This window comes from Hevea brasiliensis, chromosome 18 (assembly GCF_030052815.1).
Source record: "Hevea brasiliensis isolate MT/VB/25A 57/8 chromosome 18, ASM3005281v1, whole genome shotgun sequence".
NCBI lineage: Eukaryota > Viridiplantae > Streptophyta > Magnoliopsida > Malpighiales > Euphorbiaceae > Hevea > Hevea brasiliensis.
Window position 1 is genome coordinate 38,079,801 of NC_079510.1, and position 51,572 is coordinate 38,131,372.

Consider the following 51,572-nt stretch of genomic DNA (forward strand, 5'->3'; position numbering starts at 1 on the left):
CACTGATACCATAAACTTGCCCTGACTGGCCCATCCACTGATAACCTCCATCTAGGGTAGCTATACTGTCATAACTCACATTTATGTACTCGTACCTTACACTAGATAGTCACGCTAATTAGCCCTATTTTGACAAAAAAATATAACATTTCTTAGAGTATGTATCTCTCTGGCAGACCTCAACATGTTTGCTAGCTCAAGTTTACATCATCATGTACTTTATGAAGACTGAGACACTAAACTAAAATACTCTTATACTACTCAAAGAATAACGTAGAATCTAAAAACAAGGAGTTACAGAGAAAGACGAAACAAGAACCTATACCCGCATGCGATAACTCCAAGTACACACTTTCTCATGAATCGAGAGCCTGAGCTCTGATACCAACTTTATCACGACCCATTTTTTGGGCTGAACCAGCACTAGAACTTAGATCAGCATAAGGCCCCTGAAACTCATAGTAAGCCTAACTATTTCTAGCCCAACAATAAAGCCCATAAATATAGTCAAATTTCAAGAAATCAAACAGACAGAGTTCTACCATAAATTAGACTATCCAATAGGGAGTCTTAACTCACCCGACCTGTAAACTAATAAAACAACAATATGGGGAGCTCAGCTCACCCTCACAATCTTCAAAGTAGATAAATAATCAAATAGGAGCTCAGCTTCCTCATCCAAAGGAATGAACATCTCATGCATCAAAACATTTCTACATAAATAAGGTTATAACTCTAAAAGTTTAGTTAATATAACCCCAGATAAAGATAATATACTACTGATACATGCGGAGTTCTAGAATTTAACAAAAGATAATAAAAGTAAACTGAACTTTTCTAGTTTAATCTGCGAGAAAAGAAAACAGGTTATTTTTAATAAGTCTACCTGTTACCTGAGGAAAAATAGTTAAATAGGGGTGAGCATTCGACTCATAGAGTAAGATATGGATTTTATATACAATTTCTATAACTATCTAAACCTATTGTATATACAATTTCTATAACTATCTAAACCTATTGTACATATAATTTCTATAACTATCTAAACCTATTGCATTCCTATGTATGAAATACAACATACACACATAATTTTAAACAATTCAAACAATATTCGCACAAAAGATAATTTGGAGTACTCACACACCCGTGTGTCACATCAACATATATACATATGAGAGCTAATCCCCTATACAACTCTCTTAATTCCAATACCTACCAGTGAGGTCAACTCAAGCCGGACTTTCTCTTAATAATCCAAGTGCGGGGGTCAGCGAAATCAACTCAAAGCCGTACTCATCCTGACTTATCCACATATAAGGATCGGGTCCTAGCGAGTCAAGCTTCAGTCGTGACTACCCGTCTTACCCATATCCATATCCACACCACACGCACGCCAGCACACACACACAGCTCCAAATTACCATAAGACGACATCCACAATAATTTCATCAATAAAATATGCAACATAAGGGCATACCTAGCATTTAACTATATATATATATATAAGTGAATGCATGAGCATGCCTTGAATATATAATAATAATATTGAAATTATAAATAAAATCAATATCTACTTACAAATTATTCAAATGTCACTGGGGCGACTAAGAAGATGAGGAAGGTTGACTCGGATACCTAAATAATTATATTCAAAAAATTTATTAATATTAACTCAAAATAAAGAATTAAAAAGCCTAAGACACTCTAGATTTATGTCGAAAATTCGGTAGAATTTTCTCTATACCTAGGACCTATGAAACCTGCAGAATAACTCAACTAACACTTTACAATCTAAAAGGCCTCAGGCTCACAATACAATGACTACACAATGCCCCTTCTGAGCCTGCTAAACCAGTAACTTCTCATATAAAATAATTATTTAAAAATTCAGGACATTACATGAAATATGGATGGTGTGATCCTCCCGAGGCAATAAAAAACAACTTTGCTGTTTGTATTGGATAAAATCGATAAACGATTGCCTGATTAATTTATAATCATTCGTAACAAGTGAAAATAAATCACCAATTTTATTAATCCAACTTCATTGCATTTGTAAAGGAATGCATGTGCAAGAAATTTCTTCAAGTTTTATATTTATTACAAAATTTTTATTCAAGAACAACATTATTGCATCAAAGAGTCATCCACTCATGAAGATTAGTTCAATTTCATTGCTTAAAAAAAAAAAAAATAAAACACTAGAGGTTGAATTCATATCTTCCCTCTTAACCTCTAAAAGAATTTTGGTGTCATCTTCACTTTTATCTTTATCTATAACACACATGTTCTTTTATTAAATTATTATTGTTAAATCCATGTTTAAGAGAGACTTGTGTTAGTTTGACCCTTTTAAAATTTTTTAATATTGTTCTTAATTTCATATAGATGTAGTTTTACTAATACATAAATTAATCTAATAATTATAATAACAATAATCCACATATATGCTTGTTAGGAAAAAAAAAAAAAGAAGTTATGCAACTCAAACTTAAAAGAACTGTAAAATGTAAATGCTTGGATAACAGGGGCGCAAGATGGTAAAACTTAGGGGAGAGCAGTTTTCGGTTTAAATCGAAAAATCGTTAAAATTTAATTTTGGTTTATAATTTTGATAATTTGTTATTTTCATAAAAATCAAAAAATCATTATTAATATATATAGGAAATAAAAAAAATCGAATCAAATTGAATCGAACCGAACCGAAATCAAAGAAAACCGAACCGAATCTTAAGATTTTTTAGTTTTGATTTCTAATTTTTTTTTTGTTTTTATGTTTTTATTATTTAGATTTAATGTTAAAAATATGAAATTTTATAAATTTCGGTTTGATCGGTTTAAAATCGAACCGAACTGATATTTATCGGTTCGATTCGATTTGATTTTCTCTTATCAATCGGTTTGATTTGATTTTTAAAATTTTAATTTTTGATTTTCGGTTTTATAGGTTTGGTTCGGTTCGAAACCGAACCGACCGTTTGCACACCCTAGTAAAACTAAGGCTTGTATGATTGGGTAAGAAGATTAAAGAAATAATTTTTTTTGAAAAATGTAAAAAATATTTTTGTTTGATTTGTATTATTAAATTAATTTTTTTTTTAAAATAGAGTATTGTATTTCTATTGAATAAGAGAAGTAATTTATCTGTATTTATCTTATTTTTGTCTCTTGATTTGTTATATTTTAAATTATTTTATGAATAATATTATTTTTTATAATTTAAAATTACATTATTTTAAAAAAAATTAATTTATATACTAAACTTTCTTAAAAATAAAATTTCAAAATATAGAATATTTTTAACCAAGCATAAATCCTACTTTTACCGATTCTAAACCGATGATCTCGTGAAATGACGAAAGGATCATGTGACCCAACCGCATTTCTCGATGTCAACGGTCGCCATCCATGGTCCCCACACTTCGACAACTCAGCTCCCGTCTTGCGTTCTCCTTAGGTCATATGCTTCCTCTGGATATATAAAAACCCAAACTAATACGCTCTTCAACACCACTCTGCTTCCATTTCTCTTTCTGTTTAGCGTTTAGATCTCTGTCCTCTTTGCATCATCTACTACAACAATGGCCAAGATTAAGATCGGTATCAATGGTATGAGACTCCACTTCCTTCCTTCTTTTCATTTCTCTTTCCCATTTTCAGTTTTATGAATCCATATCGATCATCGTTTGATTTTGTCCGCGTAGGTTTCGGAAGGATCGGTCGTCTGGTTGCGAGAGTTGCATTGCAGAGAGACGACGTTGAACTCGTCGCTGTTAACGATCCTTTCATCACCACCGATTATATGGTTCGTACTACTTGCTTGACATATGTATACTATTTGCATGCATGGCTTTGAATTTAATGTCGTTTTCCTTTTCTGGCGTTCTGCAGACCTATATGTTCAAATACGACACCGTTCATGGACAATGGAAGCACCATGATATCAAGGTTAAAGATGAGAAGACTCTTCTCTTTGGTGACAAGGCGGTCACTGTTTTTGGCGTCAGGTATTGGTTGGTTGGTTAGATGATAAGATTTTATTTATTTATTTATTCATTGCTTACTAATTATGTTTTAAATGCATTGGTTTACTTTTGATTAGAAATCCAGAGGAGATTCCTTGGGGGCAGGCTGGCGCTGAATATGTCGTTGAGTCTACCGGAGTATTCACTGACAAGGACAAAGCCGCTGCCCACTTGAAGGTGTGTGTGTGTGATTGATTCTATGTATATGTGTATGGTTTCTACGATATGATTGAGTGCATCTGTGATTGTTATTGATTTTCTTAGGCACCGTTTCATTCATTAATTCCCTTGTGCTTTCTAAAACGTGATGATAATTTTTTCTATAAAAAAATGATAAAAAAATAAAAATAGGAAAGAAAACGTCCAACAGTGGTACCATCTCCCTGAAGCAGAGACGAGTGGGGAAAAGTTGTACGTGATGTTAGGATTAGGAACACACAAAATCTTTATGCTAGAAATTTTTGGGCAACATTTTTCTTATGATAGAATCAATCCTTTTTGTTTGTCATTTTTTAACAATTTTCTAATTTCCTCTTTTTCTTTTAAATTATATGCTAGAATTAACCATCTTTTGACTACTTCCGTTTTATTCTGACAGTTTTGAAGATTTCTTCTGGTAATATCTTTGAAAAATAATGGGTTTTTGTTATATGGTCTTAGGGCGGTGCAAAGAAGGTGATTATTTCTGCTCCCAGCAAGGATGCTCCCATGTTTGTTGTGGGTGTCAATGAGAAGGAGTACAAGCCTGACCTTAACATTGTCTCCAATGCTAGCTGCACTACCAACTGCCTTGCTCCTTTGGCTAAGGTAAGTTAATCTCTTTCTGTCCCTTTTAAGCAGTTGTTTCATAATTGAGAAAGTAAGTTAATTATTATTACTATTACATTTGCAGGTTATTCATGATAAGTTTGGTATTGTTGAGGGTCTTATGACCACTGTCCACTCTATTACCGGTAAGTATTCAACAGTTATATGTAATAGAACTTAAAAATGGGTTTCCTCTTTGATTGAATTGCAATTTTCTTTTCCTTTTCTTTTTTAATGTTTTCCAGCTACGCAAAAGACTGTTGACGGACCATCAATGAAGGACTGGAGAGGTGGTAGAGCTGCTTCCTTCAATATCATTCCTAGCAGCACTGGAGCTGCTAAGGTACTAAATAATTAATAAACCTGCAACTGTCTTCTAACATATTCACAATTCGCTTCATTTGCATGCATAATCTGCCGGATGTATGATTTGGTTAATATATAGAAAAGTACAAAAGAAACCTTTGTCTTCATTTTTCATGTATATAGGACTGTGCCACCACTTATTTATCTTTTGCAATTGATCAATACATCATACACTTGTACTGGCTGTCACTGATGTGACCAATTACACCTGTGACGACGTTTCTTTAATTTAATGAGGAACAAACGTGATTCTCTGTTGATTAGTACTGTTGGCATCAAACATGACATTCTGATGAGTGTTCTTTTCCTAATTTTTTAGGCTGTAGGGAAAGTTCTGCCTGCTCTGAATGGAAAGTTGACTGGAATGGCTTTCCGTGTTCCCACTGTTGATGTCTCAGTGGTTGACCTCACTGTGAGACTTGAGAAGAAGGCCACTTATGAACAGATTAAAGCAGCTATAAAGTAAGGATTAGGAATCTTTCTTTTTCAATTTCTGGTCCATCCTATAAGCTTTGTCGAAGATTTTGTGAAATTTCTTATTACTTTTGAAAAAGGGGGAAAAAAAAGGAGCAAAGGATTAGGATTGATTCTTGATTTATATAGTAGTGATAAATCACTAATTTGCTTTAGTCGTAATTAAACATGAATCAAAACTGCTAGGCATGTTATGTTTGATCCTATGATTGGTTCACATAAATTGTAGAGTACGATTCTTGTGGCATGTGCTACATGCTGGTCTGGTACTGGTAGCACCTTAGCCTTTCATCTGGTTGTTATACAGGGAAGAATCTGAGGGAAAGCTGAAAGGAATCCTTGGTTACACTGAAGATGATGTTGTGTCAACTGACTTTGTGGGTGACAGCAGGTGAGAAGTGTTGTCTTGACATATATTTCTCCATTAAGTGGAATGAGATTCAACGCTCTTCCTCCCTCATTTGATTTTCATTTTATCATGGCTTCTGACATTTTCATGGCTGCATTCTGCAGGTCAAGCATTTTTGATGCCAAGGCTGGAATTGCATTGAATGATAACTTTGTGAAACTTGTCTCTTGGTATGATAACGAATGGGGCTACAGGTAATTTGCATTTCCAGGGCTATTCAGTTTCTTAGTATCATACAGGTTGGGGTAGAGTATTTTGAAGGTCCTATCGTCAACAAGCTCTTTGATCTCTTACTGATTTTGAATGTTCATTTCTATGTCTGCCAGCTCACGTGTGATCGATTTGATCCGCCACATAGCCTCTACCCAATAAGCAGCTCAATATTTAGGAAATTTCACATGATGTGGACCTCCTCCTTTCCGGCTTAGTATGCAGTTTAGTATGAATGCAGAAGAGGTGTTTTGGGAATAATTGTACTAAGGAACGTTTTATTGTTGGGACTAGCTTTATACATCATGTGGCTTGATTTGAGCTTTGTAATAGGGGTTTGCGTTTCCCCTGTTTATCCCTTATAATTGGAATTGGAAAATTAATACAATTATCTCAATTTATTTATTTTTGCCTTTGGCTTCCTATTTGAGTGTGAATTGTTAAGATATGTACCATAAAAAGCTAGGATATGTGTATTTATAGTGATTGTGTGAATATATTTAAGTACTAGAATTGTGGCTATAATTACGTATTTAATTATGATTGTATTTCTTATTTAGTTATCCTATACAGATTATAAATTGATACCATTGGCTTAAGGAAATAATCAAGCTCTTCAATCATTCTCAATATTCTTATTTTGTTTTATTTTCTCATATGGTATCAGAGCACTCAGTGGGTCTGATTTGAAATCTGAAACAAAGTCCTCATAGGGAGGAACTTTCTCTCTTTTTCCGATCACTTTGTGGGAGTTCGTGGCTGTCACAGCCTGGCCTAGTGGATTACCCAGCCCAGGATCAACCTCAACCACGCTGATCTCGTTATCTATTTCTCACTTTTTTATCACTACCTCTTCATACAGTAGGCTTTTCTGACGTATTTCTGAGCAATATTTCAACACAGGTTTTGAGATTCTCACACCCATATCCAACACAGGTTTTGAGATTCTCAAACCTATATTTTCTTCCATTGGTAATTCACCAGCTATTATTACTGTTAAATTAGTAGAAAGTCAAAATTATATGTCTTGGGCTGCATTAGTGAAATTATGGTTTATGGGGCAGGGGTATGATGACCACTTGGTTAAAAATGCCGTAGATATAGCTTTAACAAATAGAACTAATTGGACTAAGATTGATGCTCAATTATGTAGTCTCTTGTGGCATTCTTTAGACCCAAAATTACTTAATATTTTTCAATCTTGTAAAACTTGTTGCAAAGTCTGTAAAACTTGTTGCAAAGTCTGAACTAAGGCAAAAACCTTATATACAAATGATGTGCAGCGTATTTATAAGATAGTATCGAATATGGTTCATCTGAAGCAAAATCAACAAGATATGTCTAGTTATTTGGAACAGGTAGAATCATTGAAAGATGAATTTAGTTCTATCATGCTATGTACTAATAATATTTCTGAGCAACAGCGGGACAAGTTCTTCATGGTTTTGGCATTGATTGGGCTAAGACCTGACCTTGATTCTGTTAGAGACCAGATATTAACTAGTCCAGTTATTCCCACTCTAGAGGATGTGTCTGCCAGGCTTCTACGCATCTCACTCGATAAGAATAATTTCTCCAAAATTGAATCTTCAGTTTTAGCTGCACAAAGTGGAAACTAACCGAGACAGGGTACTTATAAGAGAGGCAAGGATAAAAGGCTCCATTGCACTTATTGTGATAAGAGTAATCACACTCGAGACACTTGTTGGGCCCTTCATGGTCGACTACCACGCCCCATTCAGTCAAATAATGTAGGCCGATCAACTGCTCATATGGCTCAATCTAGTGAAAATGGTATTCTTCCATTACCTGATGGAAAGGATCAGGTGTCAGATTCTATCCTATTAACTGGAGCTGATTACAAGGAGTATTTGCAATATCAAACAGCCAAACAACAATCTTCTAGCAGTGCTCATTCTGGTAATTCCTTTGCTTGTCTAACACAGTCTTCGCTCACTGGTCCATGGATCCTCGACTCTGGTGCTTCTGATCATATATCTAGTAACAAAAGTCTTTTCTCATCTTTAATTTCTCCTCCGGTTTTGTCTAAAGTTACTTTGGCTAATGGTTCACAAACTTTAGTTAAGGGTATAGGAGAAGTAAAAATATTTCCATCTATTCCTTTAACCACATTTTTGTTCGCTCCAGAATGCCCATATAATTTAATCTCTATTAGTAAATTAACTAAAAATCTTAATTATTCTGTCACCTTTACAGCTGACTCTGTTGTTGTGCAGAACCGGAGTACAGGGAAGATGATTAGAGTAGGATGTGAGTCACAAGGGTTGTACCATCTTTCTACTTCAAATTCTCTAGTTGTTCTTGCCTCTACCACTTTTGCTGATCTTCTTCACAATCGTTTGGGTCATCCGAGTCTTGCCAAATTGTAAAAATTAGTTCCTAGTCTTTTTAGTTTATCTTCTTTTGAACGTGAGTCCTGTCAACTTGGAAAACAAAGTCGTATTTCCTTTGCCAAGTGAGTCAATAATAGGGCTAAGTCTATATTTGAAATTGTCCATTCAGACATTTGGGGTCCAAGTCGTGTCAGTAAAACTTTGGGATTTCATTATTCTGTTATTTTTGTTGATGATTATTCTCGTTGCACTTGATTATTTTTAATAAAGACTCGTTCTGAATTATTCTCTATATTTCAAAAATTCTCTACTGAAATAAGTAATCAATTTGGTGTTTCTATTAAAATACTTCGTAGTGACAATGCAAAAGAATATTTGTCTACTCTCTTTACTCATTTCTTATCTTCTCAGGGTATTATTAACCAAACTTCATGTGCTTATACCCCTCAACAAAATGGGGTTGCCGAACGAAAGAATAGTCATGTAGTTGAAACTGCCCGCAGTTTACTCATTCACCATAATGTTCCTCTTCGTTTTTGGGGAGATGCTATTCTTACTGCTTGTCACTTAATTAACCAAATGCCTTATTCTATTTTGCAGAATCAGAGTCCTCATTCCATTTTGTTTCCCGACCAAGATGCCCATCAGTTGTCCCTGCATGTATTTGGTTGTATTTGTTTTGTTTATGATCACACTCCTAGCAAAGACAAACTTCAGCCCAAATCAATAAAATGTGTCTTTTTGAGATATTCTAGACTTCAAAAAGGTTACAAATGCTACAATCCACTTACAAATAAATACTTTGTGTCAGCTGATGTAACCTTCTTTGAAACATCTCCCTATTTTTCCTCCAACACCGCATTCAAGGTTTTTATTCCCACTGCCTTATCAGTTCCTACTCTTCCTCCACCACCAATCAGTCCACAACCTCTACACATCTACTCACGTCGTCCTCATCCTCCCACTAACACTATCGATGCTCCTTTGCTTGATACAGGTACAACACCGGCTCTTGGTGACTCTTGCCCTCCTTCATCTTCACCTATTCTGGTCTCGCCTTCAACAGACGATGCTACTCCTCCCATTGCCATCCGAAAAGGTATTCGTTTGTCTCGAAATCCTTATCCTATTTATAATTTTGTGAGTTATCATCGTTTGTCTCCTTCCTACTATGCTTTTATCGCCACTTTGTCTAATGTATCTATACCTAAGACTGTTAGAGAAGCTTTGGAACATCCAGGATGGTGTAATGCAATGGTTGAAGAGATTACTACTCTCCATAACAATGGTACTTGGGATTTGGTGCCACTACTGAAGGGCAAATCTACTATTGGCTATTGATCGGTTTATAAAGTCAAGGTGGGGCATGATGGCCAGATTGATAGACTTAAAGCTCGCCTTGTTGCAAAGGACTATACTCAGATCTTTGGCCTTGATTATAGTGATACCTTCTCTCCTGTGGCTGAGATTGACTCGGTTCGCCTTCTTATTTCCTTAGCTGCCATCCATCACTAGCCACTTCATCAACTGGATATTAAAAATGTCTTTTTACATGGCAAGCTAGCTGAGAAAGTTTATATGGAGCAACCACCAGGGTTTGTTGCTCAGGGGGAGTTTGGTTTAGTGTGTTGCCTACGATGTTCTTTATATGGCTTGAAATAATCTTCAAGAGCATGGTTTGGATGGTTCAGTACTGTAGTCCAACAATTTGGAATGTTTCGGAGAGAAGCTAACCATTCAGTATTTTTCCACCATAATGGCCATGATAAGTTCATTTATCTCGTTGTTTATGTTGATGACATTGTTATTAGAGGAAATGATCATGTTAGGATCTCAAAACTCAGACAACACTTGTCCAGTCATTTTCAGACTAAGGATCTTGGGAAGCTAAAGTATTTCTTGGGGATTGAAGTGGAACAATCCAAGACAAGTATCGCCATTTCTCAAAGGAAATATGCTTTGGATATACTAACAAAGACGGGCATGTTAGACTGTAGACACGCAGATACTCCTATGGATCCAAATGTCAAACTTGTTCCTGGACAGGGGGGGCCATTGGAGGGTCGTGGTAGACACCGGAGATTGGTTAGAAAACTCAATTATCTTACAATCACATGCCCCAGACATCTCATTTGCTGTATGTGTGGTCAGTCAGTTCCTTCAAGCACCATGTAATAGTCATTGGGATGCAGTTATTCGGATACTCAGATATATTAAAGGAGCTTCAGGACAAGGCCTATTATATGAAGACAGAGGTCATTCACAGATTATCGGTTACTCAGATGCAGATTGGGCATGTTCTCTTTCAGACAGACGGTCTACTTTAGGATATTGCATTTTGATTGGAGGTAATTTGATTTCTTAGAAAAATAAGAAGCAAGATGTGGTTGCTAGGTTAAGTGCAGAAGCAGAATATCGAGCTATGACTTTGGCAACTTGTGAACTTATATGGTTGAAACAACTTCTCCAAGAGTTAAAGTATGGGGAACTATAACAAATGTAGCTAATTTGTGACAATCAAGCTGCACTTCACATTGCCTCTAATCTAGTGTTTCATAAGAGAATGAAACATATAGAGTTGGATTGTCATTTCATCAGACAAAAAATTGAATCTAGGTGTATTGCCACTAGCTTTGTTAGCTCAAATAATCAATTAGCAGATATCCTGACAAAATCTCTCAAAGGCTCTCCTCCAACTTGAGGGAAAGTGTTAAGATATGTACCATAAATAGATAGGATATGTGTATCTGTAGTGATTGTGTGAATATATTTAGGTGCTAGAATCGTAACTATAATTACGTATTTAATTAGGATTGTATTTCCTATTTAATTGTCCTGTACAGATTATAAATTGATATCATTAACTTGAGGGAATAATTAAGCTCTTCAATCATTCTCAATATTCTTCATTTGTTCTATCTTCTCACATGAATTACATGCAACTCATTGTGGTTTGGATGAAGGTATGCTAAACGTTCCTAGATACCATTGGACTATGTATCGATCATGAGGAAGAAACCTTGCTAGTATAGGATGTAATTTTATGATTTGGTCGAAATAGGAGAATACAGTGAACTTGAAATAACATTAAATGATAGACGCTTGGGCTTCTCTCATCAAGGATGTTCCGTTCCTATACACATGCTACACCCAAAGAAAAATAGGCAATTTAACAGTTGGCTTAGTTGTAGACATGTTGTATAGAACACCCAGCGAGCCCGTTTCAACAAATAATTTACGTTACCTAGAAGAATGGAACAACGCACAAATATGGTAGTGGTGCAGATCAATTATTGCACACAAATGAATCACCTGTTCAGAGAATTCACAATTCAAATACTGCATCTTCCAGAGTTATACAACGGTAGAACATAGTTTTAGGCTAAACAAAATCTTCTGTTTGTTCTTCAACATAAATTTCAAGAACTTACCAAATGCTAAACTAACTTTCAGATTCTTAGGAAGGTCCACATATGTAGGGTCTGTAAACTCGAAAAAAATTCTAGCAACAAAGAAAATGCTACTTCAGCAATTCACAATCTTGTTGATGCCGTTTTGCCAAACCCAAATGCTCTGCATGGAAAGAACAAAAAATTGAAATCAAGATCCACCATGGAAAGACTCAGAAAAAAAGAAACAAGTATGATGGCAAGTATGGCAACAGTGAACTAAGAAAAAAGGAAACAAGTATGATGGCAAGTTTGGCAACAGCGAAGCACTTTCACTTATCTGTCATGAAAAAGGCAGCAATGCAATTATTTTTATGTTTTATTTTTACTTTCTCTGCTCCACATGGAACGTGGGAAGTTTATCATGCAAAAGAAGGGCGCTTCACAATAAAGTGGACAACAAGGTCAGTACATTGAGTCGATCACCACCACCATCCAAAAAAAAAAAAAAAAAAAGAGGCTGTACACTGAAAATTCTAAGTTACTTCTTCTGAGGAAGCCCTACATAATCTTTTGTACTTGATTTCACCTTATATTATTCAAACAAAAGACAGGACATATCAAATGTTTATGTTCGCTCAGATGCAAAAAGAAATCAGCAACGCGCTATAACACCAACCAGATCCTGATAAACTTAACAGATCACTGCCCATGAATTGGAACGGTCAGCATGCTCAAAACGCTACTGGGAACAGATTTGACTGAGACGCATCTTTCTTACATACTAAGCAACGTATTTGTTACAAAAGAAATAAAAAAATACAATATCTGAAAGAAATATGAATTTCCCTAATCAACAACACTGTTAAGTACTGATGCCAATACATCTTCGGCTTTCAAAAATTTGGTCCCAATTGCCCCTTCAAAAAGCCACATCAATATACCAGCAATCCATACACAAAAGGAGTAATCGATGCAAATAGAGCAACTCAACTTCTCCTGTTATAATGAATTAGGCCAAAAGACAACATAGATACAAGAATATTTTTCAAAAATGAACCTATTTCACTGAATACTTGCACATTAACTATCAATATTTTGCACCATGCCTCACCAAGGAAATAGTTTTTCTAAATGACCTATAAAAATAAATTTTTGTACACAGCAATAGAGAAAAAATCAGCCAGAAAATTCAGTGGCTCAACACAGCATCTCCCAGACATTACAGGCACTTGTGATGTTCATTGTCTAAAACTTCCCAAAATGCCTTCCATCATATTTTTTTATCAAAGCAATAGGTGGAACTCATGATTGCCAATGTAGCTTCTTTTACTAAATAGGTTCATTTGTAACTGAAATTTTTCTAATCTGATTCAGGATTATTAATTTCTTATAGGTTTGATGCGAGCCACGCTCCTGATCTAAGTCAGAAGGCCAAATTGCCCAACAGTTAAATTGGTTCCAAAATGACCTATCCACACTTGAAATTTGTTAAAAGCTAAATTTGGTCAATTCCACATATCATTAAGATCCATAAGTTGATTGATGAAGTGATATGTAGCAAGCAAGGCAAGACAACTCGACAGAGTCTAGAAATTAAGTCTATTATCTAAGGCTCTAAAAAATAAAACCAAATTGCCAATACCAAACAGCAAATTTAGAATATTTCAGAGAGTAAAATATAGGAGCATATGATGCAGCTGAATGATTTTAATTTTCAAATTCCAAATTTTCCAGATCTTCCAAAAAAAAAAAGCTAAAATATATTAATCACAGACTAATTGAAGTGACCTGAGAATGTTCCATTATATGTAATTGTAATTGTAACACATAATCATCAAAGATTGTCATTTCTATTCCATTTCCAGCCCATAAATTCAGTAGCAATAATAAACATTCAGAGCAAGTAACAACCTACCATCCAGGTCCTGCAGGCAAATTCAAGCACCCAAATACTGACATATAGAAAAATACAGAAATTACCTATTCAACGATTTGCACTCAATGCCATAAGCATGTTGTTTCCACCAGGAAGGTATGCTACATTGGGTGACTTTGCCAGAGTTGCAGCAATTTCTCTTGATGCCTCAATTCTCCTCAGCTCAATTAAGCCCATACCAGCCTTTGAAGTTGCATCAGAGATCAGATGGGCAGCTTCACTCTCACCTTCTGCCCTGATAATTGCAGCCCGCCTCTCCTGGTCAGCCTTCATGACAACAAACTTGGACCTCTCTGCTTCCTGCTGTGCCACCTGTTTCTGCTCCACAGCCCTAGAGAACTCCACCCCATAAGACAGGTGGGTGATAGCCACATCATCCAGCACAATGTTGAAGTCCCTTGCACGCTTGATAAGTGATTCCCTGACCAGAGCTGACACATGGGGACGTTCAGTGAGGAGTTGATCAGCATTGAACTGTGCAACAACAGCCTTCAAAACTTCATTTCCAATTGAGGGAAGCACCTTCTCATCATACTCAAGACCTAGGTGTTGAAAGATGTATGGCAATCGTGATACCTTGCTCAAATAACAACAAATATTGTAAATCAACTATTCCCAAACTGATATACATCTATACATATTCATGGCATAAAATTTGTGATTCAACAAATGTTCTATATGAAGATGAAAATATATATATAAAAAAAAGGTGAGCATAAACAACAGATAACACAATTGCATTCATCTACAAAGGGCACATTCTCTCTCAGTTTCCATAATGATATACCTTCCTTCGTTACAGCCAAAGCCCCATTTCATAACTGAAGTGATCTCAACTAAATAATAGCCACAAACTAAATTCGTTTTCTCTTTGTCGCATGACTAAATCCAATAAAATTAATCCCAGAACAAATAAGACTGGGAAAAGAAAAAGAAAGAAAAATCCATCTGAGAGCCAAGGAAAGGAATATTACCATGAAAACCCATCTCAAATACAAAGAAAACAGCAGATTTTTCCCTTAAAAAGTGCAGGGAGCAAACAAAAGACCCATAAGCTCAAAAATCGAATAACGAGTAAAATATACAAAATGTACCCCTTGCATATACCAAACAAGATTTACAGAGATATGATAATTACGTCGGGACGCGAGAGCACACGGAGAGTGAGATTGACCATCTGGAGATCCTTAGTACCGGAGACGGACGAGAAAGTATGGGGTCGAGTACGAATATCGAAGATAAAGGGCTTCTGCAGCCAAGGGATCAGAAAGTGTGTCCCTTCACCGATGGTGGTGTCGATGACTCCACGAAATCTGTCGAATAGCACAGCGCGTTGTCCTCCATCTACGGTGTAAAGCGAGGCGTTCAGGGCGGTGGCTGCAGCGCCCAAACCGAAAGCGGCGCGTGCAAGGTTGGTTAGAAATGAAACCGCCACTTGGCTGCTGCCCATGGCGAAAGGACTACAGTGAGAGAAAAATGAAGAAATGAGAAGAAGGGCTTGCTGGGGTTTAGAGGGGCGATGGGGGTTTATGATCCAGCACCATGAGAAAACGGGTGGGTCAGATCAGAATGCGTGGTTTTGACCCTGTTTGAAATACGAATTGGGCTTCCATGTTTGAAAAGATTTGGGCAGAGAATGATGGGCTACACGCCTGCAAATGGGTCAAGACCACAAACTTGCGACCTTTCGACTTTCGATTTCAATTCAGAACAAAGTTTCTTCCTTTTTGGTTTTTGGTGTTTCAGAAACCCTAACCCACGAAGGGAAATCTCCGCATCCAGGTACTTGCCTTGACATCATTTTCTTTTGCGATGCGCCGTTTCGTTACTGTGATGTCCTGTTTTTCTCTTGTCGATTGAGTTAATTTTTCTTTCCATTTGATTCTTAGCTACCAAACAGTTAACATATTGAACCACTGCAATGAGTTATTTTCTCGGAATGCATGGCATCGGCTGTTGAAATGTTATCTGCTTCTTTTTTTTTTTTTTTATGATTGTAATATGAACTTCTACATTGGCTTGTTCAGGATCCACCCATTTGTAATTGTCAGAGCTAACGTTGCGGGAGCTTTGACAATGAACCACATCAGATCATTGAGAGGTATCATGAGTATTAAGAGGCGGTTAGGTCATTGGACCGACGAACATTTGCTGCTGAGACTGGCGGCAAAGCAAAAAAAGTGTCAGCGGGGGAGCAGGAGCTGATGCTCCAAAAGCATCAACACGGTACATTCCAAATTAAATCAAACCCAATTTTAAGTAAATCAAAAATTTTAATAGGCACTAATTATATTAATTGGGATGAACAAAAATTAAAAAAAAAATAATTAAAATTAAAAATATTCCATCGATTATAATTTATAATTAAATTATTAAAAAATATATAGTATTAATTAATTAATTATTAATAAAAATATATTTTTAATTTTTTTATTTATAAAAATAATAAATATAATGTATTATGAAGAAAAATTACAAATTGAATATTATTAATAAAATTATAAAAATAATAATTATAAATAATATATTATTAATAAAAGTATAATAATATATTAATTAATATAAATTCAATTATTTCAATAATAGAATTTTAACAATCCAACCCCCTACTCAGCAAGGAAATCCGGTATACCAATGTAATTGGTGCCAATATTCGGTAGAGCATATCCCCAGATCTTGCCAGATTCTCTATGCCTTGATTGGCTGTGGCATTCTCTCCCCTGCGAAGATCTCAAAGGCTTTGTCAAGCTGGACAACCGTGCAAGAATCAAGGAAATTAACTCCTAACAGGCTAAGAATTGACATAAAGCAATCTGTAAAAGGAAAAAATCAATAAGGCATTTATATATTTTATTTCTTTTTCCTTTTCAGTAAAGATTGCATTCATTAGAGTCTTTGGTGGTCTTGACTGTCCACCGTTTTCCTTTTTCATAGTAATTTAATACACATGGCTGGTTGGTTAATTTAACAGTAGATTATTGGCAAAAAATGCAGTAACAAGGAGATTTGCAAATTTTGACATGGTCTTTTCTGGGCCATGCTGCTCAATCTATGCCATGAGGAAACAAGAGGAACAGGGTTAGACCCTTCCTGAAGAATTTTTTTTTTTTTGTTGATGGGATCCATCTGTTTCCATGTAAATTGACCTCAAAACGAACGAGCAAGTGTTGCTTCATCTCATGCAATCAGAAAGTTCATGGAATTATGCAGTTGGCCCCAAGTATTAGACATTGTCATTGAACTCTTAATAGGTAGAAGCCTCCTCACCCAACTCTTAACAAATGGTGACCTCCATCCTTGCTCTAGAGCTTCACATTGAGGTACAAGCTTTTCCTTCTTCCCTCTTATGATTAACTGGTGGCCCTTACTATGCTTATGAGTAGGTGTACGACAAGCTTGGGATTTTTATTCTTAGCTTAACTTTTTCTTGTTGATAGACTAGAGAAAATTGTGGGTTAATATGTTACAATAGGTACCATCATCACAATTATCTTTTTATTTTTATAATTAGGTGTTCTAGTTATGTTGGAGGCCCTACATTTTTTTACCGTCTTAACCAAACATGTATCTATAATTTGTTATAAAATTTATGTGGTTATACTATAAAATTTCATTTACGGACAAGACGAAAGAAAAAACATTTCGTTATGAAGAAAAAAGTATTTAATATTACAATCGTTTAACACTCTTTAAATACTAATTTCAGTAAGTTTATCTAGAAACTCATATTCTACTTAAATAGATAAAATATACAATATTTATATTGAATATATTATCGAGGTTTAGATTCGAATTTATTGACTCGTGCTCTTCGCTACCATCATAGACCTCATCAAATATTTTGTTTAGATCACGTCATGTGACCTTTTTGAATCAAGTGATGATTGAAGCAAATAATACAGGAGTTAATGGGATTGAGGCAAACTGGGTGTTGTGCTGCAATAGAGATTGTTTTGCCTTGCTTTATTATGCATGTGTGATGTGGAGATGAGGGTAGAGAAAGAAAAGACCAGTGAATGGAAGTAGAGTAGAGAAAAGAGAGAGAAAAAAGAAGGCTGAGGAAACAAGAATATGATATAAACAGAGAACAGAAGGTTGACACAAAGTGCATTATTGCCTTTAAATCAGGCATGAGGCAACCCACCTTCCATACAAACTTTCTTAATGTAGCATTCAAAAAGTTAAAAGCTGCTTCCCACATGGCTATTTATGCTTTTAGAGCCTGTGTGTCTCAATTAGGTGGATTGGATTTTAGAGATTTCAAGGCACCAAGCCAACACAAAGCTCATCATAATCTTAATTGTAAAAGCTTATCATAATCTTAATTGTAATCTTCCCAACCATAGTCTCTACCAAATTTAAGATGAAATTTAACAAAACTTAAAGGAAAATGCTAAATGGCCCAATTGTACATGTCCAACTCTGTCTTGCTTAATTTTTTTTTTTTTAATTTGAGTTTAGATTTAGCTGTTTAGATTTAGGATTTTGATATTAAAGTTTATAATTTAGCGTTTAGAATTTAGAGTTTAGAGTTTAAAATTTAGAATTTTAGAATTTAAAATTTAGGGTTTAGAGTTTAGGTTTTTAAGATTTAGGGTTTAGTTTTCTAAGGTTTAGGGTTTAGAATTTTAAGTTTTAGAGTTTAGAATTTTTAGGTTTAGAGTTTAAAATTTTAGGATTTAGAATATTAAATTTTAGAATATTAGAGTTTAGGGTTTAGATTTTTAAGATTAATTTAGATTTTTAGGATTTAAGGTTTTGGAATTTTAGGGTTTAAATTTTTTTGAATTAGACTATATATATATATAGAGAGAGAAAGAGAGGTGGAACATGAATAGTTGGGTCATATGGTATTGCCCAAATCTAAATTTCTTAACTAGTCACTCACAATTTTGAAGACGACTCTAATATCAGTGAACTAAAATTCATTAGTTGTAAGGCTAGATTTTTCATAAACCATAAAGAGAAAGCTAAAATAACATGGAGGAAAGTCATACCAAAATATTTAAATTGTGAAAACATATTCATATAACCGACTCTAATTATTTTGAGATTAAAATTTAGTTGTTGTTATATATAAAATTACACACAGAAGGGACGTGTAATCCAATACAATATCTTGAAGGGGGGTAGATATGTAATTTGATACTGTAGAAGGGCATGAGGAATAAAAAGACCAATTTTGTGCCCTAGAAGGTGATGATATGGGAATATAGAAGATGAAATATGAAAAATGAAAAAGGTGGAGTAAAGAAAGAATCAATTTAGGGGGTGAAGAATATTAGTGGAGCAATTGAATTGATGAGAATGATGATATGTACTTAAAAGGGTTAAACGCTCACATGGCTTCCTTTCTAAATTAAATTATACATTATAAAAGCTCCATCATTTTCACTACTTCTATTTCTTTCAAGTTGACATAGAACATCTATTCTTCCACGTGCAATGTCTCATAAAATTAAGGTATTATGATAAATATTTAAAAAAAAAATCAACTTTTGCCAAGTAAAAGTATATATTTTTCATTAATATTCAAAAGCTAAATTTACAAAAAAAAAAAAATTATTATGCATGATGTGTTGTTTACTCTCCCAATTATTATCATTATTATTAATATTTTATTTTAATATAAATAAATTATCTCTCATATTAAATTTATCTTTTTGATTGATAAATACATACCATCTACAAATTGAAAGATTAATAATAATAATAAAAAAAAGTCTCTTTTATAGCAATCTAACCATATTTTGATGCTTCTAATTTACTATACATTGTTAATTTATCAGCAATTGATTGTTCACCAACCAGATAAATATTCTTCAACTCAATTTATTTCTATGGAAAAATTAGTTGGATTGCCAATAATAATTAAAATTCATTTATTCATGTGAGAAAATAAATATTTTAGTTCAATTAAAGGTAATCTAATTAATTTCTCTCATAAAAATAGACCATCCAAATCCTAGTCTACAATTGAAACTTTTCATGGACAAATTTTCTATTTTAAAGACTTTAAAATAAAATAATTGTTATTTTTTAACTGTATTTATAAAATAATTTATTTTTATAATATAAAAATAAAAATAAACCCATCGTTTATATTAGAAGATTTAAAATTTAAAACTTTTTGATAAAGTGAACAATTTCAAGTTCATAATCACCTATTATAATTAATTATTATAAATTATAATTATATATTCATATCATTAAAATTAAAATTTTTAATTTTTAATTTTTTTCTTTTTAATTATTGGCAAATTAAATTGTAATTAAACAGTTAAAAGATGACATTAACAAACTGAAAAGAAATCCTTCATTCCTAAAGGCAATCTGGTTTGGCTTAGCTTTTATCATTACTCCAACATCATTGTCCACTGTAATAACATGGGTAAATTACTATAAGCTCCTTATAGTTTATTAAAATTAATTATTTAATTTTTTTTAATTTAATTATAATATCATGCATTTTTATACAAATTTTTTAGTCCTTTGGTAAAAAAAAATTAATCATTTATTTTATTTTAAAATATTTAACTTTTTTAATTTCTATAATTTTAATTATTTAATTCTTATGATTAATTTTTTATAAAATATATAAACGTTTAATTAAATTCTAAAATAATAAAAACTAAATAATTAATGGTAATTTACCGTCCGCAATTGGATTAGTTTGCCACCGCCTCCATAATCACTTCACTCCGAAGCCCAAAGAAAAAGCTGTAAAGAGCCCTCTTTCTCTTTCTCTCTCAAAAATCCCATTTATTGCCATCATTATTTGTTCATCCTCTTACAGTACTCTTTCACATGTTAAAAAGGATCTCATCTTGTTGTAATTAATCCACTTGTAGGTCTAAATCCCTTTTCTTTTCCCCTGTGAAAAGTCCAAAATTCTCTTAAAAACCAATATTATCTTTGTTTTGTTGTCTTCTGATGCTAAATATTTTTCTAATCTACCCTGAAGTGCATGTTACCATTTCTGGGTTCTCTTTGTGTGGCCAATGATTTCTGTTTCCTTTCTAGTACCATCTAGTTGATATTGTAGAGTTCTTTTATATTTAAAATTTTATTTCCCATCTTCATTTCTTTGTCAGTGTTGTAATTGTTTTTGCTGTAGGTGGTTCAGCTGCCTGAGTTAATGATATTAAAGAGTTCTCTTTTCTTGGGTAGGCCTTAAATCTGCTTTTCTTTATTTTTCCATGTTGCTACTCTCTTCCTTTTCCGATTGTAACTCTCACTGAACTTGTTAATAGATAAAATTGCTTGATACTTGTTCTAGTTTTGTTCAAAGGTTCTGGTATGTTTTATTCATTTCAGTAGGTTCTTTCTCATTGTTCTTTATTGGGGTTGGAATTTATCCTTCTTGTGTACGTTTCCAGTTCGCTTATTGCGTCTTCAGTCTTTTAGTTTGAAGTATTCTTTCTTCTATTGTCATTTTGAATCGGTATTGAATTTTGTCCTCGAAGGGCTTTGAACAACGTCCCTGAAACTTGTTCTTTTTATTATACATATTCCACTGTTTATCTTGTTCTTCACTGTGATAATGCCTCCCACTTATTTCCCTCTTCGATGGGAGAGTACTGGAGACCAATGGTGGTATGCTTCTCCCATTGATTGGGCGGCTGCTAATGGCCACTATGACTTGGTCAGGGAGCTCCTTCGCATTGACAACAATCACCTTATCAAACTCACCTCTCTCAGGCGAATTCGACGACTTGAGACTGTTTGGGATGATGAGGAACAGTTTGATGATGTTGCCAAATGCCGTTCTCAAGTTGCTAAAAAACTTTTTCATGAGTTTGAATCTAAGAAAGGAAAAAATTCTCTCATCCAAGCTGGCTATGGTGGATGGCTTATGTACACTGCTGCTTCAGCTGGTGACTTGAGTTTTGTTCAGGAACTTCTTGAAAGGAACCCTCTACTTGTTTTTGGTCAAGGAGAATACGGTGTTACTGATATACTCTATGCTGCTGCCAGAAGTAAGAATTGTGAGGTTTTCAGGATTGTTTATGATTTTGCTGTTTCCCCAAGGTTTTTGACAGCAAAAGGTGGAGAGTTTGAGGAGCACATAGGGGATATTCCTTCTTTATACAAGTGGGAGATGATCAATAGGGCTGTTCATGCTGCTGCAAGAGGTGGGAATTCAACCATTTTATCGGAGCTCCTTACTAATTGCACTGATGTCTTGGCTTATAGAGATAAGGAAGGTTCAACTATTTTACATGCTGCTGCTGCCAGAGGCCAGGTTGAGGTGAGGCTCCAACTAATATGTTAATGTTTCACTTTCTTATCTGTGGACAAGTTGCTTCTTTTGATGTTTTGTCAATTTATTTCTTTTTATCATCTTACATGGTTAATAGCAACTTGATTGTGTTGTTTTTTCCTGCTCTTAAGTGATAGCAGAGGCACTGGACGAGACAAAACTTAGAATTGCTGTTTTCACTGAATTTATAGTTATTTGAAGTTTGTAGTTTTTTTTCTTTTGCTCAAAGTTTTCTTAACTCCAAAGTGAGAATGAAAAGGTGGAAGCAGGTTTAGATCATACCCATTCTAGAAGTACAAATAGTCTTTCTGTCGAGTGTTGTTGTCTAAGCACTTAGATTCTTGTCTCCGTTGTGTTATAAATAATTCAACTAGTTAATAATGTGTTGAACTACAAGGAAGTGTATGATCCATGGTTTCTGGAAAAGACTGAAACTCTTGGTGTCTCAAGATGAGGCGCCATATATCCATTCTGATGAATCTCAGAACACCATGATTCATTGGTGCAACTCAGCATATGCATTGGTGTTTCAAGGAAACTATTGAATCCTTGCAATTAATACATATACTTTCCAACTATGCCTCCATGGACTTACGAATAACATTCAAAATGATAGATCCATCAAATTAAGATCATATTCTGAAAATAATGTGTTATAGATAAGGTCATGATGCATTCAACTAGATGATTACCTTTATTTATCTCAAATCTCAATTAACAGTAATTTGATCTTTTAAGCTTATGAGCTCTGTTATTCTTTATGCAGGTAGTTAAAGATCTTATAGCCTCCTTTGATATTATCAATTCCACAGACCATTTAGGGAACACAGCATTGCATATTGCTGCTTACAGGGGTCAATTATCTGTGGTTGAAGCTTTGATTGTTGCATCTCCCTCGTTGATCTCTTCAACAAACAATGCTGGAGAAACCTTTCTTCATGTGGCTGTGTCTGGATTCCAAACTCCTGCCTTTAAAAGATTGGATCGGCAGATTGAGCTTATGAAGCAGTTGATATGTGGGAAATTTTTCAATGTGGAAGACATCATCAATGCCAAAAGTAATGATGGAAGGACTGCACTCCACACAGCCATCACTGGGAATGTTCACTCTGATCTTGTGCAGCTCCTGATGTCTGCTCAGTCAATAAATGTGAATGTCCGTGATGCGGATGGGATGACCCCTCTTGACCTCCTTAAGCAACGGCCAGATTATGTGTCATCAGATATTCTGATTAGGAAATTGATTTCAGCAGGTGGGATATTTGGTTGTCAGGATTATTCTGCAAGAAGAGCCATTGCCTCCCGCTTGAAGATGCAAGGTAATGGAGTCAGCCCTGGAACATCATTCAGAATCTCCGATGCAGAAATCTTCTTGTATACAGGTATTGAGATTGCATCTGACAGCAGTGCTGATCCAGCTAGTGAAGAAAGGAGTTCATATTCAACTGAACATCTAGACTCAACCAATGAGAACCAGAGCTCAACAATTAATAGGAAGTTAGGCTCTGTGAATAATGCAGCACAACAGTTGAAAAGAGTTCTCCATTGGCCCCGTCTGAAAGAGAAAAAACCTGAAAGATTCAGGAAATCATTGGATCAAGTTTCTGTGGAATCATGCAAGAAATGCAATGGTTCAGAAGGAACTCCAACCCCACTTCGACAGAGATTCATGAAGCCCTCGTCTCCTTCTAACCACAAGAGGACACTTTCTGTTAGGAGTAATCAATCAAGTCCAACAGCCAAGAAGAAATTTGCTTCGGGCATAATGCATGGTGTTATGCAGGCTATGCCACAATTAACTCTTCCACGTCGATCACGTTCGAGTTCATTTTCAAAATCATCCATATCTTCCCCTGGTTGGTTGGATAAACAAAAAGGAGTGTTTCTTGACAGTGATGTTGCCGGCCCATCATCTTCCAATCAATCATTTGATGATGGAACACCAAATGTGATTGGGAAAGAAGGACCCACCATGAATAAGAAGTTGAGGAGCCAATACTTCTGTTTCGGTGCATCTGGCCTTTCTGCTAAAATCCCAGTTACCAGGCCACGACAAAGCCATAGTTCAAATCCTTCTGTTCTTTCAGTGGCTTGATGAAAACCAAAAAAGCTATGCTCTTGCAGTGATTCAGGAGTCATAGAAAGAAAGGAGCCCAAATCTGAAAGCCCAGAAGGAAGCAAGCAGTAAACTAGAAGAAGATTAACAAACTCCCTAGCTGTTTCCTTCGTGTTGCATGTCTTTTCCTTTGTAGAAGGTTGTCTTGTTGAATATGAGAAGGCCATGTAATCGTACTTAAAACTTTCTCTGAAAGTACATCCTGTGCTTTATGTTGCTTAAAGTAGTGGAGAAGTGTGGTATTCTGAGCAGTTAAGCACTTATTTTCTTCTTCCATTTGTTTTTTTCATTCGACTAGGAAAATAGAAGTGATTGGCACCTTGGCAGTCGAGTTTGCAAGAAAGAGGAAAGTATGCTTCAGTTAGGAGTAGAAGAAGACTGCTGATAAGTGTCTGAAGTCGAAATGTTTTATGTGAAACCAGGGAACCATAATCTAAATTGCTTGCTTAGTTAAAAGCTGGGAAATGCTCTTTTTCTGAAATTGCAAGGAAGAACCATAAAGACCTTGGCTAAGTGATGGTGAAGACTGCAATAAATTAATAAAAATAATTATGTTAGCTTGATAAAATATATAAAATGCATCAAAATATATAAAATACATCAAACTGAGATAAGGATATCTCGCTCTTTATAAGAAATTTAGAATAGGCAAAGTTTAGTGTGAGGAATAAATTTTCCTTAAACCTGAAAAATCTGCCAAAAACGGTTTCTATTCTCTGACTTTGTGTTTTATTACATTGACATTGACCCTATATATTTCCACTTGCATAAATAAATTGAAAGGAGCTAGTTTTAGATTTGTTTAGCTATTTTATGGTAAAGTTTATTTCATTTGCAAATGAATTTAATAATAGAATTTATTTATAAATAAATTTTTTTATTTAATATATTTTATGTCAAATATGAAATTTATTTTAAATCAATTGAATTTTATATTTGAAATAAATAAAATAATATATAATAAGAGGATAATTTTATCACTTTTAAAATATATATGATTTTAAGTTTAAAATTCATTTACGAATTCTATCAATCTTAATGAAATTTGGTTTAATTATAATAAATTTCATAGAATTGATTACTAAAAATTTCAAATAATTTTTTCTTCAAATCAAATACTAAGGTAATATTTGGTATAAATGAATTTCATAAAATTTTGTAAAATTCATTTATAATCTAAAATTTTAGTATTTGGTTTAAATAAAATTCATTTAGAATTCATGATAATCAATTCCATGAAATTTATTATAACTAAACCAAATTCCATCAAAATTGATAAAATTTATAAATAAATTTTAAATTTAAAATCATATATATTTCAAGTGACAAAATTATTATCTTATTATATATTATTTTATTTTATTTTATTTATTTCAAACACAAAATTCATTTCATTTGAAATGAATTTCATATTTAATATAAAATATGCCAAATAAAAAAATTTATTTGTAAATGAATTCTATCATGGAATTCATTTGTAAATGAAATGAATTTTACTATAGAATTGAGCTAAACAAGATCTAAAATTTTAAATTTATAAATGAATTTCACAAAATTCTATAAAACCCATTTATACCAAATACTACCTTAATGACTTTTCTCTCTCTCTCTCATAAACTCATTTAAATTTTCCTTGTAAATATGAAAGTGAGACTGTGACGGAATAAATCTATTAATTCTTTGATTCCAGTTAGCCAAAGAGATCTTGAACTTAAAAATAGATTATAAAAGCTAAAAAAAGAGTATCTTGAGCAATTTCGATAATCCAACATGAGCTACATGAGTTTCCAGTGATTTACTGAATAAATTGATAAGTCGAGCATTTCTAGCTCACTAAGCAAAATCAATGATTATTTGATAATGACAGGTAAAAAATAAAGTTCTATTAAATAGCATTTTCACGTGGTAAAATCTCTAAAAAAATATATGGTTATATTTATAATGAATATATTTTAATTATTAATTATAATAAATTTATGTGAATTTTATTATAATTAATATTTATAATAAAATTATTATGCAATGTATTATTATATGTAATTAAAAATTATTCGGACATGAGAAAATTGTAAATCATCAATTAAGTTGATCATTGATGTCATGTTAGATTTTCACGGACGTCGGCATAAAATTGGTGATCCGCACATGAAAGCAAGTAGGTTTCACGGGTACAGCTAGCCGCAGGACTAAAAAGTGGGGCAGCAGGCAGCTGATTTGATTGAGACCAGAACAGCCACAAAACTAGGCCTCCATTGTTGAACACATCAATTTTTAAGATGTATAACAAATAAACAAAAAGATTTTCAGATTTTTTTTATTAATAAAACTATATATAAAATAAAAATAATGAGAAGAAATTGAATTCCCATTGTTTGAAAGCTTAACATATTACCAATTTGTGATTGGCTAACACAACAAATTAAAATTTCAAAAAAGGTCAAGTGAAGCAATCTATGGCATATAGCATTGACTATAAATTCCAAGTCTTTGTGCTGCTTCGGCAGAATTTTCCAAGCAAATGCATTCCAATGGTAGCTCGTTCTTTTTTCCTGTGATTATACGTTTTCTGGTGGCGGGAGCAACAATGGGTGGGTGGCCAAAAGCCCACTTGAAGGCCAACAAATAAACATGCCAAGATTCAATCATACACCCATTCCCATGGGTCTCACACTCAGAGAACTTTAGAAGAAAGTTGAGATGGGAGGAATTTTTATTTGGTAATTTATTATTTAATTTTTGTATTTTGATCGATATTAAAATTTGATTTTTATTTTTTAAAAATTAAATGATTTAGTCTATTATTTATACTTTTATTTAAATTACTATTAGTTTAAGTGAAAAAATAAATATATATTTTATTTAATTAGTAAAAATTTATTATTTAGTCTTTAAATTTTGACTGATATTATAATTTAATCTCTATATTTTAAAATTTGAATGATTTAATCCATATATTTGGGAATTATTGAAATCATTCAAATATGTTTTTTTTCTTATTAACTTTGTTCTTAATAAAAAATTTTCTTGAATTATTTTTATAAAAACATAAAGAATTAATTTATTTGATAATAATTAATTTTAATTGAAATGAAACATAAACGAGTGATAAAATCATTTAATTTCTATAATAGGGACCAAATTATAATATTAGTCAAACTCTAAGGGTCAAATAATAAATTTTCTTAATTAAACCCTTAATTAAATAAATGATATATTTATCTTTATACTTAAATTAATGACAATATTAGACGAAATGACCTCTAATTTTGATGAAAACATAATTGAGGGACTAAATTATTCAATTTTTAAAATATAAAAATCAAGCTATTATAATTCAAGTACCAAATAATAATTTTTTATTTTATTTTATTAATAGCCCTGATAAGTATGTGAGAAACTATTCAAATAAAGGAATTAAACCCTGATATTATATTAAAAATTCAAAACCAACCTTAAAATTTAAATGCTGATAATAAAAAGGTTAATAAGTTATTAAGAGGTTTCATAGTTTCTAACAAATGATGTGTGATAAGAGATAAAGAAGATTTCTTCTATTATTAAAAAAAAAAAGAAAATGTTAATGTTTTATTTGATTCAATCAATGGCTAAGATCATCAATGGATGATTAACAATCAAATATTAAAATATTAAAAATTAAAAATTTTAATTTTCGGTGACACAATTAAAATTTTATGTCATTAGCAATGTATTTTTAATTTTAAATAAAATATTAAAATTAATAATCAACCACTATAACACTAAATCTCATCCCGTGGACTTACTATATTCGTTGACCGTCGTGTTATAATATAGTTATCCGTTATTATACCATAGTTATCCGTTAATTAGTCAACCACTGGACCGTTCACAATAAATTTTAAAGAAAATTATTATTTAATTCCACTGCGCGGTCGATAGAGGATAAGGGAATGGAGTCATCACCTTACCCTGTGACGGCATGGGTGACTTGAGATATCCCATTTTGTGATGCACGTTGCAGGTTATGGAGATTTTTATTACATGAGATTGCAGGACTCAAGAGGCTTTCATTTTTAGATTAAGAGACGGTAGGTGAAATTAAGTCGAGATAATGTGTAATATATTTTATTTTTTAAAATATAAAAATTAAATATTTTATATTTTAAAAAAATAAAAATAAAGTTATTAATAATTATAAAATTAAAAAAAAATTAAATAATAATTTATTTTAAGCACCATTTATTTTATAAAAAATAATTTATATATAAAAAAATATTTTTTATGAAAATTTGAAAATAATTATATGTGTTTATTTTATATATGTATAAATGTGTTGGTATTTTAATAAAATTATTAAAATTAAAAAAAATGACATAATTATGCATTATTATTATTATTATTATTATTATTATTATTATTATTATTTAAAGAATCAAATTTGTACAGCTAGAAAAGCAATTGGTCCAAGTTGCTGTAATCTAGGAAGTTGAGTGACAAACAAAGTATCTTCTCTTAATTAATTATTTTGAGCAAAGTCCAGATTGGCGAGAAGTTGCAATATTGTATTTTTATAATAAGATACAAATTAAAGTCATCCGCCAAATTAAAAATCAATAATAACGGTTCTCATTGACATGTGTTTCGTGTTTTCTCATCATATCAACATTAAACACGAAACCACTTTGCTGTTAATTTCTTTTTTAGTTTTTTAAAATTTTAAACGCCCATGCAATGATGTGATGCTTAGAATTCACTGCTCTCCACGTACATCATACACAAATGATATTAAATATTTATTTTAAGGTTAAATGATTAAAAAATATATAATTTTTTTGATAAAATTTTCATTTTTATTTAAAAATTTTAATTTTATTAATTTAATTCTTAAATTGATAAAATTGTCATTTAATTAAATTAAATATTATTTTGATTAATTTCTCTTTCATATAATTAGATTTCTTTTGGTTATGTTACTTTTATTTCATTTTTTTTTGGTTTTAAGTCATAAATTTAAATAAAATATGAGAAATATGTGAATTACAAGTATAAATATAGAGAGAAATTTTGAAAGTTAAAATAAAAATAAAAGATATATTGTTTAATTTTTAAATATTTTTTATCAATAAAAAATTTGCTAAAATTAATGAACAAAGTAATAAAAAGGATTTGGTAAAATTGATGATAAACAAAAATAAAATAAATTATTGTTTTTATCGAATCTATCGTTAAAATTAAAAACAATATGAAAATTATTTAGGATTAAATTGCAAAGATTCAGTTTTTTTTTATCATTTAATCTTATTTAAATATTTAACTTATTATATTATATAAAAAGTTCAATTCTTAAATTATTAGTCTGATAATATATTTTTTCTTCAAACATAGTTATGAATAAAAAATATAATTATTTATAAATAACTAATAATAACAAGATTAAAAAAATATAAATCATAATTCTTTCTAAAATTTTTTATTAAATTGAAATTTGAAACACTTTAATTATGAATAAGAGAATAATGGACGTCATGGAATCATTTTGGAAAAAAAAATCAATTATTAAATTATTAGTCTAATAATATATTTTTTTTCCTTCAACCCTAATTATGAATAAAAATATAATCATTTATGAATAAATAATAATATAACAATATTAAAAAATATAGATCATAATTCTTTTTAAAAATTTTTTTATTGTAATTAATATGATTAAAATATTATTATTTTATATGCAGTTATTTGATGTAATATGTATCTTAATAATAAAAAATATAAAATCTTCTTTTCGGTTGTTTAGGATTGTTAATTAATTTTAAAAATTTATATTAACTATAGCTAATTATTTAAATTTAATTCAAATTGAATAAAGATTAATACTTAATTACTTAATAAAAGATTAATTATTAATATGTGTACTAAAATAATAATAATAATAATAATAATAATATTATTATTATTATTATTATTATTAATTTCTATTTTAAAAATGGAAAATTATTTATTTTTATAAATAAATTTCAAAATACATTTTAAAAAAAATGCATAAAGAGAAAAAAAATATTTTTTATTATATGAAGCAAAATTTATTAGTATTTGTGTAAATTTAATCAATTAGCTGTAATTAAAATAAACCATTTAAAATTAAGATATAATTGCAAAAAAATTTTGAATTTTTTTATTATTAGCGTCTTCAGTCACATATAAAAAATAATATTTTTACATAATTAATCGTCGCCTCAACATTTTTAATTTTTAATTTTAACCATGCATTATAATTATAAAAAACTTTTAAAATTAGGCTAAATTATAAAAAAAAAAGAAAGAAAGAGATTGAATATACTTATAAAAGTGATGAAGATTTAAATTTTTTGGATAATGAGGTCAAAAAAAAAAAAAAAAAATATATATATATATATATATATATATATATATATATATATATATATATAATAATTTTATTTAGGTAAAATTTCCCTCTCAAGCAGTGATCTCTTTCAATCAAACATGGTTTGTTTGTTGAATGGAAAACAAAGAATAGATGTGGACAAAATTATTTTAAAAGCGTTGAGTTGAAGACTGTACAGAGGAAAAAGAAAAGGAACCTAATTTCTATGGGCTGTTTGTTCGGATAGAAATTTCGAAACATTTTCCGGCGGTCAATGCTCCACATGATCAGAATTATAAAATTCTTTCCACTTGGAATGATTTGCCAAGTAACCATGGAGTCTTTTTATTTAATAATTTATTATATTTAAATTACCCATCAAAGTATAATTAATCTACAATTGTCCGATGTACTTAAGAGAAGTATATAATTAATCTACGTCTTAATTGGTGTCAATTTAGCTGAACTGTCTTCGTGTTCATAGCGACAAAATTTGAAGTGTCATACAGTCTAAGATGAGATTTTTAAGGAGCAATTCATGCAGGTCAAATAGTAGAAAATTTCCCACTATTTTCTATCTTTTTGTCCCTTTATTTTTATTTTAAAAAATAAATTAAAATAAAAAAATTTATGTATTTGAAGTTTTTTTAAAATGATTGAAATAATTAATAAGTGAAATAAATATATCTATTTTACATATTTTGCTCTTATTTATAAATAAATAAATAAAACTTTAAGGTTTTGTTAGAAAATATATTAACTGTTTAATAACTATTAGCTATTTTAATAGTTGTTAGATATTAGTAGTTAGTGGTTAACTATTTATATAATGATTGAATTTATAATAAAAGTGTTCGGTAAAAATAATTATTATATTAATTATTAAATATAAAAATAATGATATTATCTTATTCACTCTAGTTAAAATATTTTCTCAAACTCTAAAAATTAGAATCATTAACTTTTTATAAATCACTCTTTCAACTTTTAAAAGTTATTATAAGCTACTGAATAATATAATAAAATATTAAATATCACCTTAAAAATTATTGCTAAACATGACCTAACTAAAAATTCTTTCAGTATTTAATAGAAAATTTCATTAAATGAAATTAATTCTTGTAAAATTATTTATTTTTTTGCATGAATTATTTCTTTTAAAATGATTTATTTTTTATTAAAAAAATGAATTTTAATAATCATAAACTTTTCAAATATAAAAATTAATTAAAAAGATTTTAAATTAATTAAATTCTTTTATTTATGGACTTTCCAAATATCTCCATAGTGATTTGTGATTATGTTTTCTTTTTGATAATTATAATTAATGATACCTTCAGGTGAGTTTTAACACATTAGAATTAATTTTGATCTTAAATAATTCAAAAGAAGAATGATATTTCAGATGATTTTAATGCATTAAAAATAAATTCTTTCTCAAATAATTTTAAAATATATATTTTTAATTACTTTAATAAATTTAAAATTTATAATTAATTTTAAAATAATTATTAACAGAATTAAATATTAATTAACAAATGATTATTAACTCTCGTGCCAATGAACAAAGGGTTGTCTTGTTGGCATATCATTGTGTGTAACAGCATTAATCAATTCATTCGTCAAGCCTTTGCCCAACGAATGTGACGAATTAGTAATTTATTTCAGAATTATTTATCACATCAATTTCAAGGAATTTCAGTGCACTTGCATAAATTCAAGCATTAATTAGATAGATATTTAACATATGAAAGAAGACAAGCACCTCTAAACCCTAATTATCGCACAACTTAGCCTGTTTTCCATTCTAAAAAAAAAAATTACATCCATTTCAAAATAATATAAATATTTTATTGGATGAAGAAATAAAGTTAAAATAATTTTTATATAAAGTTAAAATAATTTTAATATAAAAATTAATTATAATATTACTTAAAAAAGAAAAACTAAACTGATAAAAAAATAAATAATAATGCAACATAAATTGTAAAGAGTTTTAAGAACTTTCGTTCTTTCTTTTAGTAAGAAAAAAAAAATCTTGGAGATAATTAGAGTTACAATTGTGGGTAGGCTGTTGTCCACCATTTGAAATGGGCATACAATCATCACAAAGCAAGAACATTTATGCATATGCCAATTAAATGAGAGCAATATGGTGAGTAATTTTGATGATTGTTTTGCTGATATAAGTTGCAAATTTTGATTGTAATTTAATTTAATTTAATTTATGTGGGATAAATTTATAAAAAAAATATTATATAGTTTCGCATTTTGATACATAAGAGACTATGGTTTGATTTTGGTCACTAGCAAATATATTCCGATTGTTAGTTATCATTAAATAGTATTAACGTGGTGAATATGTAGCGCGGTGAATATGTAGCGCGAATATGGTAGCACGTGTTCACCACATAAATACTATATAGGTATCATTTAAACATTATATCTATCATGTGTAGACACATCAACGTGACATTACAAAATTTACTATTCAAAATGATTTAATCTAAATCTTGCAAGATAAGCCCTCATGAGATAACACTAAGAATTGCAGTCCCATGACTTTGCCAAATGTAGTCTTATAGATATTTAATTGAGTCTTGGACATCATATGTAATGTATCTTTCATCTATAGAACTAGGCATTGAGGCCAAAACTGTGTATTATTTTGTGTTTAAATGGGGAAAATATATATGCACCAAACCAAAGTGGTTTGAACAGAAAAGGTCAATTGTTAGCTATCTTCTAATTATAATTGAATTGAATTTATATTTTTAATAAACATAAATTAAATATCTCAAGTGTTCACAAATTTAATATTCTTTAGCATATTCAAAACAACAACCTAAACATGAGTTCCACTACTACAAGAAAACACTATAGTTAAACATATTAATTTTAAATTTTAAAAAAAAAATAAAAATAAATAAATAGCATCTAAGAAGAATAATTTCCAACACAGAGAATAATAATACATGTTTTCATAATTATTCACACTATTATATACTTATGGTGAGAAGTATTTTTAATCAATTTACACATATTAAAATTAAATTTCTTTGTAAATGATTTTATAAAAAATTATTTTCTTATTAATTTAATACATTCAAAATTTTTAAATAATTTTACATTATATTTTTAGGTCAAAATTTGTTTGATTATTTATTACAGAGATAATTATACAATATACTAAAAGCATTAATTTTTAATGCTCTTTTAGACACAATTTTTTAATTTTTTCATATTTTTAAAGATTAAAATTCATAATTTTATGTAAAAAAAAATATGTGTTTCAACATAATACGATAATTCCTCTAAGGTGTGAAACCTATAATGCATTCATACTCTATAAAAAAAGATCTCAGAATTGAAGCCAATACTAGGAAAAGTACAGTGTTTAATTAGATTGAGAGCCAGCTAGTGGGTTTTGGGTTTCTTGGAATTTTCTCAAGAAATAAGGAGAGCTCGTGTTTTTTGTTGCTTTAAAAAAAAAAAATAACTATTTTCGTTCCTACGAAGAACTTTCAAAAGTCAAACAAAAAACAGGTCTCTCTCTCTTGTTTATAAATAGAGAATGTCCAGTGGCTAGTAAGTTCATATTTGCATACACTTATTAATTACCAATCTCTCTTCTTGTCCTTGGTTTATCTGTGAATTCTTGGCTTTGTAGAGACATGGGTACTCAAGCTCCTGCTGAACAAGACTATACCCATAAGCCTGTGAGTCTCTCACTTTCTCTTTCTATTTCTTTTTGTCTTTTAATTGTGTAATAATGCGTCACTATTTAGTTTTGCAAGAGCTCAAAAGCAAAATAATAAAAAAAAATTTAAATAATATCAAGTAATGCGACTTCTCCAATTTTTTTTTTGGAGATTTTGTCTTTAAGCTTAACTTTTTCCACAACTAGTTGATTGATTCCTTTAGGAATATGCCTACCAATTATATTCTGCAATTTCATTTTGTCTTCATAAAAATGTAAAATTTCTCTCTTCCTTTGTTTGATTGTTTCTTCACAACAATAACATGAACAGTCAGGGAACCAAAAATCCAAGCTTCTTTGCCTTTGGTTTAGCAATTACAGGACTCTCATTCTGATCAGTTGAATCCCAACAAAAAAAAAAAAAAAGAACCCAAGCATTGTTATTTATCTGCAATTTTCTTGTAACCATTGGATAAGAATTCTTCACGTAAATCTGTGGCCAGAAATTGGGTATTTTTATTTGAAAGTTTGATGTAAAATGTAAGCGTCATTTGTCTTAAATATGTTTACCAAATATTATTATCTATCATTTTTGTTTCTCCTCAATGTAAATTTTTCCTCTTCTTCTTCCTCTACATATTCTGCATCGAAATTATGAGTTTTTGAGATAATTTGAGGAAATTATTTGTAATTTGGCTGTCTGTATGATATTTCTGCAATAGTCATTGTCAAAAATCATCATTAATTGAATAAGAAAAATTATAAATTATTTTTAAAATAATTTCACATATTCTGGTAATAAAATTTTGTTATTTTCTTTTTTATTGTAATATTTCAAAATTATTTCTTAAAAAGTTAGAGTTTCATCTTAAAGTGAGTTTCCAAACGTGAAAAATCCCCTTTCTTTTTCTGGGAAAGCAAGCTTTCAGAACCCAACTTTGCCAGTTTTTCTGCACTGATTGCGGTACCACTTTCCTTCTTTTTTAATGCCATATCCAATCTTGCAGGTGATTTGGTCAGAAATTTCTAAAATTTTTTTATTTTAATTATTGCTTGCAACTCTGGTTGTCAAAAATTATGGAAGCATGTGCATTAAATAGTGTCGAGAATAACTAGTATGACTTTGTCAAATCTATCACACACGTTATTCCAACTCATACACATCTATTAGAGATATAGGAAGCACTTAGGGAGAATCTTTCTTAATGAGTCATATGTAAGAACGCTTGACACCACATGTAACCCAAAATTTTAATATACTCATGGATTTAACACTATATCCAAGCCCATAAAGAAAGATTCTCTCAAGGCACTTTGGATTTCCAGATCTTTAACATGTGATATAAGAGCAGATGGTTCGGTAAGGACGAGTATGGAAACGGTGGTTAGTGATTCCCGTGGTGCTTTGACAATGAAAGAGTCAGGAGACTCCTGATAAGCCCAATGGAGCAGGAAGACACTCTTCTGGAGAAGGAAGACACTCTTCTGGAGAAGAGCAAACCGATGGAGTGGAGACTCTTGGTGATAGTTTTGGCGTGGCTCTTAGAAGTGCATGCTTGAGTGGGTTTAGTGGAATAATTGAGACCCTTGATGACATCATAATACTTGAGTTAAGAAAAAAAAAAAAGGCTTCCATTTGAGGGAGGTCCAGTAAGTCCAATGTAAAAGAAATTCACACTTGAGGGAGAGATTGTTGGGAATATGCAATATGGAATTTCTACATAAAAAAATATGAGATGAGTGAGAGAAATATAAATGAGAATGACCTATAAACCAGTTACCATCTTAAGTTTTTGCATCTTTTTTCTGATGTGCACATTTATTCTTTTCTTTTTCTTCCCTTCACAAGTGCCTGCAAGAAATTAAAGAAAGTGATCTTGACTGGTCTGTAGTGATGACTATTAATGCAATAGATTTCATTGCTAGGTTATAGTATTTGAATTTGGGGTATATTTTGGATATTAAAATTTGATGACTAAATATGCTTTAATGAATCACAGACTGATGAACAACTAGCAAAACAGAAGGCAATAGATGAATGGCTTCCAATCACTTCTTCAAGGAATGCAAAATGGTGGTATTCAGCTTTTCACAATGTCACTGCCATGGTTGGAGCTGGTGTCCTCAGTCTTCCTTATGCCATGTCAGAGCTTGGATGGTAGGTTCAAGCTTGTATCTTTACGTAAGAGACTAAATTAAAATGTTTGTTCAGTTTAGCAAGTAATCTATCTGTTTGTAATTTCAGGGGTCCTGGTGTTGTTATCCTCGTCCTATCATGGGTGATTACGCTATACACTTTATGGCAAATGGTGGAAATGCATGAAATGGTGCCTGGAAAAAGATTTGATAGATATCATGAACTTGGTCAATATGCCTTTGGTGAAAAGCTTGGTCTTTACATTGTTGTTCCTCAGCAACTAATTGTTGAAGTTGGTGTGTGTATCGTCTACATGGTTACTGGAGGCAAATCACTGAAGAAGTTCCATGATCTTGTATGCAAAAACTGCAAATCGATCAAACAAACCTACTTCATAATGATCTTTGCCTCGGTTCACTTTGTACTCTCCCACCTTCCCAACTTCAACTCCATCTCTGGTGTCTCTCTGGCAGCTGCAGTCATGTCCTTGAGGTATTACTTAATGCCTTTGCATACTCTTAATGAGTTAAAGTCTCATTTACTAACAACCAAGTATTGACTTAGTTTTGGGTCACATGGTTTCCGTGCAGTTACTCAACCATTGCTTGGACAGCTTCTGTCCATAAGGGTGTTCAGCCTGACGTGCAATATGGTTATGCTGCTAAGAGCACTGCAGGGACAGTCTTCAACTTCTTCAGCGCATTGGGAGATGTGGCTTTTGCATATGCTGGACACAATGTGGTATTGGAGATTCAAGCAACAATCCCATCCACGCCTGAGAAGCCATCCAAAGTGCCTATGTGGAGAGGAGTGGTCGTTGCCTACATAGTTGTCGCCTTGTGCTACTTCCCTGTTGCTCTAATTGGCTATTGGATGTATGGTAATGGAGTCGAAGACAATATCCTCCTCTCGTTGAATAAGCCTACATGGCTCATTGCAATGGCTAACATGTTTGTTGTGATTCATGTCATTGGAAGCTACCAGGTGAATCCAACTTTATTTTATTTTCATTCTAATCTCATATTGATCTAAGTTGCAGGTTATTGATCTTTCTTTGTTATAATGCAGATTTATGCAATGCCAGTGTTTGACATGGTAGAAACTCTATTGGTAAAGAAATTGCATTTCAAGCCCAGCTTTATTCTTCGCTTTTTTGTACGCAACCTTTATGTGGGTAAGTAAACACTTGACTTCACCAAGCCATTCTTATGTTCATCCAGTGGAGTTTTTGAGCTTGGATTTACATAATCTTTGCTATTATTTGCAGGACTTACAATGTTTGTTGGCATCACCTTCCCTTTCTTTGGTGGTCTCCTTTCCTTTTTTGGTGGATTTGCTTTTGCCCCAACTACATACTTCGTAAGTCATAATCTATCTCAATTGCATTGATTATAATTACCAGAGGCTCTGTGATAATTTACTTCAAGATTTCAAGCCAATGATTGAGTCTCATTTTTTCATTCTTCAGCTCCCCTGCATAATGTGGCTGGCCATCTACAAACCAAGAAAGTTTGGCTTATCTTGGTGGACTAACTGGGTAAATTGATTTAATCTTAATCTTTTTTTCACCCTTCTGATGAACAACTTGCTTTAAATCTAAGTTCACTTCTGATATTTTATTCATTCAACTGCAGATCTGCATTGTATTAGGTGTTCTGTTAATGATTTTATCTCCCATTGGAGGATTGAGGCAAATAATACTTCAAGCTAAGACTTATTCGTTCTACTCTTAATCATCTTCCCCAATCAATATGAAGAGGATTTACAGAAGGCAAATTCTCGACTAAACAAAAAACAAACAGTGATGATGATGAACAACGCTGAAATAGGTGTTGTGCAGCAATTATCAGAAAGTTTTCAGAGCATTTTCATGCTTCTTGCTGGAGAAAACAGCAACTATGGTCATAGAAATATCAAAATGCAGTTTCCTATAGGCCCTTCAAATTTTTTTTTTTACCAGTTGTGATACATGTATTTTGCTCTTTCTTTCTATGGTTGCTTTGGCCAGTGAAATGGATTTGTCAATTTCTCTTCTTTTTATATTGAAATGAATACAAGTGTAACATGTTTTCTCATAAATATACATATATTTAATATTCGACTGCTTCATGGCTTGCTGTAGCTTTGCCAAAGATTCCACCAATGCAATGTTTTTGGCAATTGGCACTGATGTGAGATTTTTTTTTTAAATAATTAGATTAAATGATGCATATTGAAATGATTGCTACCTTGACAATCTCAAAGCCTGCATCCATTTTACTGAAAGTTTCCATTAAATTCAAAAAATTCTATGAAATTCATTAGTAATCCAAATTTTGAATGTTGGTCGATGAAATTTCATTTGCAATTCTTATTAGTCAATTTTATGAAATTTTTCATAACTAACCCAATTTTCATCAAAATTGACAGATTTTGAAAATGAATTCCAAACTAAAAAAATATTCTAAATATCTTCACTTAATTGTGATTAGCACGATGTCAAAATCCAAATGACGTAAGGTAAATTGAGCAATGCAGCTAGGCCCAGGCTAGTTTTATTTAATAAGGGGAAAAAGAATGAAAAAGACAGAAATAATCTAGTCATTCGGTCTTTCCATGACAGATTATTACCTAACATGAATATTAAGGACCATTTCATGGTGGAGCAGATCTGTGATTTGTATTATCAGAAGGGTACACAGTTTCATCTGCAATATCAAATAGATAAATTCTTCCAGCAAGTTTATTGCAGAAACATGGATTGCATGTTACATTTCATGAATTTGAAATGAATAAATCAAATTTATATCTATAGTGGGAATCGCAATGGGGCGGAGCAGCGGGGAAGGAGAGTAACATTCTTTGAAGTGAAAACACATGAATTCTCCAACCCATTCAAGATAAACCCATGGAGAAAACAGAGAATTAAGAATTCCTACTCATTGCAATTCCTATTTTGTTTGTTTGTTTATTTCTTTAACTTGCATGACTAGTTAAAGAAAGTGTGAGATTATTGCCGAGAATATATTAATATAAAAGATGGTAGCTACCCAAGGATGAAGGCGTCGTTTAGGTTTAGGCCTTGTAAGGAAAGTACATAAAGGAACTCCTGCTCATGCATAAGATTTGGAATATTTATTTACCTTATATGCAACGATATTGTTTGTCATGGAGCTGGAGGGCGGACATCCTATGGTCATTGTCAATTACGATATTTCCTTGGTTTCATACTTCCTATATACATCGCCAATTCTTTCTGTTAAAATGTTCCTTTCTCATCTCTGTCCAGAAATTTGCATCGTGCACAAATAATGGGTGCTCTAGAAGAACCTGATGTCCCTCATCTCCCCGACGATGTAATTATGCTTTCTTCTCTCTCTCTCACACATACACACACACTAGACTAGACTAGACAAGTCACTCGCGAGTGGATCAGACTTCTGGTATGAACTAGTGATATGATTTGCTCTGTCACTAGGATCTTAACTTTCTTGATGTTTCCAGAAATATTTCCAAAATCATTGCAGTTCTTTCTTTCTTTCTTTCTTTTTTAATGGAACTTTAGTGTAACGGATAAAATTCCTTCATCATCACAGACAGATAGATGAAAAGCAGAAGGCAATTGATGATTGGCTTCTTATCACTTCTTCGAGGAATGCAAAATGGTGGTGCTCAGCTTTCCACAATGTTACTGCCATGGTTGGAGCTGGCGTCCTCAGCCTTCCATATGCAATGTCAAATCTTGGATGGCATGTTTAGTTCCTATTAGAGGAAATCAATATTAGTTCACATGCAACATATTCAGAAATCACCAGGCTCATTTCCCTAAGTTTTTTCCTTGATAAGTATCAACAGTTTCTCTTCTAACAAAGACTTTACAAATGAATTATGCCTAGCTTTCTCAGAATTCTCCAATTTACATCCAAAATGACATTTTTCCTTAATAAAAATTAAAAAAAAAATAATGACGATGACTCTGGGATTCAGATGATAACATCTGATTCTGTCAATCGTATATCCCTTTACAGTTGATAGATCTGTATTTTACTAAGTTTTTCCTATCTTTAATTTCAGGGGTCCTGGAACGGTGATTGATCCTGATCCTATCATGGACCATCACATTATACACCCTATGGCAAATGGTTGAGATGCATGAGATGGTTCCTGGGAAACGATTCGATCAATACCATGAGCTTGGTCAGCATGCTTTTGGAGAAAAACATTCTTTACATAGTAGTGCCTCAACAATTAATTTACGAAGTAGGTGTAGATATAGTATGGTTACCGGAGGAAAATCGCTGCAGAAGGTCCATGATATAGTCTGCAGCAACTGCAAACCAATAAAAACAGCATTCTTTATTTTGTACTTGCTCACCTTCCCAATTTGAACTCCATCTCTGGGGTATCTTTACATGCTGTTTGTTATGTTTATCTCACAAAAGCTGATTGGGCTCAGACAAGATTTCAAACTCGAAACCTCACAGCTTGTAGATAAATCCAGTTTGCTTGATGTCATGGTTATTTTTTTGCAGTTACTTTACCATTGCATGGGCAGCTTCCATCAGCCAGATGTGCAATATGGCTACAAAGCCTCAACCACTTCAGGAACAGTCTTCGACTTCTTTACTGCCTTAGGTGATGTAGCTTTTGCGTATGCTGGGCACAATGTTGTGTTGGAGATTCAAGCAACAATCCCTTCTACCCCAGAGAAACCATCCAAAGGTCCAATGTGGAAAGGAGTAGTCATCGCCTATATAGTTGTGGCTTTGTGCTACTTCCCGGTTGCCCTGATAGGATATTACATGTTTGGCAATAAAGTTGAAGACAATATTCTCATCTCATTAGAGAAACCAACATGGCTTATAGTCACTGCCAACATGTTCGTTGTTGTCCATGTTATTGGAAGCTATCAGGTACGGTGTTAATCTTGTCTTACTTCATAAGAGAATGGTAAAAAAAAAGAGAGATGAGAAATTACCTAAATGGGATAATAATGAGGCATATGAACAGTACAAGATAGCAAAGAATGAAGCAAAAAAGGCAGTTAGTCAAGCAAGAACACAGGCCTTTGAAAAGTTATGTAAGAAACTTGGAACTAAAGAAGGGGAGAAAAATATTTATAGATTAGCAAGGAGGAGAGAAAGGAAATGTCAAGATCTCAATCAAGTTAGGTACATTAAGGATAAAGAAGGAAAAGTGTTGGTGAAAGATGAGGACATTAAAGAAAGATGGAGAAATTATTTTAATGATCTCTTTAATAATAGTCAAAATGGTAATAGCGTGAATATAGATTATAGAACAATAGAAAAGAATGTGAATTATACTAGAAGGATTAGATCTTTAGAAGTAAAGGAAGCACTTCTTGAAGATCAATTGAAGAAAGTGGGAGGGGACACGAGATTTTCCGATCTCAATTGGATTACACCAAGGATCAGCCATAAGCCCTTACCTATTTACATTAGTTTTAGATCAACTGACGAAACATATACAAGAGAGTATTCCTTGGTGCATGATATTTGCGAATGATATTGTTCTAATAGATGAGACACGAGAAGGAGTCAATAGAAAGCTAGAACTTTGGAGAAGTACTCTAAAGTCAAAGGGTTTTAAGTTAAGTAGAATGAAGACAGAATACATGCATTGCAAGTTCAGTGAAGGCCAAACTGGTGATAGGGAAGGAGTTGGTTTGAATGGAGTGGTACTGTCCCAAAGTAATCACTTTAAATATCTAGGCTCAGTCCTTCAAGTAAATGGGGGATGTGAGGAGGATGTTAGTCATAGGATTAAAGCCGGATGGTTGAAGTGGAGACGTGCCACTGGAGTTTCATGTGATTGTAAGATTCCCAATAAATTGAAAGGAAAATTTTACCGTACAGCCATACGACCGGCTATGTTATATGGTAGTGAGTGTTGGGCACTGAAAGAGTCGTATGCATCTAAGATAAGAGTTGTAGAGATGAGAATGTTAAGGTGGATGAGTGGCTATACTAGACTAGATAAAGTCTGTAATGAGAGTATTAGAGAAAAAGTAGGAGTGGTGCCAATTGAAGATAAGTTGAGAGAAGGGAGATTGAGGTGGTTTGGTCATATGAAGCGTAGACATACGGAGGCTCCAGTTAGACAAGTAGAGCACATTAAGTTAGAGGATAGAAAGAAAAAAAGGAGTAGACCTAAATTGACTTGGAGGAGAGTAGTACAATATGACCTAGAAGCATTACACATTTCTGAGGATTTAACCCAAAATCGTTCAAAGTGGAGAAAGCGAATCCATATAGCCGACCCCAAATTTTTGGGATAAAGGCTTAGTTGAGTTGAGTTGAGTTGAATTGAGTTGTTCTCGTTTAATTCCATGTTTCTGCTCTTATAGTTATGTGCAATGCCCGTTTTCGACATGTTAGAAACACTGCTGGTAAAGAAACTGCATTTCAAGCCTAGTACAACACTTCAATTCAACATCCGCAATACATATTGTTGACACCATATTTTGGCCGATCCCCAAAATCAATAAATTTCGAAACTGATCCCCAGCACTAAGTCTCCCTTTGCCAGCCAATCACATCTTCGATCTCTCTCTACCGAACAATCACATTTCCGACCTCTCCTCAAAAGGAATCAAACCAATACTAAGTCCCCGTGTCACTTAAAGCCTTGCTGATCTCTCAAACCAATTGTCAAATATCCTGAATGGTCAATTACATTCCCGATCTCTCGCGTCAGACGAAACTGAACCAGCACTAGATCTTCATTTTAAAAGTTTAGGAATAATCAAGTTAAGGTTCCAATCCGGTTTAATGGAGATCCCTATCTTAAGTACTCAAGCCAAATTTCCAATTTTAAATTAAGTCCTGTTTAGCGTTGGTTCCCTGCCGATCTCATGCTTATGGTGTTTTCTGACCTCATACACTTAGATTAATAATCAACTTTAGTTGTTTTAATATGCACAGACAATCAAGTGCTTAAGTAATTTAGAGATTTTCCGATCACATCCATTCACTGAACAAAAGCGAGTTTCATTTCATATTAAAGTTTGTACAAGTCATTTGGCTGGAGGATCACCCCCAGCCTGATCTACATTTTGTTTATCTCCTCTCTCACCCTCAGCCTCCTCCTCGCTATCCTCACCCTCGTCTTGGGGAGCCAGATCTACCATCCAAGTGAAGTCCTCCTCGGGATATCGCTTCCTGAGCTCGGCCAAGAGATCCCTGTGGGCATTCACATAGGGGCCGGCCTCTCTTGTCACTATCTCTTCTTCCTTCGCTTTAAGTTCCTCAGTGAGGTGAGCAACTTCATCGGCCCGGAGCGCCTGAACTTCTTCAAGGGCAGGAGTTTGCTCGGCCAGAACATGAGCTTGCTCGGCCAGCTTATCCTCGTAAAACTTCATCCGCCCCTCAATTTCAGATATGTAGTTCTGAGCGGATGAGAGTTGGGATCGGAGGGAAGCCACTTCATGACCCATCTTCTCGACCTCCATACCCAGGCGGTGAGCCTTCTCCCAGACAATATGCTGGTTCACCAAGCACTCCACGTTCAAGCTCATAGATAGGGTCAGGATGTCATCAAGGTTGTCTGAGGACAGCCTGTCCCGATCCTCCCGAAGGCAGATAGAAGCCCCCAGGACCTTAGCCAAACCCGGATTCTCCCGAACAGTCTGGTTCTTCTCCAAGGAATGGATCAGCACTTGGGCACCGCGGGAGAGAGTCCTTGGGGTAGGCTGGGAAGGACCCCCTTCCGCACTCGAAGCGACTGGAGGAGGCGGAGGTGGCTCTTCTTGGCGAGGAGGAGACCAGATCACTTCTACCTCTGGGATCGGCTGTCCCAAAAGTTGAGATGAGCCCCCATGAATTTCCCCGGGTTCATGACTGGGAGTCTGGAGCAGCTCGGACCGCTTCATTTCCCGCACTTTCCGGGAGATCTCTCTCTTTCGTTTCCGGCTCTCCTTGGAAGCTTCGCCGCTCGCCATACCTGCACAAGGAAGAGGTCAGTGAGATCGCTAAGGTCCAAAGATGTGAGATATAGAAAATACCGATGCCGAGGTCAGAGAGCTGAAGCCCGCGATCTTGGCCGGTGACCAGCTGCATAGTCCAATGGTGCAGCTCAGCCGTCACTGCATCCAAGCAAGAGAACTTCTCTTTGGACACCTGTTCTTTCAACTCCATCACCATTGCACTCTCTTCCCTATTTAGGGCGATGTGCTTCGTAAGCAAGGGACCCTGATGCAGCTAGCTCCGAGGGAAGCCCTCAAAACCATTCGAAATTTTGCTCCTCAAGATAAAGAAGCGGTTCTTCCAATTCTTCAGGGAGGAAGGCAGGTCGGTAAAAAGCCTACAATGGGGTTTCGCCTGGAAGAACCAATACTCGTCGTCCTTTCGACGAGTTAGCCTGTGCAATTCAGCGAACACCTTAGCTGTAGGTCGGAGTCCCTTAGCTCGGCATAGGCCTCGGAAGGCTACTAAGATCTGCCACGAGTTTGGGTGAACTTGGGCGATGCACACTTGGTGATATTTTAAAACTTCCTTGAAGAAGTCGTCCAAAGGGAACTGTAGACCGGCTTTTAATTGCTCTTCATAGACCATGATCATATCGTCCCCCTCAAAGAAGTGATCGGCACGAAGATCGCCGTGACACCTAATCAGTTCGAATGAATCAGGCCGAATGTTATACTCCTAGCTGAACGACTGCAGATCGGTTTCTTGAAGGACCGATGGCAATTCGTTCATGGGAAGATTTTCCCTCCCTGAAGAAGGTACATGCCTTGATGGTGCTGCTTGCCCCCGAGCTGAAGTAGAGACCCTAGGAAGTTCAGATTGCACGCTTGGCCCGACCACCTCTACTTCATCAGAAGACCACGAGAACTGAAGAGAATGAGGGCTCGTCGCTCTCTGACCCTCGGCGCCGCTCATTTTCAAAGGAAATAAAGAATTTAAACTAAAAGAAGGATCAAAACCCTTACCGGAGCTTGATCGGTGTCGAAGGAACTTGAGAAAACAAGAGAATTTTGAAGTTGTTTGCGAGAGACTGAAAATGACATAAGGAAGCAACTGGCTAACCCCACCCCTATTTATACTCGTCCGAGCATTTAATGCTCACGATGTTCAAGGTAGTGCATCGGATAGCGGAACTCGCCAGCTGTTCTGACACGTCTCACGAATATTCCAAAATTCCATAAGGAGAGACCGGCTAGTTAGGGATCGGCTAATTAAGGCAAATGTTTGAAAGTGTAGATCGGATGAGGGTTGTTCAGTTGGAAACCAGATCGGATAAACACACCAGAGATCGGAGAATAATCAATAATAATAAAGTGATAATTGGCAAAATAAATTTTATTTCCAAAAGGTCAAATTACATCATTTGGGCGATCTCTGGAGATCGGATTACATTAAAGGTCTAATTACATCATTTGGGCGATCTCTAGAGATCGGATTACATTAAATGTCTAATTACATCATAAGGGCGATCTTCAGAGATCGGTGGAACATCCTATCTAAAAGGCCTATGTCAAAGCCTAGTCTCGTGGCTGAGTCAAAAGATGTGTTTGACCAGGAGACCGGCTGGGGGGACTATGACTCTCATGAGAATGAGAGAGGTCGTCATCAAAGTTACCGCTCGAAACCGAGCCGCTGTCGGAACACCCAGAGTGGAGAGGAGCCAGATGAACACCAAAGAGCAGTCACTGGTGTTGAGGGGAATATTAGCAGTCTTCTCACCCGAAATCAGTTCATCGATTATATCGGGCGAACTTTTCTAGATCGGCACGATCGAGGTCCTCGATCCAGATCGGTTAATTAGTCCAGTTCTCTCACTATCATCAGATAAGATCATCATGATTTTTCGATCACCGGGATCATAAATTTTCAGGCAAGGAACAAAGAGGGCAATCGGAAAAAGATTAAAAGCGGTCATCTTGTCCGGGATTGTTGCCGGAGCAGCTAGAACAGAAAAAATGAGGAGAATAGGGGAGAAAGTCAAATGAGGTAGGGCTTCCCAGTTGAAGGTATATATAGGAAAATTTGAGCATTTATTGCAAGCAGAAAACGAAGCGGACGCCTCGAGAATTGAGGGAAATAAATGCTTTGACTGGACCGAACTCGATAAAAGGAAGACCGGTGTGGTAAAGATCGGTAGAAGGGAGACCGGCATGAAAGATCGGAAAAGAGCGTGTTAGGAAGATCGGAAAAGAAAGGAGGTCGGATAGCAAAAAGAATAAGACAGGTCCTGCTGATTATCGTCATAATCAGGGCTGAGGTAGTTAAAGCGTCGCAAACGAAATCTCCACCGCACGCCCCAGAATCGCCCGCATTACTGACATGTGCCAGAGTACGCCAGGACAGCGCCGTACATCCTAATCTCCACTGTTGATCTTACTTGTAAGGACGAGCTCAGAGCCCTCGGATCGAAGAAGAAAATGACAAGATCAGCGCCTTTCACTCCTAGCCTTCAGATCGCTCTTGACAAGAAATTTTAGGCCGTCAGATTAGAAGAGAGAAAAGGACAAATATTCTGGAGGGGATCTCAGTCGTCCGTTCTGATTCTCTTTAATTCCTGAGCCCTTAGATCATGTCCTTCAAAATCTTAACCCTCCATCTCCCTCAAAACAGATCCTGACCCTCCATGGGGAGCACCCGGTTCCTATAAATACCTGCATGAAAAACTGTTCAAGAGAGGACAAATAGTGAATATAGCAGAAGGACTCTGAAACTTAATTTAGCCCGTTACTCTGCTATTTTTAAAGCTTTCATAAGAAAAACTTTTGAAACCAGTTTTCTGAAGTATTTTCTTGCAAAGGATTTCTGAATACTGAAACTCTCCATTTTCAGTTCGTTCATTATCCTGTGACACTCTCAATTTCTGTCTTTGTTATCTTTATTCCCACTTCCGTTGTTCAAGCTCAACTTCATTCATACTTGGTTATAATATTGATCGGATTGCATTTTAATAAGGTATTCCTCATTTCAAGGCGAACCTTAGTCTTCAGGTTACCAGCCCGCGGCCCCCGTTATTTTCTGTGATCCCATAGTTAGTTCAATAGATCCGACTCCCCACAGGTGAGTGCTCATATTGCTTTTTTTTATTAAGTGCTCGTTCTTATTTTACGTATTTCCTTTATTCTTTATATATATATAATTTTCTCCAAGTTTATATTGCGCTAAAGAACACGAAGAAGGTCATTCTTGAGTTTACTTCCGTGTTGACCAGTCCATTCTTTTTATTAATCTTTGTTATTCCTGAACGTAAGTCTTCCAGTCCCGAGTAACATATAAGTGGTCGGATAAAATGTAGGTAACTGTATCTTAAGGGTCTCTTTAAAATAATGAAAGGTCTGAACAATAAGTCGGGAAAATAGTAAGGCCGAATCACTAGAATAATGCAAAAGACAATTGAGTAAGACGTCACAAAGCATAGTAAAACCGAACCTTAAGATAGATTAATGGGATAGATCGGGTATCAAAAGGTACTGGTAAGGTGACCACATAGGAAGGTCGGAAAATTCGGTTTGGTATCTCCTGACTAGTTACAAGGTACCAATGAGTTAAAAGAAGCCTTATTCCGAGCCCCTGCATCTTTAAATGCCAAAACCCTTAGTTCTAGGATTTCGCGACGGGTAGCTGTAATCAAGTTTCGAGAGATCGGAAAAGTCCTTATCCGGTCCCTATTAAAATAAAAGAGATCGGAGGAGAGTTCTTATCCGATTCTCAATCTAAAATTTTAACAAATATTTAAAAAGGAGATCGGAGGAGAGTTCTTATCCGGTTCTCACTTAAAAATTTTAGTAAATATTTAAAAAGAGATCGGAGGAGAGTTCTTATCCGGTTCTCACTTAAAAATTTTAATAAACATTTAAAAGGAGATTGGAGGAGAGTTCTTATCCGGTTCTCACTTAAAAATTTTATCAAATATTTAAAAAGAGATCGGAGGAGAGTTCTTATCCGATTCTCAAGCTTAAAAATTTTAATAAATATTTAAAGGTGATCGGAGGAGAGTTCTTATCCAATTCCCAAATTAAATTTTAACAAATACGTAAGATGATTCCCCCTGAAGTAAAATTAACACGCAACAGCAACTCACTAAGGTTGTCTCATTTACTTGTCCGCATGTAACTCCTATTAGACTCTTCCCAAAACTGTAGACATATACTTCCTATGAATCTGGAGCCTAAGCTCTGATACCACATTTGTCATAACCCAACCTATGGGCCGGATCGGCAATAGGACCTAGGCCAGCCTAAAGGCCCCGAGCCCTGTAGTAAGCCTAACTATTCCTCAACCCAATTTTGCAGATCCAACACAGCAAGTATAATACAGACCCAAATCAATTAAGTACTTCTAATACATGTGAAGTTTTAGGAGTTAGTAAAATTATACAAACATCATTAATATTAATGGACGACCTGCGAGAGAGAGACCGATTAGAACTTAACAATAAATCTCCTGTAGCCTGAAAAAATAAGATAAACAGAAGTGAGTGTTCGACTCAGAGAGTAAAATACCAATTTTAACAACAATTTCTATAGCTACCTAGAGCTAATACATCCTAAAGAGTGAAATGCAACATCATCATAATTTTCATACAAATCACATCATAACAATAAAAAGGTAATTTGGAGCACTCACACACCCAATAATGTTCAAACAGTACATATATGAAAGTTGATCCCCTATACAACTCTCTTAATCCAACCTCTGCCAGTGAGTGTCTCTCAAGCCGGACTTTCGCTTAATAAACCAAATACGGGAGCTAGCAAGTGTCTCTCAAGCCGTGACTACCCCGACTTATCCCTAAAGAACCGAGTCCCAGCGAGTGTCTCTTAAGCCGCGTCTACTCATTCTATTCATACCCAATACCACACACCACATGCACACCAACGTACGCACACTGCTCCCAATTACCATAAACAACAATCCTGGCACTTCATCAATTAAGAATGCATTATAAATCGTATCTAGTGTTTAATTACATAGATACATATTTATAAGTGATGCATGAACACGCTTGAATATATAATAATATTGAAATTATAATTAAAATTAATATTTTACTCACAGATTTAAACCGAGTTCACTGTGGCGGCTGGGCAGAGGAGGAAGGCTGTCCCGACTCACCTGACAAATTTCATTGCAATTATTTAATATATTTGACTCAATACAAGTTTGAAAAAAGACCAAAAATACCCTAAGTCGTGTCAAAAATTAGGCAAAGTTTCTCTTATACCTAGGACCTACCCAACCTACAAAAAGGTTCAAAAATGCACTTCTATATCCACAAGTCACACATCCACAACTCAATCACATCACATGGCCCCTCCTGGGCCCATCCAACAGTCAACAATCATAATTTAAAAAATTACAATTTAGCCCCTATAATTACCCATTTTTGCAAAAATTGCCCAAATGAGCTCTAAAAATTCTAAAATTTTGCCCCGCGATCCTTAGCAATATTATTAAGCTAATACAAAAGGAATTATATTTTTCTAACCTACCACGAATATTTTATAGATTTTTAATCGAAATCAGACACTAGATAATTAAGAAAAAGTAGGATTCGAGTTTACCAATGCCAATTCTGACCCTAGAGATGAGTCTGGAACGTCTGAAAATGATGGGTAGCCTATACTCTCAACCCGATTCTGAAGATTTCCTGGTAGTCTGTCTGCCCGACCTGAAATTGCAGATCCGAGCAACCATCGAATTTCCACAAATTGAATGTACCTATATGAAGCCCACAACACGGGGGTGAGTATATAATTTTTACGGAATTTTCTAGAGTCATTTAATGCTCGAAAAAACACTGCGAAGTTTCATAGAACCCACCAGAAAACAGTGTCTGAAAAATTTGAAATGGGTATTGCCGCGAAGCTCTTGACGAGTGGAGCACTCCAGTACTCTCAAATTTTTTGTGGGGTTTACGGTTTTCGAGAAATCTAGCCCGAAAGTCAAAATGAGCTAAAACTTCCCGAGCAAAAATTAGACAAACCGCTTAATAGATTTTTATGTTCTTAGTGTCTATAGAAAGCTCTCGATGTGTAGATGTGTTTTGAGACAAGACCCAGTTCGATTGGTGGCCGGATCGGCCAGCTTTTGACCGGGAAGATGAAACAGCGCGCACGCGAAGGGGGAGTTTTTGAGCCGTTTTCCAGCGGTCTGGAACGTCGGCCAACGACAAGAAGGTGTCCTGGAGGTGCGCGACCGGGGAAGGCTGGGGCGGTAGCTGGCTGGCGAGGGGAGGAGGGAGAGAGAAAACGGAGAGAAAGGTGGGGGTGTCGGGCGCGCGAGGGAGGAGAGGGAAGAAAAAGGAAAAGCCGGTTCGATTCATGATACCAAAAATTGAAATTTTACTCTGCTTGGAACTAAAAATGAGGCCCAACAATTTTCAAAAAATTCTATAAAACTCAGAAAAATTCGTAGGATCTAAATATATTTTTAATTTTGTCACGTGGTCTTTAAATAAATTTTTAAAAATCATCAAATTTTTATATTTTCAGAAAATCGAACTCAATTTCAAAAATTCAAAAAATTTCCAAAAATTTAAATAAAATATTATATCTATCCATAAAATAATTAATTAAAATTTAGGAGTGTTACAAAAATCTTAAATATGGTCCCCCAAAATTAATTCAATAAACAAGCCATGTTAACTTTATTCATCACTGTGTTCCGAAATCTAAGTTATCATTTGCTAGTTAATGTTCAAGCAATTCAGACTTCAGAGGAAACAATTAGTCAATTGAAAGGTTTCAAGAATGTCATTATTTTCCTGGTTGTATCAACCATGTAATCTAAATCTTGACTAGTGGCACTGAATAATGCTGTATCTTCTGCTTGCTGCCTAAAAATTACCACTCATGATGTTCATCCAACTAAAGCTAAAATATGAAATCATAATAACATAAAGGAGGTGATCAATGTTCATATCTGCAGAGGACATCAAATGAAAGAAATTTCTGATACATACAACGTATACAAATCCAGAGGGTGACTGGAAATCCAGCATCAACATTAAAATTTTTTCCCTTAAGTAGATTATCTTTACTTTCACATCATGTACCATG

General features: G+C 33.8%; 5 protein-coding genes and 1 pseudogene across 6 annotated transcripts; 5 read left to right on the plus strand and 1 right to left on the minus strand.

Annotated features, from left to right (window-relative positions):
• Positions 1-3,461: 3,461 nt before the first annotated feature.
• On the plus strand, positions 3,462-6,696 carry LOC110662882 (glyceraldehyde-3-phosphate dehydrogenase 2, cytosolic). Its single transcript, XM_021822030.2, has 11 exons — positions 3,462-3,609; positions 3,705-3,805; positions 3,892-4,007; positions 4,103-4,202; positions 4,686-4,832; positions 4,918-4,978; positions 5,078-5,175; positions 5,518-5,660; positions 5,980-6,063; positions 6,186-6,275; positions 6,408-6,696. Exons 1-11 carry the CDS (start codon positions 3,582-3,584, stop codon positions 6,451-6,453), a joined length of 1,014 nt encoding a protein of 337 aa, XP_021677722.1. The 5' UTR covers positions 3,462-3,581; the 3' UTR covers positions 6,454-6,696.
• Positions 6,697-11,916: 5,220 nt separating this feature from the next.
• On the minus strand, positions 11,917-15,738 carry LOC110662880 (prohibitin-3, mitochondrial). The gene is made up of 3 exons (XM_021822027.2): positions 15,112-15,738; positions 14,018-14,549; positions 11,917-12,218 (listed from the first exon to the last, which is right to left on the minus strand). Exons 1-2 carry the CDS (start codon positions 15,421-15,423, stop codon positions 14,022-14,024), a joined length of 840 nt encoding a protein of 279 aa, XP_021677719.1. The 5' UTR covers positions 15,424-15,738; the 3' UTR covers positions 11,917-12,218; positions 14,018-14,021.
• Positions 15,610-17,597, plus strand: LOC110662881 (uncharacterized). 2 transcript variants are annotated; one of them, XR_009146009.1, is made up of 3 exons: positions 15,639-15,755; positions 16,001-16,199; positions 16,588-17,597. XR_009146009.1 is itself a non-coding variant. In XM_021822029.2 (2 exons), the coding sequence occupies exons 1-2, from the start codon at positions 15,610-15,612 to the stop codon at positions 16,176-16,178; spliced, it is 324 nt and encodes a 107-aa protein (XP_021677721.2). In that variant the 3' UTR covers positions 16,179-16,565. The 2 variants fall into 2 exon arrangements, 1 of the variants encoding a protein (XP_021677721.2); XM_021822029.2 differs by lacking the exon at positions 16,588-17,597 and having other exon boundaries at positions 15,610-15,755; positions 16,001-16,565.
• A 3,069-nt stretch (positions 17,598-20,666) lies between these two features.
• On the plus strand, positions 20,667-24,603 carry LOC110662879 (uncharacterized). The gene is made up of 2 exons (XM_021822026.2): positions 20,667-22,224; positions 23,003-24,603. The coding sequence occupies exons 1-2, from the start codon at positions 21,517-21,519 to the stop codon at positions 24,329-24,331; spliced, it is 2,037 nt and encodes a 678-aa protein (XP_021677718.2). The 5' UTR covers positions 20,667-21,516; the 3' UTR covers positions 24,332-24,603.
• A 9,675-nt stretch (positions 24,604-34,278) lies between these two features.
• On the plus strand, positions 34,279-38,646 carry LOC110662877 (lysine histidine transporter 1). Its single transcript, XM_021822023.2, has 8 exons — positions 34,279-34,432; positions 36,414-36,571; positions 36,659-37,042; positions 37,141-37,534; positions 37,619-37,724; positions 37,818-37,909; positions 38,019-38,087; positions 38,185-38,646. The coding sequence occupies exons 1-8, from the start codon at positions 34,388-34,390 to the stop codon at positions 38,281-38,283; spliced, it is 1,347 nt and encodes a 448-aa protein (XP_021677715.2). The 5' UTR covers positions 34,279-34,387; the 3' UTR covers positions 38,284-38,646.
• A 709-nt stretch (positions 38,647-39,355) lies between these two features.
• LOC110662825 (lysine histidine transporter 1-like) lies at positions 39,356-43,004 on the plus strand (annotated as a pseudogene).
• Positions 43,005-51,572: the final 8,568 nt, after the last annotated feature.

Excerpts from the sequence above, each read along its gene's own strand:
- LOC110662882 (XM_021822030.2), top strand. The coding sequence starts at position 3,582 with ATGGCCAAGATTAAGATCGGTATCAATG. Across the intron at positions 4,833-4,917 it reads GCCTTGCTCCTTTGGCTAAG|GTTATTCATGATAAGTTTGG; the intron begins GTAAGTTAATCT and ends TTACATTTGCAG. Across the intron at positions 4,979-5,077 it reads CACTGTCCACTCTATTACCG|CTACGCAAAAGACTGTTGAC; the intron begins GTAAGTATTCAA and ends AATGTTTTCCAG.
- LOC110662880 (XM_021822027.2), bottom strand. The coding sequence starts at position 15,423 with ATGGGCAGCAGCCAAGTGGCGGTTTCATTTCTAACCAACCTTGCACGC. Across the intron at positions 14,550-15,111 it reads GTGTGCTCTCGCGTCCCGAC|GTATCACGATTGCCATACAT; the intron begins GTAATTATCATA and ends TATTTGAGCAAG.
- LOC110662881 (XM_021822029.2), top strand. The coding sequence starts at position 15,610 with ATGATGGGCTACACGCCTGCAAATGGGTCAAGACCACAAACTTGCGAC. Across the intron at positions 15,756-16,000 it reads AGGGAAATCTCCGCATCCAG|GATCCACCCATTTGTAATTG; the intron begins GTACTTGCCTTG and ends TGGCTTGTTCAG.
- LOC110662879 (XM_021822026.2), top strand. The coding sequence starts at position 21,517 with ATGCCTCCCACTTATTTCCCTCTTCGATGGGAGAGTACTGGAGACCAA. Across the intron at positions 22,225-23,002 it reads CTGCCAGAGGCCAGGTTGAG|GTAGTTAAAGATCTTATAGC; the intron begins GTGAGGCTCCAA and ends TTCTTTATGCAG.
- LOC110662877 (XM_021822023.2), top strand. The coding sequence starts at position 34,388 with ATGGGTACTCAAGCTCCTGCTGAACAAGACTATACCCATAAGCCT. Across the intron at positions 37,043-37,140 it reads GCTGCAGTCATGTCCTTGAG|TTACTCAACCATTGCTTGGA; the intron begins GTATTACTTAAT and ends GTTTCCGTGCAG. Across the intron at positions 38,088-38,184 it reads TATCTTGGTGGACTAACTGG|ATCTGCATTGTATTAGGTGT; the intron begins GTAAATTGATTT and ends ATTCAACTGCAG.